The sequence below is a fragment of the Coptis chinensis genome, chromosome 1, assembly GCF_015680905.1.
Source record: "Coptis chinensis isolate HL-2020 chromosome 1, ASM1568090v1, whole genome shotgun sequence".
NCBI lineage: Eukaryota > Viridiplantae > Streptophyta > Magnoliopsida > Ranunculales > Ranunculaceae > Coptis > Coptis chinensis.
This window is the reverse complement of record NC_141456.1, coordinates 22,075,611-22,147,699: the sequence shown is the minus strand read 5'-3', so window position 1 is coordinate 22,147,699 and position 72,089 is coordinate 22,075,611. Positions and strand designations below refer to the sequence as shown.

The window sequence follows — 72,089 nt, the reverse complement described above, 5'->3', positions numbered from 1 at the left end:
ACTAGGTTATTAAGTTGGATTCGAGGTGGATTTAATTCCCCTCTATTTCTTTATCTAGAGTCAAACAATCGTATTTCCGTAGCCGTAGATTATCTTTAGTTTATATTTTATCTTGTTATTTATTATATCTAATTATTTAAAATAGCAGCGTCTTGTTAGCATAACATTTAAGTAAAGCTCTCATTAGATTTAAGACTGATTTCTTAGACTTAGGAAACAATCCATGCTAGGGAACTAGGAGTGGAGCGAACTTCCTACTCCACTTAGTGCAATTCATCGTCGAGTAGAAGCTTTGATAATAGATTCTTTAAAAGTCGGTTTTAGTTTACTTACGTTGTGAATTCATCGTTCATTTTAAGTAGGTAGACTATTCATTTTACTTTATCAAATGGCCGCTGCCATCTTAGTTACACTTTAGCATTGTTTTCATAGTAGAAGTAGTCATTTTTAAGTCCCATTAAACCCGCCCACCCTTGTTTGTTTCATCTTGTGGTTTGCCCATTTTTCAAGTGACAAATTCGAGAAAATACCGCGGAATGGCGCCAGCATACAAGGAAGCGCGACCAGCTAAGTTCTTGGAATTTTTTGTTTACCAGCTGGCGCGCCATACCAAAGCAAAAGCGACCAGCTCAAACAACTGGAACTTCGACTTCCCGGTGGCGACCAGCCCCATTTGGGAGCGACCAGCCCTAAAAAAACTTGTAATCTGAAAATTACTTTCGGGCCTTGGTGCTTATCCTATCTGGCCGGCTGGCCCGATGTTAAAAATTCGGTTTCCCGGTTTTGATTCAAACTTTGATCTTTCATATTTTTCGGTGTTCTAATCTCTTATATACACTGAACAAGCGTAAACAAGGCGCTATTCATAAAAGAAGCAAGGGCCTTATCGGTATTCCTTTCTTCCATACCTCGCATTTCGGTTAGAGGTTTTCTACTAGTATATCGAGAATTGTTTGGAGTGTTGCATGTTTAGTTAAGCTCAACTTAGTCTTGCATGAGATTAAAGGTGCGGTCGAACAAAAACAACAAAGCGTAATTACCGCGGCAACAAACAAGTCTATCTAGTACACCACCCCGACACCTCTAACTACTATCACACACACCATACGACATAATGGGTGAAGAAAGAGACTCCTCTCTCCGGCTTTTACAAAGCCTTGGCGATAGCCCTAAATCGTGCATCGTTCTAGCGGACCGATTGGGGATTTTGAATCCCCAAACATATTTAATTTGTTACCCGTTTTCATGGGTTAGACCATGAAAAACCTTATCGGCTATATCGTGGGATTGAACAAGTCCTTACAACATTCCATCATCCTACGGTAGGTCGCGGAACAAATTAAGCGAGGGTATTCCCTTTCACATTAGCCCGATAAAGGCGTCTTGGTTCTTGCTTGGCGCCTAATTACGTGGACTTCGTGGGCTAAACTTGTTCATTTGTTTATGGAACATTTTACCCCCCTAAAAGGCGGATGAGATGCTTTCCAAGATTCATTTTTTTCGCCCGAGAATCCTCATGAATCATTTTACGAGGCATGGAATCGTTTCACCGATCTCCTTATAGAGTGTCCACATCATAACTTAGCTAAAGAACCGTTAGTTCGTGCCTTTTCAAAGGTCTTCTACACCACCATAAAGAAGTCCTTGACATAATGAATGGGGGTAGTTTCCTAAGTAAAAGGAGCCTGGGAGGAGGCTTATAAATTTTAGAAGACCAAACTAAATGGAATAATAATTGGGGGGGTAGTGATGATATCCCCCGCTCAGCTAGTTCTTCTTCAACAGTAAAGGCCGCCGGTATGTTTGAGAAGAAAACCGATCCAGAACTTAAAAATCTAATCGAATCTCTAACTAAAAAAGTAGAGGCTATTTCTGCTCAACAAAAGCCTATCCCCGTCATGAATGTAAACTCCAACCCATGTAATTTCTGTTTGAGTCGAGCACCACGGCGATTATTGTCCTCTAGCTTATGAACAACAACCACGAGAACAAGATAATGTTTACTCTATTAATAACTATCCTATTCCTAACACCCTTGGAGACAACATCGACCGGTTGGAGAAATAATCAACAAGTAACACCTCGAGGTACAATAATCAAAGCGTTAGGCAAAGCAAACAATTATAACCAAGCTCCACCTAGGCAAGGGACAAGGACAAGGTCAAAGGGAATTATAATAATTATAACAACCAAAGCCTTGACCACGACAAGGTCAAGCACAAGGTCGGAATAATTATAATAATTATAATACCAATAAAGGTATCGTTAGGTTAATAATAATAACTATCACAACCCACCCATAAATAATCAGCGAGAGATAGTTCGGTCCCACCACCGTGACTACTACACCTACACAACTGACGGATCGTATCGATGCCTTTATACAAGTTACCCGACAACTTTTCGGACAATGACTCAATCAAACCAGCAGATTTTTACAATCCATAAATCGGGGCATACAACGGTTAGCCGAAAGCGAAAAAAAAGCGTGTTTCGGGACAAGCAATACCAAACCCAAAAGCGGCAAACCACGACCTTTGGGGTAAGCGGTAATTCTAATGCGGAAACTTCTGATCGTAGGTGACCTAAATGCCATCACCACTCTCGGCTGCGGAAGAGTGGTTGATAATAAAGTAACTATGCCTATAGTTACCCCATCGATACTCCTACACGGATATCGAACTAGATATGCGAAATAGAAAGCGAAGAACCTACCCTTTGTAGAGGTCGGTTAAACCACAACCTAAAAACGAGAAAGCCAAGGTTACACTTCAAAGTCGAGCCATACACTAAATATAGAAGCGAAACCACGTTCCCTCAAAATTAGCCATGCTAACCGGGGATACAAACTTTGAGGAAATTAGGAGCGTTTTCAAGAATCTAACGATAAACCTTCCTTTTTCGAAGCTATTAAAAGCTACCTAACCAGCTAAGTTTCTTAAAGAGTTGTGCACTACTAGGCGTAAGACAATATACCTAAAGGCGCCTTTTTAAGCTGAGCGGTTCGACTTTATCGAAAATAATGGAATTGTTAAGTACAAGGACCCAAGTAGATCCCCTCTTGTAAAATGCACCTTAGGAGATTCCCACCACGACGACCGCCTTATTAGACACGGGGCGAGTGTTAACTTACTCCCGTATTACTTGTATAAACAAATAGGTCTCGAGGAAATGCAACCTACAAAAATAGCGTTGCAATTAGCGGACGAGGTCAATTAAGTATCCTAAAGGTGTAGTGGAAAGCGTGCTTGTTAAGGTTGAGGATTTCTACTATCCTGCTGATTTTGTTATCCTCGATCTGAGAAGTAAGCTAATGACTCTGTGTACCGATCATTTTAGGGCGCCCCTTCTTGGCAGCTGCCAATGCGGCTTATAAATTGTCGCGATGGAAAGATGTCCTTATCTTTTGGCCATCTTTCCGTCGAGGTAAATATTTTTAAAATGATGAAGCGAGTTACCGGATTAGATGCGTAGATGGGGAGGTTAGCATGATCGAGAGTTTAGCTCAAGATTATTTTAACAACCGTTTCACGAAAACAATATGTACAAATTCCTTTCTTTTGGAACTTCAGATTTTGTAAATGACTCCTACTTAGAGGAAGTCAACACCATCTGGAGTCCACACCAATTGTAGACCGTCGGTTGCTCCATATCGCGATTCACGAAGACTTGCTACCTAAGCAAGTCTTCATTTACATGAATAAGGACACTTATGAAACATCAGCGGACATTAAGTCCACACCCGGTCTTAAACCTCTTCCCAGGGGTTAAAATATATTCAACTTGATCCGGATGGTAGTCACCCGATAATTATATCTTCTCTGTTAACTAAGGATGAAGAGACATGTTTAATAAGGGTGATTAGGGAACATCGGTCTGCGATTGGTTGGTCCCTAGCCGACATTAAGGGAATTGACCCTAATGTTTGCACTCATCATTATCCATTTGGAGGATAGCGAAGAACTTCGCGAACCTCGGCGTCGCTTGAACCACGCCATGAAAGAGGTGGTTAGGGAAGAAGTCTTTGCGATTACTTTCGATCGCGGGTATTATATACCCAATCTCCGATAGTGAATGGGTAAGTCCCATTCATGTAGTTCTAAGAAATCGGGAGTTACCATGTGCGTAGCGGGAAGGGTGACTATGTTGTCACTCAAGGGTCTATGAAATGGAGAATGCGTATTGATTCTGAGGCGTTTAAATGCTATGACGAAAGGATCACTTTCCCTTACCATTTATAGATCGGATGCTAGAGCGTCTAGGCTGGTCATGCCTTTTATTGTTTTACGGATGGCTACTCGGCTATTTTCAGATTATTATTGATATTGATGACCAAGAAAAGACAACCTTCACATGTCCGCCCGGAACATATGCCTATAAGCGAATGCCTTTTGGCCTTTGTAATGCCCTGGTACCTTCGGTGATGTATGCTTCATATATTTAGTGACATGGTAGGCTTTATGGAAGTGTTCATGGATGATTTTTCTATCTATGGAGACTCCTTTCTGAGAATGTTTGTCTAACTTTGTCTAAGGTCTTGACGCGTGTGAAGAAAAAGAGCCTCGTTTTAAATTGGGAAAAGTGTCATTTCATGGTCAAAAGGGCATAGTACTAGGTCATATTGTATCTAGTGATGGCATCGAAGTAGATAAAGCCAAACTAGATAAGATAGCGACCCTACCTAAACCACGGATTTGTCAGGTGAAGATTAGAACCTTTCTAGGCCATCGCGGGGTTTTATAGGCGTTTCATTAAAGATTTTTCGAAAAAATAGCTAGGCCTTTAACTAACCTGCTTTTGAAGGATGCAATCTTTGATTTTAATTTTAAGCGTAAACGGGCTTTTGAAACCTTAAAAGCCCTAACCTTGCACCTATTATCTGACCTCGATTGGTCTAAACCTTCGAACTCATGTGTGATGCTAGTGACTATGCGGTTGCGGTTAGTCTTTGTCTTGGGGACGAGAAACTAGATAATAAGTCCTTTGTTATTTATTATGCTAGTAAAACATTAAGCGATGCTCAAGCGGAATTATTCAACTACTGAAAAAGAATTCTTAGCTGTCATTTTATGCTTTAGATAAGTTTAGATCCTTATTTGGTTGGTTCTAAAACTTTTAGTTTACACGGACCATGCGACCCATAGGTACCTTCTTGCAAAGAAGGATGCTAGCGAGAGATTAATCCGATGGATTCTTCTCTGCAAGAGTTCACATTAGAAATAAAAAGGACAAAAAGAGGGTCGAAAGCGTAGTTGCCGACCACTTATCTAGACTTACAAATGGCGATAGTAGTGATTCGAGTCCATCTGGGACTCTTTTTTCACGATGAGCATCGTATGCTATTTTTTCATCACCATGGTATCGCGGACATCGTAAATTATTTAGCGGCTGATGTTATGCCTTATAATTGGACAAAGAAATGAGCGTAGAAGTTCTTGGCGAGTCAAGATTATACTCTTGGGATGAGCCCTACCTTTTAAGTATTGTGCGGATCAGTTATTAAGTCGTTGCATTCCCGGTGGGAATATAATGAAGTTCTATCGTTACGCCATGACAAAAGTGTGTGGTGGCCACTTTTAGCGGAATGAAAACAGCGCTAAAGTTCTTCAATAATGGATTTTATTGGCCTACCCTTTTTAAGGATGCCCAAGTGCATTGCAAGGCGTGTATTAGTTGCCAACAACTTGGGGCGAATCCTGGCGTAATATGATGCCATTAAATCAATCTTGATAGTAGAAATTTTTGATGTTTGGGGTATTGATTTCATGGGCCCTTTCCCTGTTTCCCACGGTTATATTTATATTCTAGTTAAAGTGGATTTCGTGTCTAAATGGATAGAGGCCCTAGCTTGCGTAGCAATGACCATAAGACCGTGGTATTTTTATTAAAGAATATATTTTTACGTCGGTTTGGCATTCCTAAAAGCCATCATTAGTGATGGTGGAACACATTTTACAGCAGAGTTGTTGCATCCCTAGTGAAAAAGTATGGAGTTACACACAAAGTAGCAACTCCTTATCATCCACAAACTAAGCGGACAAGTAGAAGTTTCTAATAGGAAATCAAAAGATTTTAGAAGAAACAACGGTAAACCACGATAGGAAAGGCTGGGTCGGCGTCTATCGGATGCCTTATGGGCATATAGAGCTGCTTTCAAAACTCCTATAGGTATGTCTCCCTTTAGACTTGTATTTGGGAAACCATGTCATTTTGCGGTTGAATTAGAGCACCGTGCTCGTGGGCTATAAAAGCCTTAACTACAATATTATTGATGGTGGGTGTCAAGCATGAGTTACAATTAAATGAGCTTGAAGAAATCCGTGGCGATTCTTACGATCTCATGAAGGATTATAAAGCTAACATGAAGCGTGTTCATGATAAGCATATCTTCGCGCCAAAGAGTTTTGTGGTCGGACAAAAGGTTTTGCTTTACAACTCCGTCTACATATTTTCGGGGAAACTAAAAACCGTTAGTGCGGTCTTTTTAAGTTCTTGAAGTCCCCCTACGGGGCAATTACCTTGGTAAATCCAAGGACAACGGTACCTTTCAAGTTAGCGGTCAGCGATTAAAACATTTTCACGCGAACTTACGTCACGATATATAGGAAGTCCTTTTACGGGACCACATATATGAGGAATGACCCTTGTCATTGGTGTACTTCCTTTCACTTCCATTTAATGGTAAGTGCACCATTAAGGTAACGGGCCCTCCCTATGGAGTGTGTGGGCTGTAAGTACGGATCCTAAGTCCGCGGTTCACATATTTCCGTTTTCCACTCTTGCATGTTTTCACCGGATTTTTGAGTCATGTTTCTCTATGGTGTGAATTATGTCTTTATTTGCTTAATGTTTTTGCTTATTTCAAAAAAAAAAAAAAAAAAAAAAAAAATAATAAAAAAAATAAATAAATAAAAAATAATAATAATAATAATAATAATAATAATTGTTTTCATTTTTAGATATAGATATATATCTAAACCCATAAAACTAACAATCAACAAGTCTTGGGAATCGACTTTAAGCGACCCATGTTAAAACAAATTTTGTGTTTAAAAATTTGTTTGGGGGTGGAAGCGTCGATCCTTGCATCGGATTGCTTTCGAACCTTCCTTTGCGTTGCTTAGGTCCATTAGTATAGTTCATTGGGGTTGGCGTCATCTAATTTAGTGTTCATTTGTTAGCATAACTTCGTCATGCCGCGCACTTCGAGGCGTTTTCCACTATCTTATATGTCACCCACGGTCGGAATAGAGTAGTTTATGGATCATTGGATTGGAAATTCTCTCTGATCATTTCCATATCTCATTCATAAAAATCGGACCCGATAGCGAAGCGGCAAATTTAGTTTGAAGTTTAGCATTTGAAAATCGGCGAAAGTTGAAAAATCGAATTGGGCTTTGGCTGACTTCAGCTCACCCTCTGGCAGTGCGCCAGCTCTCCTCCTTCAAAAATCAAATCGCGAGTTCATCTTCTCCAACCGCTTCTCACAAATTTAAATTCAAACCCACAGCAACCAAAAAAAAAAAAAAATAGAATAAAAATAAAAATAGAATACATCAAAATAGAAAGACATCCATGCCCTTGTGAAACACCAAACCAATCTCAACCGTTTCCACCAAGAAACCACCCACCAATTCAAGTTTTCAAACCTCCACGTAACCACCACCGCCACCACCATTGTTTCTCCTTGTTTTCATCAAACTTGCATCCACCTCCATCTACAAACCCCAAATCGGTTCAAACTCAATGGTATTCTGACGAAGAATGTTCTTAGAACGCAGCGTTTGAGGCCGACCATTTCGCACCATTTCACGGCCAATATGATTAAGAGGGATTGGACGGACTGTGGTATTCGGCCGGGGATTTCTATCACTATGATTTGGTAGAACGGTTTTAAAAGCGAGAATTGGAGGAAATAGGATTTTCATTAGGATAGCGAGGAGCGAGGAGGGAAATGCGAGGAGGCGGTTGTTGGTGAGCTATTAGGAATCGCGCGCTGTAACCAACCTAGATCGACCATTCGGGAATCGATTATCTGCGGTTCTGTTTTGATGAAAGATCACGGTCATAGAGGGTGAATACAATCACGATATCTCATTCGTTAAGCGGGCGACGACCGAGAACCAATCAGTGGTACGTAGCTTCGGTGGATTGGTAGGAGCGATCCTCGGGAAAGACAAAGTCGGCGACATAGGACTTGATTAATGCCGCGTTCTCTGGATTTTGCAAGCGAATGAGTGTAATTTCTGCATCCTCGATTTAATTTTGAATGTGATTAGAGGGTGGGAAAAGAGCATGAAGCCTCTTCCGTATTGATCACTAAGATTATGCTCTCATTTAATTTTGTCGCTAAATCTGCTCCTATTAAGATCAAATTGCATTCTAATGCAAGTATTTATAAGGAATGCATCAAGAGACTTGGCGTTGTCTGCGAGAGAGAATAAAGTTGAGTCGAATAATGAAGGCGAAGATATGACATGGTTGGTTGAGGATAATTTCGATAGTCAAACTTCTAATTTAGAGCGAATGATAATCGCAAAGCTGGGTTCGCGATGCGGTTATCGTATCGTGAAGATATCCGACATAGACAAATTGTAATTCAAAATAAGCAAAGCGAACTTTCGGGCGAGAGTTGAAATGCTTTCGAAAAGTCGGGAAGATATCTTGTCTAACTTGGAGATTATCCACGAGAATCACCAAGCCCGATTATCGATACTCAAAGGCTGAGATGGAAGCCACGGTAGCTTGTTGGGATAGAGATGCTACGACGTATGCCACTTTCGTGGATGAGTCTGTCTCGGTGAGTCGAGAGGCATGGCGTCGTCGCCCGCGGGCGGATGGCTCAAGCCATTCTTCACCCTGAGAACCCGTCTCCATCTCGGGGACCATCTTCTTCCTGCCTAGGTGTTCACCATCGGTTGTGTCTGTTATTTCATTGTTTTTATTGTTTTGTTAGTGGAATTTTATTTCAGTAGTTAGATTTAAATATTAAGTTGTTTGTTTTAGATTGCTTGGATTTCATATTATTTTAATATAATTTATTTTGATCATCTTTTCGTAAGGTTGTCTTGGAGTTAGAGTTGAAAATTAGGCCGATATCGGCATAGCTATGATTTTTTGTAGTGGTAGCATGATATGTAGGAGAGTTTAGAAGTTACTATGCTAAACCAAGTTTAAAAGATACCAGGGTTGTTAGGAAATCAAAACTATGGATAGTTTTCGTTTTCGGGTTTGGCAGTTTTCAAGTTTCGGAAATTGCCTTAAAACAATTTGGCAACTTGCCGATTCGTTTTGGAAACCCAGAACCTATTTAAACTTCCATCTTTCTACACTCACAACCCACACTACACCCCACAATCATCTCTCACTTTTTACTCCAAGCTTTTTCTTCTTGTTTCTCTTTAAACTTCGGTTTACGGTTTTCGGTTTCGCACTTCGAGCGGCCGGCAGGCGCGCTTTTACACTTTTGTAAATTTTTTGTTCAAAGCGCCAGCGCCCAAGTAAGCCTTGACTTCGCCCTAAAACAACTGTAAATCGAAAAAATCTCGAGCTGGCAGCCAGCATAAGCGACGCGACCAGCTCAAAAACTGTAATTTCAAAACCTAAAAGGCGACTTTCGCTATCTATCTGGCAGCGCCAGCGCCCTCTCCTCCGTAAACCGCAGGGAAATTCAAATTTTACGAGGTTTCTTCAGGTTTTTGCACCTGTTCTCTGAGTAGTTTTGAGATGACACCTCTATAGTGATTCTGAGCAGTCATTTGAAGACTTGATGGGAGCCGATACCTATGGAGCATCGTTCATGGCCGGATCGTGCGATTAGGATGGCGGCATCTTACGGTGAGTGATGGCGACTCTTTTTCACCTAAGCTAACTGAATTCTTCTATAATAATATTACTTTTTATTGTACCCAAGAAGGAGAACAAAATTTTCCCTTGCTATTGATGCGACGACTATGAAATTGATAAGCAATTGATAGCTTTGGTTTGGGGTTGCCATTACGACCTATGCACCGCGTGGGGATATATATGACGGATAACTTCATACCTATATGAATATGCTATTTCCATGAGTATTATGGGGGAGGGTGTTTAAATATCATGGACAAAGACCAATATAACATCATACTGAGTAGCCTATCGCTGAATGTAGGCCGCAACCATGTTGTTCATCATGATGAACATTCTAGAGGAACGGCGGTTTATACGCGATAATATCATTGGTGGCGTTTTCCTTGCTTTAGGCGAGGGGCGTCGTCGGTATGACATTCGAGTTTTAGTTGCTACTCGGCGAGGCCATTCCTTGAGGCATAAGTACCTTCTTATGCTGTCTTGTTTCCGCATTATCTTGGCGCTTGCCTACCCATATTGCGTACCGCGATTACCGCAGTTGGGAAAGGTCGAAATCATGAGACCCACCCATCGATAATGGTAAGATCATTCGAGCCATGACTTGGCGGGATGGCGAGTGCAACCACATTTGGTTGCCCGCACACCCATCGGACCAAATAACACTAGAGAGGTTAGCACTAGTTGATGATACGGCGGAAGGCGTGGCAAGTTATTATGGCATGGCGGGATCGCGAAAGAACCTCATATAGAAGAGGAGGATGGCGAGTAGATCTTTGGGGTGCGGGTAAGTTTTTTTAGTTAAGTTAGTGTGCGCTTATGTCCCGAAGCAATTTAATTACATTAACCCCATAATGGGTGGAACTCTTTATAGAGTTGCGTCGTTATTTTATTACTATATTTGTATGTTTTAACTTTGTTTTGCGGATGTTCACGAATTTCCATGGCTTCAATGGTATTTTTTCCTACCCTCTTTATTTAAATGCTTTGAGGACAAAGCATGCTTCTTGTTTGGGGGGCATAGAAACGCGTGTAATTAAGACATCTGTTAGGATATAGATATGTATAATATGCACTTGTTTTCTAGTTAAAATTTCAAAATTCAAAATATAAATAAAAAAAGTATGTTATACACTTAGGAATATTGGTATTGTTTTTCTTTCTCATGCTCTTAACAATTTAGAAGTCTCACATAGCTTTTGCATCGAATAATAATTGTTAGAAACTTAGGTTAATATGTAGGTAATAATCTTTGCATCTATCTATAAATTTATTACATGAGTATCTATGATTGTTAGCGGTAAGTTTACGAAATCTAGGCTAGAGTACTTATTCTACAAATCTGTGAGAATATAGCCTAAAGCCTTATATGAGTGAAACATTTGAGAAATGACACAAGGGAGAAGTAAAATCGGATAGAGAAATCACCGTCCACTTGCTTGATCACTAAACCATATATAAAGCGAGAATTTAGGCCCTCTTTGGATCGATATAGCGAGAAATTCAAACCTATGAATTATTTTTCGCTAATTAAGCCCCTCGAGCCTTTCATTAGCCCTTCCATAAACCACAATTCCTTTACCCTGTTACAAAAAAACAAAACAAAATAAAAAAAAATAAATAAAATCAACCTACCCGATTTAGAATAAGTCTGAGGGAATAGAATGATGAAGAAGAAAAGAAGAAAAACACTGTGTAAAAAAAAATTAGTTAGTTGCTTGGAAAAAAAGAAAAGAAGTTTCCATCAAAGAAAAAGAAAAAAAAAATAGAAATAAATCAAAACTCAAAAATAGAATAAAGGGAGTCAAAAGCCAAAGAAAAAGAAAAAAAAAATATGGCTAAGGATGGAAACAAAGTGTAGAAGCAAAAGTAAATAACAAGGTTTCTCTAGTTACATAATATGAAGACTCTATTATCTCGGACTTGTCCTTTTTGAATATCCATTTCCTTCCTTCTTAAACCATCTCCTAATCCCATGACACCTAATAAAGACCTCTAGCTCGATTAGGAATAGGTTAGTGTGATAGTAAGTGGCGGATGTGTTTGATCGACTCGGCTTCCTTGTTGTCATTGAGATTGTAAGGTAAAGTGTGCCCCACTACACCTTTGGATATGAAAACTTGAGTGGAAAAAAGAGTGGTTTTGTCTTGACATTTATGTGAGGACCTACTTGGGGGCTATTTAGGAGTTTTCATAAGCGGACTGCTATTACATTTCATAGTATTACTCATTGTTATATGTTTATTTTAGATGATTGATTATTATGCATATATTAGCTTAGGGTTACATTTGGGTTATTCTTATGTATTTGCTAGTGAGATGTATAGATAGTTGAGACATGAATGAGAAAACAATAGTTTTATTTCTTAGTCGTTGTAGTATAGATGAAGTTTGTGAGTACCTTCTTTGGAAAACTCTCACGAGGCTATAACTTCGTCCACTAGGGAATTCCTAGTGGTTTTAAGGCCTTGTTGCATATGGTCAATGCAATCGCACTCAGTGAAGCGATAGTAGTTAGAACTCCATTTTTGGTCACTTATTCTAATTTCTCATCATCTTTGCTTGAGGACAAAGCAAAATCTTTGTTTGGGGGGTGGTTTGATAAGAGCCCAAAAGCTGTAGTTTTAACCCCTTAATAATCATCTTTGTTAGACCAATTATGTGAATAATAAGTAAGAGTTAATACTGATTACGTGTTTTATGCATTTCGGGCTTCAAAGTCCATTATGTGCGTGAAATGTGCCACTTTTAGCGAGATAAAGGAAGCCTTGCGGTCGTGAGAACTTCGAATGCCATATCTTTGGACTCGGACCTCCGAATTGGGCCTACCTTATGTCAAAACGACCGGCTCGGAAAGAGCTTTCCAATGGTCAAGCCTTGACCCAATCAGAGGAGCAGAAGTGGACGAAAAGTCTGTTGAAGCAAACTACAGCTGAAGAGGCCTTTTTGGACCGAAAGAATTGGGTTTTGGGCCTGATTCTCTGGCCCAAAACATGGCTCCAAGCCCATGCACGATTTTTGGATCTGGATGTATAAAAACAAAAGCTTCATTCTTTGTTAATGGTAGCTAGTTAGACCTAAATTAATATATAGAATTCTAGATCTAGTTTTATTAATTAATTAAGTTTTAGTTCCATTACAATTCTTGTTTTAGATTAAATTCTTGAATGATTGTTCTTGATTGATTAGATAAATAAAATAGTTATTATTCAATTTCGTTCTTGTCATTTCCATTCTAGATCTAATTTAAATTCTTGTTCTTATTCCATTCGGCCATTAAATTAGATTCATTATTGTTTAATTAAGTAAATCTCGATTTCTTACATTATGTTTAGTTTAGATTCAATGGAAAATGTTAGTTTGATGACTCAAGGCTAAAACCTCCATTAGAGGGGTTGATGAAGCCTTGATGAAAACTTAGTGGTTAGTATAGAATTGGTTGTAGAATCTATTCCACTCTAGAAGGTGGAGTGTTTAGCCATGAGAATGGGTGGGCGACCTCACATGCTAGTTAGTATCCGGTAGGAATGCCATGAACACTAGGGATTAGACTCGAAATTCTTCCGTAAAAGCGTAAGAATCGAGATCGACAATCTATACTAGGTTATTAAGTTGGATTCGAGGTGGATTTAATTCCCTCTATTTCTTTATCTAGAGTCAAACAATGCATTATTTCCGTAGCCGTAGTAGATTATCTTTAGTTTATATTTTATCTTGTTATTTATTATATCTAGTTATTTAAAATAGCAGCGTCTTGTTAGCATAACATTTAAGTAAAGCTCTCATTAGATTTAAGACTGATTTCTTAGACTTAGGAAACAATCCATGCTAGGGTACTAGGAGTGGAACGAACTTCCTACTCCACTTAGTGCAATTCGCATCGAGAGTAGAAGCTTTGATAATAGATTCTTAAAGTCCAGTTTTAGTTTACTTACGTTGTGAATTCATCGTTCATTTCGTAGGTAGACTATTCATTTTACTTTTATCAGAGTCCCCACAGACGGCGCCAAAATGTATGATCAGATTTTACAACCTCTCTAATTACTATATCACTCTGGTGTTTTCTCTCTCTCTCTCCTCTTTTCCCTTTTTCCTGGCGTTTCTCTATATATCCCATAACCGCTCTCTTTCTCCAACCGCTCCATCCTCTCTAACCGCTCTCCATGATCTCTTTTTGTGTCCCACGTCTGCCACTTGTCCAACCGTCTCTTTAGGTATTGTGTTCTGGCTACTGTGCTCCTGCTGCTTCTTTCCTTAATCCACATTCCTTCAGGCCCCGATATTTCACTGAAACTTATGCATTTCTAGGTTCCGCGGTACATCTCTGTTCCGCGGGCTTGATCGGCAGCTCCCCTCTTTCTTTCTCGGCGATTCTTGTTGGGGATTATACCAATACCAATCGGTTCCCCACTACCTGGATAACTTGTATGAACACACTTCAACTCGGATAAAATCTAAATATCAACTACAACCTATACTAACATGCCCAACTCGCTAAACAACTATTAACAACGGATAATAATGTAAAAGCGGTAAAAGCAAACCAACACAAAGATTTACCGTGGTTGACCAATGATGCCTACTTCCACAAGAGCGGTTCTTAATAAAGTGGGAAGGAAGATTACAATCTCTCCTTTTCGGTCTCTCACCTTACTAGATCACTCTTATCTCTTTCTGTGGGGTTGTATCTCTGTAAAGGTTTCTCTCTTTGTTTTAGTGCGGATTCCAATCCGCCCGACTCTCTGCGGTTAGGTTTTTCCAAAACCTTGATTTTTGGTTTTATCTCCAAAACCAAATTTAGCGAATCTTGTAGCAAAGCCCACGAAAAAAATTGGCCTTGGCCTTCAATATCTTGGAGAGGCTGGGCGGGTCGCCCCTCTATGGCTGGTTGGGTCGCTATTCTCTTGGAACCACGGAAGGCGAGTCAGTCGCTTCCCTGGCTGAGGTGGCGCTCGACATTTCGGCGCCGAATTCGCCCGTTTCTCTCGACTCTGTTTTTCTCTCCTCATGTGAAGGATAACTCAACAATCTCCCCTCGAGCGGTGAGGGGGATACCTCCATGCAATTGCCAAATCAGCGGAGGAGGAGTGTCGCGCCATTCGGCAATAGCCTGACAAACATCAAACTTACCTTTCGGTAAGACTTTGGTCATCATATCCGACCGTTCTTGTCGGTATGGATCTTCTCGATACACAAATGCTTGTCTTACGTTGTACTTCTCTAATCGATGATAGCAGCGCGTGTATGTGCTTGGATCTAGAATGAAAACTTCGGATTCTTGCTCAAGTGGATGGCGCTCGGTACATCACATAGAACTACAAACTGTTTTGCTTTAGCCCTAGTTCGTCGAAGAACCTTTTCATCCATAGCAACTCTTTTGCAACACTTTCGGTGGCTGCAATATACTCGAAACCGTAGTGGAGAGGGCAACACACTTTTGCAACTTTGATTGCCAAGCTCCTCCCCAAAGTAACCCGGATAACCGAGGTGGACTTCATCGAGTCAACATCACGCCATATGCGCATCGGTGTAGCCTTCAAGTAAGGGCTTACTTCCACCAAAGCACAAACATGATTTGGAAGTGCCTTTGAGATATCTCAATATCCACTTAACCCCTTCCCAATGTTCTTTACCGGATTTGTGAAATCGCTTACCACCCCAATGGCGAAAAGCAATATCGGTCTAGTACACACCATGGCATACATCAAAGCGCCAGCTGCGGATGCATAAAGAATCTTTTCCATCGACTCTGCTCATGCTCACCCTTAGGACACATCTCTTTGGTCATGCGGAACCGGGCCACCAAGCGGACAACCGACCGGCCGGCTTGATCCATGTTGAATCTCTTCAACACCTTACCAATGTAGTTTTCTTGAGAAAGCCACAACTTCCCACTCTTTTCGTCACGGTGATCCGCATCCCAGTATACGCTTTGCTTGACCCAAATCCTTCATCTCAAAGGACTTACTCAGGTCTTTCTTTAGCTTGGATATCTTGTTGATGTTTGGGCCAACTATCAACATATCATCCACATCTGACAATAACCTGATGAAATCCCCATCACGGAAATCTCACGAACAAACACACAATGATTGGGCGGACTTCTTGTATCCTTGCTTCGCCATAAAGGAATCAAACTTTATGTACCACTTGTCTCGGTGCTTGCTTCAACCCATACAAGCTCTTTATCGACTTGCATACTAGGTGCTCCTTGCCTTTGACCTCAAACCCCTACGGTTGGTCCATGTAGACATCTTCTTCAAGGTCTCCATGAAGAAAAGCCGCATCTTAACATCTATTTGCTTTCAACCTCTAGGTTCATACTTGCGGCCATACCCAATACCACCGGATAGAAGTCATCTTCACTCTGGGAGAGAAAATCTCATCAAAATCAATTCCTTTCCTTTGGCCGAATCCCTTCACAACAAAGCGAGCTTTGTGCCTTGGGTGAGGATTGTTCTCTCATGCTTGACTTTGTATATCCACTTATTCTTGAGAACTTTTTTCTCCCTGTGGGTTTCTCAACTAACTTCATAAGTGTGATTCTTATGCAAAGAATCCATCTCGTCATGCATGGCCTTCAACCACTTTTCTTTGTCGTACCTTCAAGTGCCTCTTGATAGTACATAGGTTCTCCACCATCCGATAGTAGCGTCGCATATGTGGTGGATACAGTTGAAGCTAGTTTCCCTCTGTCGGACCTCCTTGCCCCATCACGGTGCCTCGGGGAGGTTGCACTTCTACTTGCTCGGTGGTGGTTCATGCATCTCATCTGCATCTTCTATACCAATAGGTTATATCCCATCATGGCGATAGGATTCTCATCATGAGCTTCAAACTCATGGTTCTCTGCATTCTCAATGCCTTACGCGACGTTCCACGGTAGGAACTTACGGTTCGAATCAACAAGATCATTTGTGAAAGCCTGTAACTTCTCACCCTCCTCAAAGTCTGCGCTATGGTTTGGTCTTCTAAGAACACAACATCTCGACTTCGGATTACCTTCTTGTTAATCGGATCATAGAGTTTGTAACCAAACTTTCATCATCTCCATAACCGGAAAAATGCTTTGCTTGGCTTTGTCATCAAGCTTGGATCTCTCATCGCCGGAATATGCACAAATGCCCGCACCCAAATACCCTCAAGTATCCATAATCAACATCTCGCACGACCATACTCTCTACGGATAATCACTATTGAGGAGGCTTTGCCGGCGACAGGTTGATCACATGCACGCGGTATGCGTATTGCTTCTACCCGGTAGCTTCTAGGTAGCTTAGAGTGAGATAGCATGCATCTCATCCTCTCTACAATGGTAATGCGGTTCATTCTCTCCGCTATTCCATTACATTTGCGGTGTCTTGGGAAGCGATGCGCTCATAGCCGAATCCCATGACTCGGCAATACTCTTCAAATGGCCCAATGTACTCACCCCATTATCCGGCGAATACACTTCAACAACTTCCCGGTCTCTATTTCCACCATCTTTGTGGAATTTCTCAAACACGCCAAGTACTTCATCCTTGGTCTTTAGGACTATAGGCCCATATCTTTCTTGACACATCATCAATGAATGTCAAAGTGCGGCTCCTGGTGGGACTTCACTCTCATAGGACCACATAAGTGCGTGTGCACTAGCTCGGGGCGGTGTCCTTTCGTGAGACGGGAATCTTTGGAAAGACACCCTGTGTTGCTTTCCTACCAAGCGATGAGTACATGTATTTAAATGTGTACCTTTAATGTGCGGCATGGCCTTTTTGCTTAGCAAGAACTTCCATCCCTTTTATGCCCATGTGACCGCGGTCTCTTGTGCCACCGATTCGGATAAAGCTTCTTCTTACGCGCATTCACTTACGCTTTACACAAACTAGCGTGTTTTGTAAAGAGAGCAAGGTTTCTTTCTCCGCTGCTACAATGGAACCTCGCTTTCGGTTTCCATACCCGTTACCAAAGCGAGTTTACAAAGCCATCGTCATCTAATTTCCGGCCCGAAATTGGAAAGGCTTAACCGTATGTCGGGGACATGTCTTACATCCTTGAGTGTCAAGGTGTAGCCGACATTGGTTTCTATATGAACATCTCAATGCCTATAATCTTGAGGCGCCACTTTGTTACCCATCCTCACTTCACCATATTCACCACGGTTGTAGGTAGTGAAGAATCCCGATGCGGTGTGGCGTGATAGGATGCTCTGTATCTATCACCCACTCTGTATCGACATGAGGTACTAAGACGACACACCACAATCGACCAATCCGGCTAGGTCGTCGACTAGTGCGGTAGTATCTCTGCTTTGTGTTTCCGTTCCTCGCACCATGTCTTCATGTACACGGTTATTCTTCTCATCCCTTCTTTGTTGTTACGCAGACTCATATCTGAAGTGGCCTTTTTGGCAACCTGATAGTAACATTGCCTCTCCGCCTTAGGAGTTCTAGCTTCACCCCTAGATTTACTTACGTAAATCACCTCTAGAGCGAGATGGTTTTCTGTTTTGACCTCTCCCCCGTTTTCTGTGAAAAGGATCTCACGAGTGAGAAGAGCGCTTCTTGCACTCCTTCTAGTCTCCTCATTCAACAAAGGCGTGGTAGCCATCTCCATGGTAACAATTCCATCCTTGGCTGCTCCATGTAGAAACGCTAATGTCTCCCAACTTTCGGGTAGAGAGCCTAATAGAAACAAAGCCTCAACCGTCTCCCAAATTGATCTTCATCAAATGCATCGATTGATGATATTACGTACTTCATTAAGATGCTCGGACATTGAAGAACCTTCTTGGTACCGGTAATGCGCAAACTTCTTAACGACTAGCACTTTGTTTCCACCGACTTCCTCTCATACAGTGTCTTCGAAGTTTTTCTTCATGTGTGAAAGGTTGTGTAGTCTCTTCGGGACACATGGTGAAAGACACCGCATCGTCAATCCTTTGTCGAATGTATCCAATCGCTTTACGTCAGAAGCTTTTTCCACTCGGCCTCATCTTTTTTTCGGTTTTACTCCCTCATTCTCAATGGGAAGTGCCAAGTCCTTGCAAGATAGCAAGTCTTCCATCTTGGCTTTCCGGATAGTGTAGTTCTTCCTATTCGGACTCATCATACGAGTGTTCACGGAATGGTCCATCTCTACAAGTTATTTAACCTCAAATCTTCTCGGGAATTTCACAAACACCGCCCGACCAAGATTCGGATAACACCCAGGCTATTCTAACCACGGGCTCGATACCACTTGTTGGGGATTATACCAATACCAATCGGTTCCCCACTACCACGGATAACTTGTATGAACACACTTCAACTCGGATAAAATCTAAATATCAACTACAACCTATACTAACATGCCCAACTCGCTAAACAACTATTAACAAATGGATAATAATGTAAAAGCGGTAAAAGCAAACCACAACACAAAGATTTACGTGGTGTTCGCCAATGATGCCTACTTCCACAAGAGCCGGTTTTTAATAAAGTGGGAAGGAAGATTACAATCTCTCCTTTCAGTCTCTCACCTTACTAGATCACTCTTATCTCTTTCTGGGGTTGTATCTCAGAAAAGTTCTCTCTTTGTTTTAGTCCGGATTCCAATCCTTTCGACTTCTCGGTTAGGTTTTTCCAAAACCTTGATTTTTGGTTTTATCTCCAAAACCAAATTTCATGGTAGAATCTTGTAGCAAAGCCCACGAAAATTAGACTGAGCCTGGCAGCCAATGTATCGAGATCGAGCGCTGGTCGCCTCTATGGTGGTAAGCCCTATTCTATCGGAACCCCGAGCCGAAGTCGCGCTTCATCCATCTGGGCTGGCTTCCTCGACATTTCAACGCCGAATCCGCCCGTTTCTCTCTCCAAATTGTTTTTCTTCTCATGTGAGGGATAACTCCAACAGCGATTCTGGCGGTTCGGCGGTTAGTATTACATGCGGACGATCCGCTACATTAGGTCTCTTCTTCGCTATTCGCATACGACCCACTTGCCACCTATAACCCCATATGTCATGAATACGCCCTATACACCATCTCCTACCCAAGGGTCATGCCAGACTGAGCAGGTTGTAGCACCATTTGAAATAGAGTGTTTAATAAACTTTTTGGCTAAACGGTCGGGGTTTTAAGATGTTTCTCCAAACCCAACTACAGTCACTTGGTATCTGCTTCATCATGTTCCAAAAATTCTTCTGCTTGATCGTATCACTTGAGCGCGCCCAGATGGCCAGATCCACTAACACCATAAATAATTATCTTTAGATACAGTCTTGTGAATTAAGCCACAGCAAGAGGCCACATTCCTACATCCAATTTCTACAAATCTCATATTTGGTTGTTATTTTAGAGCGAGGGTGTTTGTTTCCTGTCCTTAGTGCTCAATGAAAGAGTGGAGTGGTGGACCGCTTAAAAATTTTAAGTGTTGAGCGCTAGATGAATTTTTTTCTTCCATTCAGCACTTGGCATGAAGTAAAGAATTTTGTGGCTTAATGGTTATAAATTAGTACACTGACATACCACATTGAGCATACAAGCAACAATTTAAGCAAACACATTTTAATCAGAAATCAAAACCAGGAATCCGCATTTATCACTTAAATCCCAGGAGTACTTACTGTTCGGTGCTGTATTTGTGAGTTTATTTGTTTCAATTAAACGAATTTTCTTAGTGATTTTACTCAGTTATAGGAATCTGTAAAATAGCGAGCAGCTCCAGTTTATACATATCTCCTGTTCTAATTCTGAGTCTGCTCGGGGAAACTTTACAACTTTTGCGTAGTAAGCATTCACACGCATAATTTTCTTTTCATTTCATTGTTCTCGTCTATGTTCCTTTTAAAACAAAGTATGTTTTCTGAAGATTATGACATGGTTTACTAGAAAGGAATTGTAAGCGATTATCTTCCCAGTTCCAAAATGTCCTGAAAACTTATTAGCAGGCAAACATTGATGCAGAACGGGCATACTTCTAATTAACAAGATAAGGTATAAACCACAAACATTATGTACTGCACTTCTGCAAGTCAAAGAAAACATTTAGATCAAATGGTCAATTCCTTTGGAAGTGGCGTTTTCATATGGATTCAACATTGTAGGGGAGCAATATCCCCACTAAGGAACATTGCAGACGAAACACAAGCGACCTCAACGCATCGACCTCCAAGACCGATCTGTGAGCAACTCCTTACAAATAAGTGTGTTTTGCAGACGAAGCACAAGCGACCTCCAAGACCGATCGTCGAGCGACTCCTTACAAGTAGATGGTACGAACGAAGATACTTCAAGATTTTAACACTTGGCCGAGACGTAACGCCCACCAGATGTAATCATTGCAAAATCTTATTTGCATTTCCCACCACCGGGAAATAGGGACTACCGCGCCAACTCCCAATCAGAGTATGACTCACACCAAAACCACTCCAGCACTCATTCATGATCTCTGCCCTACATTTGTACATAAAGGGTACACGTGTCTGAAGGATCTCCACCCCCAGAATCCTATAAATACCATCTACTGGAACTACGTCGGACCCGATTCTTCTCCCCAACAAAAGGAAAAACAAGAGAAGATATCGTGAGGCGGTTCGCTTCCGCGGCAAATGACCCGGTCCCATCCAAAGTCCAAACCCATCTCGTTTCTCCTACTATGTCGAATCGAGAAAGCTAAAAACGCCCTTTACATTGGCCGTGCGTGGTTTCGACATCGAGAGCCACTTTAGATCGGGTTCATCTATCTCTAACTCCTCCAGCCCTACGAAGCATGGTTAGCATAGAAGATCAAGTTGAACCTCGCCCACCGGTTAGGAATAACTTAATGAGAGCATTTTGCTTCTCGGGGAGGAAAATGCTACTTTACGCGCTCAGGTGGATAGTTATCAGCAACAACAAGTCGGAAACGGAGCCGAACACAGCATCAATAACGTTAATCAGCAGCTTAACGAGTTATCCCAAAGGATTGGCCAGACCTCTGCGAAGAAGGACTCGACACAGATTGTGCACAAGATGCTTAAGACGTATCGCGCATCTCCGTTCACCGCAGAGGTCCTCAGTAAATCCTCTCCACACGACTTTATCCAGCCACGCTTTCCCATGTATGGCAAAGACATGCCCCGGTCGAAGATGTGGCTCGCTATATCCGAGTTTGGCACTCTATAGCTCACCCGAAGTTCGATTATCTCCATTGCAGATTATTTCCAATTTCCAACCTTCAAGGATGGCTCTAGATTGGTTCTTTTCAATCGAATCCGATTCTATAAACACTTTCGAACAACTTTATCGATTTGTTCGCCACCAAGACGCCCAACAACAGCGGAAGCGGAAGAGGCGATCTTGATTCTCTCGTTTCAATTATCATTCAAGGAGGCTTAAACTATTCGTGAATTCCTCGGGACGGTTCAAGGCGAATCTGGCGTGCATGGAAAGTGGCTTGAAAGAATCTTTCGCCACACTGGCCTTTTCCAATGCTTGCCGAGTGCGAAATAGCGACCTAGCTAGGTCGTTGATGAAGGAACGCCCAGAGACACTGTCCGAGCTCTACGCTCGCGTGGATAAGTACATCAAGTTGCAAGAAACTTTAAAACTCCATGGTTTAGCAGAGAGCCACGAGGTCGCCGAAGTCTCAGATCGTTCTCCTCGGGGCAAGAAGCGCGCCAGGTCGCATGCCCCAGCAGCTCGTGCACGATCAGATAACAACAGAGAGTTCACTGTCCTGACACGTTCTCCCAGTCACATACTGGATAAGATTAAGCGCGCCTCATTTTTCCGGCCAACCATCAGGCAGCCCGCAGATCGACCTGGCAAGCCTTTTTGTGCATTTCATAAAGCAAAGTGCCATGAAACTGATGCATGCTGGGGGCTCAAGCATTATCTCCAAGACCTGGTGGAAGCTGGTTATATCAAACACTACATTAGCATTCCTGATGGCGCTTAATTTACGCCACAAGTTGCCGGGCTCGTCGCGGTAATGAAGTCGATCTCCACCTCACCGTCACCGCCAAGGGATACAGGCTCGTCCTCACAGTCGAGGACGCTCCCGTGAGCGTTTCGCCCACGAAAGGCAAAGACTCGTCCGATCGCGACAATGCTCGCGACTATTCATGTGATTACCTTTCCGGACGATTCGCGACTTCTTCCCCGAGAAAAGACGTCGGTCGGGCTTCTTCGTGAAGTCTATCATTTTACTTCTTCACAGCACTTCACGCGTGGTTCAGTTCGCAGTCGCAGCGATATCATTTTCACAGGCCGATTTAAGCAAAGTCCGCCTTCCTCATAATGACGATTGGTCGTTCATGTCAAAATCAGCGACCGGATACAAAGTCAAAGGCCCCGATCGACTCGGCAGCGGTTCTGTGACATCTTATTTTACCACACCATGCAAGAGATGAACCTCCCTAAGTCCGTTTCGCCGACCCGATCGCTCCCTTTATGGGTTCAATGGCTCCAGAGCCGACCCGTTGGTGACATCATCTTACCAGTATCGGTGGGCTCTCGAGAGGATAAGATTACCTGCAATACTCGGTTCTGCGTTCTCGACAGCAAGTCGCCATACAATGCCATCCTCGGACGACGCTGGATTCATCAGATGCAGGCCGTACCGTCCACTTTACATCAAGTTCTCCGTTTCCCCGGACCTCGAGGCATGATGGAGCTTAGAAGCAATCAACTTGAAGCGTACCATTGTAACCAGGTCCAATCAACAGAGGCGACTGCTCGTGAATTGCTTCCCACCATACAGGAGCCCTCCAGCTACACAATGGCACGTGACTTAGTCGCAGAAGTCCAACCCCGAACTGCCAAGCAGAACGCTGGGGGCTCTTCCAAGCAGAAGTTCTCTCCAATGCCGATACCTGCACTCGCACCCCGAGTCCTCAATGCACCGGCGAAGACCTCTAGCTTTGACCCCGGATGCTTGGCTTCGATTTAAAGTTTCGAGATCGTCTCAGCCGGCCCATGCCGCCGCCAATAATGATGCCAATAGCAGCCGCACCATCAATGTGTTTGCAGCCAGATCCCACTCCCCGGTTAAGTGGCTACCCCGTCGTTGCCGTAACAAAGTCGCTCCACCATCGGCACCGATCGTCCCACCAATTAGCAATTCGCCCTTCTCCGGACGTGAGTCGCCAAATATGTGCATCGCCACCGGTTGTAAAACCCCCCGGGCAAAAAAAAGAAAAGTGAATCTTGGCACGTAAGATCTAACCGGTTTGTATATGTAGGGCTAACCTCGACCCCACACTCGATCTCAACTTGTAAATTTCTTATCAATGAATAAAGATGTTTTGCTTGGTCGATATCGATGTGTTCGAATCGATCCTAACCTCGCTTGCCACAAATTAAACGCGGAACCCCAATGCTAGACAGTTCGACAACGACCTCGCCGACTATCCCCGCTTTCAAAAGCCATCAATGACGAGGTCGAAAAACTCAAGCAAGTCGGTTTCATCGTAAAGTCGTAGACTACCCCGAGTGGATTGCCAATATTGTTGCCGCCCCCAAAAAGAATGGCAATAGCCGCTTTATGTGTCGATTTCATTAAATGTCAATCGGCCACGCTTTAAAGATAGCTTTCCTTTGCCCCGCGATTGACCAACCGGGTCGACCAAACCCGCGGGTCATGAACTCCTCTCCTTTATGGATGCGCATATTGGTACAACCAAATCCCACTCGCCGAGAAGATCAAGAGAAGACTTCGCTCATTACGGAGCAAGGGATCTATTGTTACAACGCCCTCCCGCTTGGTCTAAAGAACGCTGGAGCGACATACCAACGCCGGGTCACGGATATGTTCCAAGACATGTTAGGCGACACCATGGAGGTCTACATTGACGACATGGTGGTCAAAAGCAAAAGCCGGTGATCACCTCACCCACTTAGAACAAGCGTTTCTCCGACTACGCCAGACGGCATGAAGTTGAACCCGAAAAATGCCTCTTTGGGCGCCCTCCCGCAAGTTTTTAGGGTATCGTGTCGCAGTCATGGGATCGAGGCAAATCCGACCAGATCCGGCGTTTTAGATATGCCCGATCCACGACAAAGAAACAGATACGGTTGTCGAATGGTCGCGCCAACCGATTCATATCAAGGGCCTCGATAAATGTCGACCGTTCCTCGCAGCTCCTCAAAAAGGCGAGCCGTTTCATGGAGCTTATCAATGTCATCATGCATTCGCTACTCTCAAAGAGTATCTCACCACGCCCCCGCCTTTAGCCAAACCAAGATATGGAGAGACACCGGGCTTTATCCGGCCATTTCCGACTTCGCCATCAGCTCGCCTCCTCTTTAAAGAGGAGAACAATTCAGAGAAGCCGATCTACTTCACGAGTAAGACACTCACGCCGAAAAGAATTATTCCTTCCTCGAACGAGCCGCACTTCGCTTTGTCAGATTCCGCGACGAAGTTCAGCCGACTTTCAAGCACATCAAATTAAAGTTCTTACCGACCTTCCATTGAAGAAAGTCCTTCACAAAGAAAACAAGACTACTCGAATGGCGGTTTAAATAAGAACTCGAGAACACCACATAGAAGTTCGCCCCCGCGACTTCTCGAAGGTCGTCGTCGCCGATTTCCTAGCAGATTTCTACCGAGGACCCTAACCGGGAACAAGAAACCGAGCTCCCGTGACACAAAACGGAGTCAAATCACATTGGTCTCTCTTTTTGTGGATGGTTCGAGTAATCTCGTGGAAGTGGCATCGAGTCGTCTTAGTTTCCCGACGGAAATATGATTGAAAAGTCAACCGCGATTGATTTTGCAACATCCAACAATGAAGCGGAGTACTAAGCGCGTTAATTGGGGACTACGGATGGCGCCGCGTTCGGTGTCGAAGAGCTCCAAGTCTTTAGTGACTCGCGAATCGGTCGCTCGGCAAGTTGCAAAAAAGAGTACACTACCCACTTAAGGTAACCTTTCCAAGTATCTTCGTGTCGTTCATCGCTTATTGCCTTCTTTAAAGTGTACACATACATCATTTCTTTTGTGAGGAGAACCGCCACGCAGATAGCTTTAGCTTATTTGGCTACCTGCACTCGAGCCGCGTTCCCCGACAAGTTCTCATAGAGGTCGCCGACCGACTCGCGATACCAAGCTTCCACCATACCTTGATGATAAGTTTACCTATTTCCTCTCCGCCGGGCTTGAGCCAAACATGGATGCAGCCCATCATCGATTATATTCAAGACGGCACGCCCCCGAGGAGCGCATCAAGGCCGCAGTCTCTTTATCAAGCTCGGCGCTATTGTTTAGTCCAAAACAAGCTATTCAGAAACTACCGGTGGCCCACACTTACGATGCATTACCCCGCAATCGTGGTCGATTGATTTTTTGCGAAATCCACGGCGCTAATGTGGAAATCACGGGCGCCGCCATTAGCCCACAAGGCCATCTCTCAAGGATATTTCGCCCCGATGCGATCGATGCTAAAGCATACGCCCTCAAATGTCTCAAATGCCAAACGCTCGCCCACAATATCATCCAACCCGCCGCGCTAACCGACAAGATAGCGAGCCCGTGGCCATTTCACATGTGGGGCATGGACATCATGGGACCATTCATTCCACAGAAGAGTACTGGCTTCCGCTTTGTCCTAGCTGCCACCGACTACTTCACCAAGTGGGTCGAGGCCATTCCTCTCGCCCACGTCAAAGAGTCCCATGTCCGAAACTTCATCGGACTCACATTATCACCAGATTTGGTTTACCACATACACTAGTAATGGACAACGGGCCTCAATTCAAAGGCCGAACAGTTAAAGAGTTCCTAGCCAAGTGGAAGATCATTCATGCGTTCTCTACTCCGCAGTACGCCAGAGTAACGCCGCGCGAAGCGAACAAAGCAATCTTTGGAAAATTTGAAGAAAAAGATTGAAAAGAATAAGAGCCAATGGCCAAACCAGTTGAAAACATTCTATGGGCTCACCGCACCACACCGCTTCCAAGATCGGGCGAAGTCGCCATTCTCCTTATGTTATGGCACGTGGTCGAATTCCCACCGAGTCGAACCGCCACTACAACTCGATCGTAACTTGTTGAGTCAGTGGTATAACGACTCCGCGGTTATCCCGAGACGCCGACCATTGGAAGAAAAGCGAGACTTTAGCCGCCGAGTCGCGATCTTACCAACAAACTCAAGAACTCCTACAATAAGCGAAGTTCATCCTAGGTTTTTTCAACCCGAGATCTAGTGCTCAAAAAGACGCAAGACGATTCCAAGTTAGCACCCACATGGGAAGGCCCCTACATCGCGGGAACGCTCGTTGGCAATGGAGCATACCGATAAGAACCCAAGAGGGGAAGATGTTGCCTCGACCTTTGGAATACTTATCTATCAAAAAATTTTATCAAGAGCGCCATTCATGTTGTAAATCTTTTGTTTTCATTAATGTAAGACAAGTTTTTTGCCGACCGATACTATCTACTCCAGCTTAGTTGTATTGGTACAACTCACGGGCTACATAGCCTCCAATTCTTGTAACGTTGAGGACCTATATTTCTAGGATCGACTAAAAACGAGAACGCCTCGGGCCGAAAGCGCATACTCTCGGGGAGCTCACAAAGCTACATAGCCTCTCCAATTTTGTAACGCCGAGAACCTATATTTCTAGGATCGACTAAAAACGAGAACGCCTCAAAGCGAAAGCGATAGCTCTCGAGCTCACAAAGCTACATAGCCTCTCCAATTTTTGTAACGCCGAGGACCTATATTTCTAGGATCGACTAAACGAGAACGCCTTCAGCGAAGCGCCTCCTCGTGAGCTCACAGCTACATAGCCTCTCCAATTTTGTAACGCCGAGGGCCTATATTTCTAGGATCGACTAAAACGAACGCCTACCGAAAGCTCCAGAGCTCACAGTGCTACATAGCCTCTCCAATTCTTGTAACGCCGAGGACCTATATTTCTAGGATCGACTAAAACGAGAACGCCTCGGCCGAAAGCGCAGACTCGTGAGCTCATGTGCTACATAGCCTCTCCAATTCTTGTAACGCCGAGGGACCTATATTTCTAGGATCGACTAAAACGAGAACGCGGCCAAAGCGTGCATACTCAGAGCTCACAGCTACATAGCCTCTCCAATTCTTGTAACGCCGAGGACCTATATTTCTAGGATCGACTAAAAACGAGAAACGCCGAAAGCGCATCCTCTCAGAGCTCACGTGCTACATAGCCTCTCCAATTTTTGTAACGCCGAGGACCTATATTTCTAGGATCGACTAAAACGAGAACGAACGCCGAAAGCGCAGCCTCGTGAGCTCACAGCTACATAGCCATCCAATTTTCCTAACGCCGAGGGACCTATATTTCTAGGATCGACTAAAACGAAAACAGAACGCTTTCCACAAGCAAATACTCTTCCTATCGCAGGACTTATATTTCTAGGATCGACTAAACGAGAATAAGCAAACACGCCTATCATGCATGTAAAACATAACATGCATAAAACAACCAATAACAACATGCGATCAAGCATTGTAATAGATATGCCCACCGATCTGGCTGGGATTACCTGTAAAATCCAGATCGGCGCCTCATGCAAAATAAACAAAGTATAGAACCGCCACTTTCGTGGAAACCGCCCGAACAAAAAGCGAACCGCCAGCAAGCCCGAAAACACAGCTTCTATTGTTTGCTCGTGATAAGAGAGAGGAATGTAGACTATACTCACAACTTACGATCGACAGAGTCGATGATGATCACCTTATCAATTTTCGCGAATGACATGCTTGTCTTCCGGGTCGCGCTTAGTCGGCAAAGATGTCGAAATGACCTCACGCGGTCATACTTTTCGCCCAGAGCGCATAGGCATATACAGCTTCAAGATATCGCCTTCTTCGCTTTCGCCACCACTTTCCGACATTTCTTCAAGATAAGCCGCCACAACCGCCAATTCCTTTCTTTCCACCACATCCATCCAAGACAAATAGCCGTTTCAAGAAGCTACGCTCGGTACTTGGTGGACATCACTTCTAGTTTCTTCTTGTCCACCCCCACGCAGCCTCGCAGATCAACCCCAGCTCCACCACGCGGATTCCCATTAGTCTCGAACGCCGCGACAAAGATCTTTCAGCCTTATCATACCCCGCAAGAAACCGTGATGAACACGCTTAGACCACCCGACTCCAATCGAAAAGTCGGCAAACAACAGCTTTTAAGCTATCGAACTCACCAAACAAGCGCCATATCCATCGCCCCCAAGAGTGTCCCCATGTCCTCGCCCTCAACCCTCGCTTTGTCACCATCTAGCACAATCCCTTCGAACGCTTAGTCGCTATGGGAGCCGAAAGTGGAAGCTACAACCGAAGCGCTTTTACCATCCGCTTTTCCCCGCCTTTCCCCAGTAGTAGAATTCGCCCCCACATCCTTACATGGCGGGCCGAACTCTCACCAGAATCGGGCGACCTTGCCCCAACTCAGTTTCAACCAACCCAAACGACACCAAGAGTTTCACCCACTCCACCGTGGGCGACTGAATACAATGCCGCCGCCAGAGCGACTATTATCTCTCCTCGGTCGCTTATGACCCTTCGCTTCTCCCTCGCAAGAACCTTTCTCTTCCCCCGACGCCATGAACATGAGGCTCAAACTCCATCTCCTCCATTGATAGTGGCGACGTTTTCTCACAAACGCGACGACATCTAGCCATCCCAACCTAGCAAGAAAGTTACGGGCGGGCTTCCGCTTAACACTTACTCTAGGTATTATTCAAACGTAATAACATTTATAAAGAAGGAATCACATACCGGTGAAGAAGCAAGAAGAGCAAAAGCACGCGGCATGTGGTAGAGCTTAACAAGATAGAGAGAGCGGCCGCAGACTAACGATGGCCAAATACCTCGATGGTATGTAAAGAGTCGTTTATATTCCTTAGGAAACGCTTTTCCTAAGAGCCTCATAATTGCCTTTGAGACGCCAAACGCCATCTGCCCGCCATCATTATGTCCTCGAACCCTCGCCCCCCTACACGTGTCACTTAACGCGGAAGCTACACTTCGGGTTGCCGCGATCAATAAATCGCGAATTCAAACAACGCCTCTCGGCGGTATAACCCAACAGTTAGACGCCATCCACGCTTTACCGGGCCATCGCCAGCTAAGTGGTCACCGCGAACGCACCTACCACGCTTCGTTATGCGCTGGTCTAATCACAATCAGCTATGATCAAGCAAACGAAGTCAAGCACACAACGCAAAACAAATAGCCAAAGACCGCGATGAAAACAAGGAACGACGGATGACCCCTTTTTTTTCATAAAGATCGTTATTTAGCCGAAGTTGCCGGTGACTACTCAGAAATCCAACCCGCTACACAAATACTAACATCGCATGGTTACCCGAATTAGCACGGGTACCCGCTTTTGCTCAAGAGTATAGTATAACAACACAAGAAAACGAATCGCCAGTTACCCCAGAAACCGGTTTATCAGATCACAAAGATATAAGCCGACAAGAAACAAAACAAAAGAAATTCACTCGCCTCCATGGGCACCACATTCGGGCCACAGTTCAAACGCTTCATCAACCTCAGAAGCCTTTCCTCCACTTCGATCGATATCCCGGCCCAGCTTCTAAACTCATCGGGCCAAGATCAAAAGCAATAGCTTCCAAAATTTTCGGACACCACGGTTTTCGGTATGATCAAGGAAGACCTAATCGCCCCCACCGACGCCTCGTGACTGCTCCATCGTGGTAACGGACGCAGCGCGGCATGTTCCTCCTTCAAAGCCTTGTACTCCATTTCCCAGATCTCCGTGAGTCAAGATCCAGATCGTCAGACGCCTTTAGTAATGGCCCCGAAAGCAATTTTCTTTACAAGCAGCAGGTATAATCGCTCACCTCCCAATTTCCACAAGCATGCACTAACGCTACCTTCCCTCCTTCTTCTAACTTCGCTTCAGATCTTCAAATTTCGTGTCTTTCAAAGATCTTCGACAGAGTCGAGCTTCATGTGCCTTCCGCAGACTCTCGAGCTCATCACGCCCATCTTTGGCTGTCCCCCGCGACGTTTTTCAGCTCTTCACCAACCTCAAAGATGACTTCTATCCGTTTCAAATAATCGCTAATCTCTTTCAACTTTTGAACTCACGACAAGCCGCCACAAGGCACACACGCAAAAAACAGATCAAAGCAACGAATAGAGGTTAACATGCTATACTAACGGACGATAATTCTAACGCATCGCATACATTGCGCTGATTTCCATCCGACGATGGTATCCGCTTAGCCCCTTCTCATCAAGTTCCTTGCGGTTCCCATCCGTGGCGACTGTTCCAAAGAAACAAAGCCGCTACCCTTACTCGACTAAGCCGCGTAGCCGGTGCGCTTTTATAGCTTCACGCCTCCGCGGTTTCGTCCAGTATTAACAAATTGAGCCTCCGGTTCATCGCCACTCACAACCGCTTCCACTGGGCTTTACGGGAGCCTTTCGCCACCAAATGATCGGGTTCTCAGATTTGTCGAGGCGGACTAGATCCCGCGAAGGTGGTCAAGTCCATGACCGCCAGACGCTACCGACTCGGACGCCCACCGCAAAGCACCACCTCCTCCACTCGAACCCTCCCCAACGATGTCGTGATCACTTTAGTCATTCGAGCTCTCTCGCTCGCCACTTCAGCTTTCCTCTTCTCCGACCGCCCCTCGGGAGGAGCAAATAAAACTATAGCCTCCAACTCCACACAGAGCATCAATGGTCGGGCCCCCCGATAAAAGCTCGAAGCTACCGCCCCGCAAGCAAGATCCACAACAGACGCCGCCGAGACGACGCCCTCGCGCGTCTCGTCCTCCCTGTTATCGATCACTTGTACGCTTCTCCATCACCCTTCGCTTCGTCCGACTTAGAGCTCGTTCCTTTTTGCACCTTTCCTTCTCCCGGATCGCAAAGACCTCCTTTTTCCTCAAAGAAATGAGCAAAACCCGAAGTTTTAGCTCGCTTTTGTTCCCGACTCAACCGCGGCAAACCTTTCTATCTCCCCACGATCGGTTCGAGTCCGCGACAGAATATCCGCAAACAAAACAAAGAGATGAACCCTTAGAGGAGCAGCCGCTCACCCACTAACACAACAAGAGGAAGCCAATCCTACCCACCGGCTAGACTACACATCCTAGTTCGCGAACCTACATCCACGGCACAAGTAGTTGCCCACCTTCACTAGCAACCGCCTCCTCCTCGCCGTGCCTCATTGCTTACACCATCAAGCACGCCATAACGCGCCGGCATGGTTTGCAAGCTAAAGTTCAGATTACGGACCGCCTCATTACGTAATGCTCTATTATGTCGACACACCCCATGGAATTCCCCACTCGTGATTTAACAGATTGAACACCTCGAATAGTCGAGGTGTGTTGCTAACGAACCGACATGGAGACTTCCCACAATAGCTCAAGAAGTCACAAACTAATTTCGAGAACGGTAGCCGCATGAACGCCTCACCGACCTTCACATATGATTACTCCACCATTCGGAGGTTTGTACCCCTCACTACTTAACATTTTCACTCAACCTAGGTTCATATATTTCCGTGTCGGGCATTATTAATCCCATACGCCGCCGCCGCAGCTCGTGAAACGAAATGGGGCGTACCGATGATGATTTTTTGGGGTGGGTCACCTGGCTGGCGCCATCCCTCCTCGACCGTGACGCATTTTAGCCACCTCATCTTTCGACCCAGACGGCTATTAACCTCCTCTACCCTAACTTCTTCTTCCACTACAACCGATCATCACCGCCGCCAACTTAATCCTCATCCTCTTCTTCATATTCTCCACAACTCGGTGAAACTTCCCGCATTCTTCCGAACGAGTATCGTCGAATCCGACATTGTAATATCACCTTATTCTCGAATCACCAAACCCTAAACCCTATAACCTAACACTGACCTACCAACTTAATAAACCCTACCGAACGAGAAGAAAGCAAAGTTTAAAATGAAAAGCAAACAAAGAATGTAAGCACTCACCGCAAATCCTCGCCATGTTTTTTTATGAAGAAGAAACCTCGAAATGCCTTTTGGTTGCCTCAATTTTGATTTTGCACAAACCTTCGCTCAGCTTCCTAAGAAGTTATGATTACGCCTATGATATAGCCCACACACGGTGTCCAAGGAACCGTTTTTCCTCGACTTCCGAATACCGCGGCAACACGATTCCTTTCCAACCGCTATGATTCTCGCCACGCGCCCGCAACACGCAAAATTTCTTTTCCCCGCCAGTTTCCAACTCAATCCGGCATCCCAAAACGTAAACGGTCTCCATAGCTCGCTTCATGCTTCACCAAGTGTTCAAGTCTTCTCTCGCCAGATCGCCGCGATGAACCCAAGCCATTCTATCCGAGAGGGGGTGGTAGGGAGCAATATCCCCACTAAGGAACATTGCGCATTTAAACACAAGTTTACCTCAACGATCGACCTCCAAGACCGACCAGGAGCAACTCCTTACAAATAGGTGTGTTTTGCGACGGCTATTAACGTTTACCCTCAACGCGATCGACTTCCAAGACCGATCGTTTGTTTTAATCCTTACAAGTAGATGGTACGAACGAAGATACTTCAAGATTTAACACTTGGCCGAGACGTAACGCCCCCACCGGATGTAATCATTGCAAAATCTTATTTGCATTTCCACCACCGAAAAGGGACTACTACCGCCAACTCCCAATCGAGTATGACTCACACCAAAACCACTCCAAAGACTCATTCATGATCTCTGCCCTACATTTGTACATAAAGGGTACATTAATTCGAAGGATCTCCACCCCCTTAATCCTATAAATACCATCTACCTGGAACTACGCCGGACTGATTCTTCTCTCCCAACAAAAGGAAAAACAAGAGAAGATACGTGAGGCGGTTCGCTTCACAAATAATTCGGGTCCCATCCAAAGTCCAAACCCATCTCGTTCTCCTCTACGGTAATCAGGAGAAAGCTAAAACGCTCCTTTACAAACATCATAATAACACAACTAGTCTGGGGCTAAAGTTACCAGCCACATCAGTTTTCAGGTGCCGGATTTTAGCGTCGCCCAAACAGAGCTGTTTGCGTTTTATAAATTCAATTCATGACAAATTAGGTTCCAAATGAAAGTGTGCCAAATTGAGGAGTCAAATCAGTCCTTTTTTATATATAAGACAAATGACATGGATTTGAACTATGATATTTTCCCAAGATGTCTCCGCCAAAGAAACATTTTGTTCCAAAATAACATTCCTTGAAAAAACATTAAAATTTGAATAGAATGCTCTGGTAAACACTATTCCAAAAGGAAGAAATTATGTTAAATGATCATTGGGATGCCATTATGCCAACATCATCTGCCGAAATTTAAATATACTCCATTGTCACGTATAACTGCACGCATCTATGTAAAATTGTGTTGGGGCGTTAGAACTTGTAGCATTATTAAAAAAATAAATAAAATAAATTGTTTCATTATTTTTCCAATTGAAATAAGCTGGAAAAAGTTCCATATATCAAAACATGCAAAGGGACAATCGATTTCCAGATTTCAAAAAACAAATTAAAATAAATGTCTTTTGGTTTCTTTTTTTCCAATAAACTATGGTTGTGTTTGTTTAGTGGCAAACCTCTAGTGGGAAAATATTAGATTTGCCAGCATTTTCCCACTAGAGTTTTGCCAGGCTAATTTGTAGTGGGAAAATTTCAGTTTGCCAGTGTTTGTTTACAAAAATTCATAGTGGGAAAATATGAATTTTGCGGTTTGTGTCCGTTTGTTTACATGGTTTTTTTTTCGTGGCAAATGATTTTTTAACTTTTTGGAAATATTATTTTTTTGGTTTCCAAACTCAATGAAGTATAAAAATATAAAGAACATTGAATTCCAACTACGTGAACTTCCTAAGTATGGCGGGTGAACAAACACCTCCATTGGAGAAACAAACTCAAATTTCAATATCCCGACTGCTCAATAAGCATCATCACACCACTGACATACTACAACATTTCTACAACACCATTTCATTAACTCATCATCTTGATACATCACCAAGGATCATCAACTATTGCAAAGATGGAACTACCAAATTAAGCTAGTAAATTGGACAATTCAAAACCTAGTCCAACATAAGAATTTTAAAAACCAAACATCCCACTAAATTAAATGCTTGAAACCTCTACTCATATATGCAAAACATGGAATACCAAACTGAAAAGAGCTCTTTGCAAAGAAGACTCAACACCCAACGCTTTGCGCCAGCCACTCAAACAAAGAATAACACGAGCACGTAGCACCCTAACAAAGAAGAACAGCGAAAGCACCCCAAAGAAGACACAACAAAGAAAAGACACCCAAAGACTAATAGCAAAGCAGCTAAAGACTTAGCACACAAGACACCAAATTTCATCAACCAAGAAGAAGAAGAAGAAGTAAGAAGAAGAAGAAAGACGCAAAGACACAACACACAAGCGACCAAAGAAAGATCACCCAAAGACGTTAATAGCACCCTAGCACGCTAAAGAACACCCTTAGCGAGTAAAGACTCCCCAAAGATCTTACAAAGATCGCCGGCGACACCCAAAGACCTTCCAAGAACACCCTAGCACCTTGCAAAGAAGAACAACACTCACCCAACCACCTAAACCAACCCGCACACAAACACCCATTGACCGATTGTACTACCACATAACACCACCCAAAGACTTTCAAAGATCAAGACACGACCAGCAAAGATCGAAGCAAAGATATTTCAAGAAGCATCACAATTCAACAATACCGGAAGCAAAGGCAAAGACGCGCGATCACCACCACACCACTAGTCCAGCACACTCAATACACACACCACCAGTCCAACACACAAACAACACACTCAACACTAGTCCAGCACACTCAACACACCCACTCCACCAGTTCAACACACACACGCGCACGCAGCAGCACCACCTTAGTGCTGAAAATTTTCCAAGTGTAACCTCACAAAGCGCGTATATTCAACCCTCTAAAAGCAGGTGTTACCTTTGAAAATGGAATGCGAGTAGGGGAAACAAAATATTATAGCTTATAAAAAACAGACATCATATGTTCTGTTCATGCTTTTGGCTTGAGCACTCATTGGGGGTGTGAAATTGAAAGCAGGGCATGCTCCAACTTTTATGACTGCTGATGTGCATGTATTAATAGTTTAAAGCGAAAAGGTTACTTTCTTGTAAAAAAGATTCAGAACAATGGTGCACAGAATTATGGGGGTCTACCGGGTTATATATCAGATATATTTTGAACCTACTCTCATTGTTTATGCACACGGCACTGAAGTGCTAAAAAAGGCAATGTTAGGGGCTAAAACACCCCATCATTTGCTAAAGATACGAAAAGGAAACTAGAAGATATAAAGGCGAAAGGAAAAAAACATAAAATAATAATAATTACTTAAAGCTAAAACTTGATGCTCTCGACTAGTTTCTCTAAAACTTTATGCTCTCAACTAGTTTCCTTTTATGCATATTATAGTTGCGTGTATATAACTTCATGATCAAATGGAAACCCTCAAGCAACATCAGATAATGTTAGGCATCATATATGAGCTGTGAGCATATGTCCGTGCATTCTATACTTTTTTTTTTTTTTTTCGATAATGATGTGCATTCTATAATTGAATAGTGAATTTCAGAATATTTGATCTCTGTCTCTAGGAAGGAGAGACCATGAAATGGGTGAGAACCTTGTTATGTGGTGTAATCTATGTTTATTAAACAAGGGAAAAAACGGACATCTTTCATCATCTTAAAGGAAAAACATCACGAGCTCCAATGTCACATTAATTGCACATTGTGGAGAGAAAAAGATTGATTTTGAGATGCATGGTGTTCTTAATTTCGATCGGGTTTTCTCCCACAACCAAGACTTAGAAACAATCTTTATAATATGATGATGATCTTATCATAATTTTTTTAGAGAGATAAAACATTGTTAAATACTAATCAAGATATAATGTTAAGAGAGACTGATATACTAGTGCAAAATTGAACCATTCAAGATAAAACATAAACAAGAAAAAGCGAAATCAAAACCAAAAACGAAATCAAAACCCCAAAAGATAAATCAAATCCAAAATCATACCTGATGGCAGGGCGAGAGCTAGAGAGAGATTACAGTGAGAACGAATCCAAATTTGAGAATGAGAGAAAAAAAATAGTGAGAAAATTATTTGTTTGAGTCAAAATTATTTGTTTGATTAAAGAGATTGTTGTTTGAATTATTTGAGTGAGAAATTGAAATGTGAGAGATGAGAGAGATTACTTGTCGAGACACGAGAGATCGCGGCGAGAGAGAAGAAGATGAGTCGCGATAGATTGATGGTGGCAAATGTTTTGGTCATAGTGGGAAAAATTCCGGTGATTTTCATCTTTGGCAAAAGAGTTTAGGGGAGTTAGATTCTATTTTCCCACTTCTAAAGTGGGAAAATTTCATTTGACAAATAGCAAATAGTATTTGCCACTACCCTTAAATGCAGCCAAACACTGGCAAATGGTGCATCTAGTGGGAAAATTTTATTTGCCACCCCCATTTGCCACTAAACAAACACACCCTATATGTCTTTGGCTTCGCGTTTCGCAAAGAGACACAGTCTTCTATATTTTTAGTATATAAACTAGTTACATACAATCAACCAAAACAGGAAAACAATAAAGTACGAAATTAATGAAAATCCAATGATGCAATCGCGCACAGAACTTGTGCACGTCTTCTGCGTCACACACATGGCAAAGTGCCTCATTTATTCCTTGGGTTTGGAAGTGGCCAACTGAACATGTATTCTTCATTACCTGGATGGTGTATAAAATATATACCATCCTGTTCAACCTTCCATTTGCACCAGTGATCACATCTATTCTTATCCCTACCGAAGTTATAAATATCATAAGTTGCTTTTAAATTTTCCTCGGTTCTGTGGAGTCTGGTCCATTGAAATTCACACCAGAAGCGTGTTGTACCCCAAAAATTGGCTTTGAAACCCCACGTTGTTTCTCCTCCATCATTTACTTGTACGGTTTCCAAGATCGTCATTCTTTGATTTGCAATGGATCTCTAGCCGTTTGCCTTGACCGAGCTTATTCGTCACCTTAACATTTACCCTCTCTAAGATCTTCATACTAGATACTAATGAGCTTCCATATAATGCTAACACAAGTATAGCAATAGCAACTCGAAAACCATAATTGCTTCTATTATCCAAACAACTCATTGTGGCTCTTCTTTGTTGTTATTTGTTTACTTGGGATAATGCTGGTTTTAAGTCAATTTATATAAGACTATTAAGGCCCAAATATAGCTTGTTTTCTTACCGTTTATTATTTAAAAGATGTGATTTTATCCTTTACTAAAACAATATTCAATTAGCAAATCCGTTTTGGTGTTTATATATAGTGGTGATGCTCCATAACAATAGCCTGATGCATTTGGTCATTTGGTTCCATTACCTATTATTAAGGAATGAAATCACTAATTTTTACCCGTATGCAAAATATATTGATTATCATATATGCTTATTCTTGGGGAGATCTTCTATACAGGAATAGCTTCTTCACATGTAGTGTGTACAACTTAACCATATCCTTTACTGCTATTTAGAGGATCTTCCATGTTTAGCAGAACCTTAATTGATCTCTTTCCTTAACACCTATAAGTCATATTGAAAGCGAAGAAAAGCGACTAAAAAAGGTCAAATTGGGGACCAAACTTTTTAATTTTTGCAATGTGGGGACAACGTGTAACATGACATCTAAATTTCTAACACCACGGTGTTTCACAATTCGAATTAATTTCTATGGTCATGAGGTTGCAGTATGGATATACTTTGATAAGAAAGTGTATAACAATGTATGTAACTTGTGAATTATGAAACACTGTGTGAGAATTTTAGACTATATGTGTAACTAGTCTCGACATTGCAAAAATTTAAAAGTTTGGTCTCCAATTTGACTCAAAAAAAAATTTAGTCCCTGTATTGTCAAAACTTGGAAAGTTCAATACCCTTTTTAATTGTTTTTCGTATTGAAAGATTCCGTGGAAATAAATCTTTAGAGCAACTAGGTGAAGTTTTTGGTGTTTTTCGGAGCCACGGGTGTCCCGTTATAGTCCCCTCTAGACTCTTGATCAGGCTGCTTTGGCAAAACAATTAAAAAAAGCCATTTTTTGAGAACTAATTGACCAACTGCAAAAATTCCTAGCTATGTTCTAACTTCCAAGTGCACCACACTTTCACGGGATTTTCAAGCAGGAGCTCCTTGGGCGGGAACCCTGTTTAATGGGTGCGTACTTGGGCAGTTGGGAACCTAGGCTCCAGACTCCTGAGCCTGGGCTATGGGTCAGTTCGAGCATCCGGGATTCATGTTTCAACCTAGCTAGTGTTGGGATCTATCTATGATGTGGTCCAGAAAAAGAAGAAGAAAAAAAAAAGGATTTCAACAATAAAAAACACCAAACGAAAAGAAAATCATAAATCTGATCAAAGCATTCTTAGACAATAAACCAACAGCAGAAAAGAACAAAAAATGAATCTTAATCATGATCACCACATTCTTACAGTCTTTAATTCGCTGTTTGATAGAAGAAATCTGTGTATATAAACCCTTTAATTTGAACCTGGCCAACTGAACATCAATTCCTCTCCTCCTGCAGCATCTGTGTATATAAAGTATACACCATCTTCTCTGGCTTCCCAAAGGCAATTACGATCACACTTATCAGCATCCCTGTCGAACTTGTATATAGTAAAAGTTCCTTGTACCACATTGCCATTATCCTTCCACCAAGTCGCATCACACCAGAAGCGTGTTGTGCCTAAAAAATTGACTCGAAAAGTGAAAGTATAATTTTGTTGGAAAGGAATTTTATGGTAGCCAAGATTATCACTCTTAGATTTGCAGTTGACTTCAAGTATCCCATGTTTGATTTCGCTGGTCAAGTAAACATGTACTCGTTCCAAGATTTTAGTACTAGAGACAGATGAACATCCCAATAATAAGGCCAATGTGACCAAAAAAAGAGTAGGGACATGAATTCTACTGTTGAGGAAAACCATTGTGGCTGCTGTGTTGGTTTGTGTGGCTTGATGAACTGCTGTTTTTTGTATATATATTCAGTGAACAATAATTTAGGTTCTTATATGGCCAATCATCTAACTATTTAGGAAAGTGTCAACAATCTTTTATGGATTTTTATCGACCATTTAGGAAAGAAAATAAAAAGTTTATCATATTTAGGAAACACAATTAAACCTTAGGACAAATATGTATAAATCAAAATGTTTACATACAGAAGTTTCGTTTTTAAAAAAATTCGGCATATATCAATATGCCAGCACTAAAAAGCTAATATGTATCGGTACGCCGATACTCAAAATATCGAAAGATATCGCCACATATAAACACTGCAAAGTATATATATATATATATATTTTTCCTTTTCCTCATTTCTAACTAGGCAGCACTCCACCAATCACCTGATGCTGTTTTGTGGACAGCAAATAGTTGCTTGTCCACAAACATATTTCGTTTCTAACTAACATCTACATGTACAAAAAAAATTCAACGTTCTCATTTCAACACATTTCGAAATTTCAGTTTATTCAAACTTGTTTGATGAAATGCCTCAGAGAACAGTATTCTACAGTTTATTACATTTCACCATATATATACAATTCCATGATTCGAGCTTCCATTGAAAAAGGTTCCCCTACAAAAGCTCTACTTGATTATAAAGCTATACTCGTTTATGGAGTATTTAAACCTGATTATAGAACTATATCTTATGTACTTGAAGCTTGTAAAATGGTGTGTAGTGTTAACATTGCGTTGGAAACACATTCAAGGGTTATAAAATGTGGTTTTGAGTCATACCCATCTTTGTTATCTTCTTTGGTTGTTGTTTATGCAGTGTGTGGTTGGCCCGATTATGGTCATAGGGTGTCTGATGAAATTCCTGACTGGGGTTTTAGTGTTGTTTTAGGAAATGTGATTACTGGTAGTTATTTGAGAATGGGAGGGTTTGATGAAGCAAACCGGGTTTTTCGCAGAATGGGTCATAGAGATGTGGTTTCATGGAATACGATGATTGCGGGGTGTGTTAAAAATGCTCGTCCGAAGGAGGCTATAAGTTTCTTTCGTAAGATGCTTAAGTCGGGTTTTGAGCCAGATGGGTTCTCTTTTGCGTCTGTTCTTACAGCTTGTGGTCGACTAGGAGCTCTTAGTCATGGTGAGTGGATACATTCTCTAATGGTTGAAAGAGATGTTGAAATTAATTTCATATTAAGTTCTGCATTAATAGATATGTATTCGAAATGTGGGAACGTTGGAGCTGCTAGAGAAGTGTTTGATAGTGTTCGTAGAGATGATGTATCTGTTTGGAATGCAATGGTTACAGGGTTAGCTGTTCACGGGCTAGCTTCTGATGTGATGGCGATATATTCTCGAATGAAGGATGAAAATGTTTTACCTGACTCAATCACCTTTGTTGGAATATTAACTGCTTGTAGCCATTGTGGACTAGTAGAAGAGGGTCAACAATTCTTTGAATGCATGAAAACACGGTACTTAATTGAGCCGCAACTTGAGCATTACGGCACGTTGATTGATCTATTGGGCCGAGCTGGGCGTATTGAAGAAGCTTACAAAATGATAAAGGCAATGCCTATGGAGCCGGACATTGTTATATGGAGAGCATTGCTTAGTGCCTGTAGAAATCGGGGAATACCCAATTTTGGTGAAGTTGCTATTGATAAAATGACGCATCCTGAGAGTGGAGACTATGTGATGATGTCCAACATGTACTCTTCAGCAAGGAGATGGGACAATGCAGAAAAAATGAGGGAAGTAATGAAAAAGAATAAAGTGAGAAAGAACCGTGGCTTAAGTTGGATTGAGATTGGAGGTATCATCCACCAATTCAAGGCGGGTGATTGGTCACACCCTGAGTCTGAGACCATATATAGGCTGTTGGAAGGATTGATCAAACGGACCAAACTCGGTGGCTTTGTGCCTGCTGTGGAACTGGTATTCTTGGATGTGTCTGAGGAGGAAAAAGAGGCAAATTTAAGTAATCACAGTGAGAAGCTTGCACTGGCCTATGGGATCTTAAAGACTAGCCTTGGAACGGAAATTCGGATATCAAAGAATCTTAGGACTTGCTACGACTGCCATTCTTGGATGAAAATGGTTTCAAGAGTATTAAATAGGGTCATTGTCATGAGGGATCGAATTCGATTTCATCGTTTTGAGAGTGGTTCTTGCTCTTGTAATGACTATTGGTAGTCAACTAGGCATGATATGCACACAAGTGTAAATCCTTTTGAAATGTAATCAGAGTGGTACTTTGTCTGTTCATTCCAATAGAACAAAGTACGAAGCCTTGCTTGGGCTCATTGAGATAATCTCTTTCTTCCATCCTCTGCATTTCAACTACTCATCCCTTAACTAAAATCAAAGCTTCACCTTTTTGTCACTCTAATTACCCGTGGCCAGGTTACTTTGTGTGCTCTTTCATCCTAGTCAATAGTCAATGGTACCAGAAACTGAATCTTTGTTGATGCCTATGACATTTTAAACAAATATAATCTTTTGGATTAATTATTAATAAAATAAAAGAACTGGTTTTGGCTTATTTTATTGGGTTAGTTAGGGATACCCCTCCCTCCCCCCAGCAGCATGTTGGATCTTTGCAACTGGGGGATCTCCCTAATATTTTTGGAAGGGAAGAGAAGGGGGTGGGTGGGTAATGAGGGGTCATCCCTAACTAACCCTTCCTTTAGAACCTTAGTTTCATGAATTTGTTGTGGACTTATACTCGCACCATATTTTATTTTGTGATTCTTCGTTGTCATTATTATACTTCCACTAAATTGGCTCAACTCTCATTTCGAAAGGTATACTCAGGTTTACAATCTGTTTTTGTAGTGAGGATGCATTGTAGCGCAAGGTCCTGGCATTGATCAAAACTTGGAAGTTGGAACATGGATCATGCTAGCCCAGTTTCTTCAAGCTATGTATGGACATCGAACTCCAATAAATTTATTAATTTTTTACATTTTTCTATCAATTATCTCAATTGACATGTCAGTGTCATCGTATTTTGGAATTAGTAATAATTACGGCATTGAGTGTTTATTTTTATTTATTTTTCACCGTTGGATCTAGTAATGGAACTAAATACACTTTTCATTTTTCAAAATTTGTTATCTATTGTGTCTTGAGCTTTGAAGCCAAAGGAGAAACTAAATATGACTTGGAAGTTGGAACAGTCTTGATTCGTTTATTGGTGGAATTGCTATGGAGTTAAATTGATTATTTTGAGGTCCAGGTGTTAGATGTTGAGCGGAAACCAAGATTAGTTGTTTCTACTGAAATGGTAGAGGAAAATAACTAATTGTGGTACATTTTACTCGACATTTCTCTTTCTTTGATTTTTTTGGTATGTTTTTGTTTGAAAGTGGGAGTTCTTTTTATAATGTTTTCTGTATTCAGAAAAAGCAGTGTGATACATGTAGTGGCACTGCTAATATGCTTTTGTGGTTCTGTATGGGGCACAGTGACTTACTGACTCTTTATGTATATCACTATAATGGATACTAGATCCATTTATGTTTTTGATTATGAACCTTAACAATGTAGGCTTGCTCTTCTTAGGTAATAGAGTTGTAATGAATCTGTATCATATTATCCTGCTAATGTTGCATGCGTCAGTGAATAATTGTGCATCTAAGTTACCTAAGGTGCATTTAATATATGTTGATGTCTGTCACTAAAAATTGCAAACAATTTTTGAACTGTTGTAGCAAAGCTAAGAGAACTTGAGAACTGGATCTACTGTTAATTGTGCTTGCATACAGAGGATCTAGGTAAGTTTAATCTAGATGTTCATTTCAAAACAAGTACTCCCATATCTAAGCATATGTATAACACCCCGTCTTTTATTTTATTTTTTCTAATAATAATAAAGATAATAATAATAATAATAATAATAATAATGAAATAGATAAAACAGAGATAGGATATTCAGCAGTTACGGATAAAAGCCCGTAAGTAAGTAGATAAGTTTTAACCCTTGTTTTTCGGGGAGGTTTTTAAAAAACTAGAAAATAAAGTTTTCTCACGAGAGTTTCTGGGGGAAAAAAAACACAGCGAGAGTTTTTTAAAAAAAAAAGTTACTGAAATAAGAAAAGGTTTTGAACGAGGAAGATCGTCGTTTAGCTGCTTGATCGACCGGTCTTTTCGGGTTTTTCGGGTTCATTTATTCGGTTTATAAAAGGTGAGTAGTCGAAGTTTTTTTGTTATATTTGTTTATGCTATTCATATCGATATCTTGCATACTGTTTTCCATAATTGAGATAGTGTAAACCCCGTTAATGGTGTCGACTGATAAATACGAATTTCGCAGTACTACAGTATGTAAAACTCTGATAAAGTTGAAAAGTTAAATTGTCGAAGCCTTGACATCTTGACATCGGTTGCTAATGGCGTCGCCATCAGAACCAAACCGTCCCATATATTGTTGGTTGTGTTTGAATGATGGGTTTTGTTTAATTTTGTGGCGATGTTAACTGTTGTGGTTACCATTGAATTGTATGGTGGTTGTGGTGGGTTTTACTTGGTTGTTAGTCGTTGGACGGTGAAGAATAGAGTGGGGGCTGGAGAGCGTGAAAGGAAGCTTGGGAACCGACGCATTCATGGAGGTCAATGTCGATCCAGTGTGAAGGACGAATTTTGATAAACAATGATTTGGGTTTTTGGTAGGAATTAAAGTAGTAGGGGTTTTGTTGTAGGTTAATTTCGGTTAGTTGGAGAGGTGAGTGGTGGTCCGGGCGAAAGTGAAGCTTGCTTTGAGCCATTAATGGCGTCGGTTTGAAATTTTCGCAGTATAAAGAAATTTGGATTTTTGGATATCGGCAAATTGGGGTTTTGAAGGGGAGTGGAACGGTGGGGTTCATAGTGGAGATAGAATGGTGGGTGGTGGTGGTGATCGGTGGAAGGTGTGGTGAGGAAGAAGATGAAGCAGTGAATTTTGATTTGGGCTTGGGCCAAATCGTGGTGGGCTTATATGTTTTAACTTTTGGATTTTATTTTTGACTTAAGTTTAGACTATGGGCCTTAGGCTTTGGGCTTTTGGGTTAGAAGAGTTTGGGGATGGTTGACTTTGACAGTTGACCAGAGTTGACTTTGACTGTTGACCAGGGTTGACTTTGACCAGTTTGACCCAAATTTGATTTTTTCCTAAAATTATGATTCGGTCTATTAGGATAAGTCTAGGACTATTAGCATGTTTGACTCAGGATAAGACCTTCCCAAATATATTTGTGTACGTGTATTTACTGCTTTGTGATTTTTCAGTCTTTTACGATACACAACATTACGACACTTATACATCCATGAAATTAATAACGCGTAAACCAAAATTACTTGAAATAAGATATTCCTTCGTTCTCTGAAATAATATATGCAATAAAGTTCAATAATGCGTAAACAAAACTTACCGCACCTTTTTAGAACTCTCCACGCCTCAAGTTTTGGAATTTAGTTTTATGACTGATGATATCATATGTTAGGTGGGCATTTATTGAATGTGCCATAAATGACCCGTTAGCGTTATATAAGGGTATTCATTGAATGTGCCATGAATGACCAGATTGGTTGGACTGCCCTAAAGAGGAACTAAGGTATTCGCCTTGCGGGTTAGTTGTATTCCTTGAGTGTACATGAATGTAGGATTGGGTATTCCTTGAATGTGGCAGGAATGACCCAGGGCATTCATTGAATGTGCCATGAATGGCCCGTTAGTGATATGATAGGTATTATTTGAATGTGGCGGGAATGACCTAAGGTATTCATTGAATGTGTCATGAATGACCTGAGTTTTGTGCCCAAAGAGGCTGTGAAATATGTGTATGAAAGTCCAGAGGTGGCTATGATATTGTGGTATTCGGTGGGAGAGAGGCACACGAGGGAATGTGTGATTTGGCAAATGTGTGGAATGCAAATCGTGGAGTAGGTACTAAAGGGTGGGTGTATAAGAAAAGTAATTGATTAATTGATAAGAGAAATTGATTTGATTATGCAAGCGTGGTTGGGTTTACTTTTGAAGACATATAGGATATCTACTTATGTTATATACAAGTTCTAACTTTCTTTGCTGGGAGGGTAGGACTTAATAATATTTTAATGGGAGGGGCGGTCCTACCCTTATCTGACAATGGATATTAGTAAGTATTAGTTCAAGTATTTAGATATTAAAACGAAGTTATTAAAATGAGTTAATATAATGGAAGTTTTGCTTTGGAAGAAATTATGCGGTTGAGATGCCGGAACTACCTTTTTCCGGTGAGAATGATTAAGTTATGATAGAGTTAAAGTGTTAGTTGGATAAGAAAAAAGATTTTAAATGTTTATATGTGGTTAGTCTACTCATACCACAAATTTCATTTTCTTTGACCATGTTTGCTTTGTTTTTGGCTTAACGTGGGTGTGTTCTTAGGAACATAGGTGGAAAAGCGATGGAACATGGCGCGTGTGATGGGATTCGTGCACGGAGCGGTCCGTTAGTTTTCTTTTAGGTCTGATTCTTATTGGAAGGATGTAATAACGTAGTTTACCTTTTGCATGGCATGAGAACATGGTAGTGAGGAATTTTATTTCGAGAGTTTGTTTGATGTTTTATTTGGACGGATGATATCTTAATAAAGCAATGGCGGATAATTATTGGGATTATTTTTAATTTAAGTTGATTCTTTTATGACATGGCTGTTAGGGTTTTGTATGTGTAGTATCCCCCGTCATAGTCTGGTTTTAAACAAGTGAACCTAGTGATGTTTGAGATATTTATACTTCAAATATTCACTTTGTTATTGTTTAGAAATTCGGGCTGTGACATTTTTGGTATTGGAGCCTAGGTTAGCTTAGTGTTGGAAAGTCTAAGTGATCCTCGGATGTGGAATATAGGTTATATTATTGAGAGTTTTGGATATATGTGAATATTAATGGGAGTTTTGTTTGAACTGTAGATCATGGTTAAGACACGTAATGATAATACTACTGGACTTGCAGTGAACACTCCAGTACAGATGTCTGGAGGACAGTTGAATCAGTTGTTGCAGGCTATGCAGAATAACCATCCTGTTCAGGGAGATCCTTTTGCTAAGCGCAATAAGGAGTTTGGTACTCTTGGTGGGGCGACTTTATCGGGTGTTGGGAATGCGATCTTGTGAGTCTTGGATTCAAAGTTGTGAAAATGTATTTGTATGCGACTTCAGAGGTTGACCGAGGGTTGGCGAGGAGTTTGATGCCACCAACTTGATAGGCTTTGTTTTGGTGGCGAAGCTTTCACCCCTAGTCCGGACACTAGAACTTTGACTTGGGAGGACTTCAAGGTTAGATTTGAGAGTAAGTTCATTAGGAGGCGATAAAAAAGGTTGGCTCAGCAGTTCTCGAGTTGACTCAAGGCAGGAAGTCTGTATTTGGGTATGTGACCAAGTTTAATGAGTTATCGAGGTTTGCTCCCTATCTTGTGGATATTGACAAGAAGAAAACCAAAAGTTCATACGTGGGTTAGAGAGTCACTTGTCCAACAAGTTGATTTCTTTGATGGGGACACTTTTGATCGTGTGTTGGACTTGGCCTTGAGATATGAGGAGTAGAATGCACTAAGACCAGAGAGTCGGGGAAGAGGAAGTTTGGTGAGATACCGGTTGTTGGTCCTAGGCCTTTTGAGAGCAAGGCGGTAGAATAGGTTTAGGCCTTATGATATACCTCGAGGGTCCGTTTGAGGAGACCACCATTCCAGGGGTTTTAGGGAGGATTTCATCAGCAGGGTGTATACCGACCCCAGGGAGGATTTGCACAGCAGGGTGGTTATATAGCCCGAGGCGCATGGAGGCTATAGACCTCGGGGAATCGATCGGCCGGCGGGGTCCCGGACTTTGTGGTCGAGCTCGCTCTCTTCTTCGTATCGACCAGCATCATTACTTTTACTTGCACCAGCACCAATGCTCAGAGCCATAGTTCTGTTGAAAGGGGTTTGCGGGAGTTTAAGGAAATGGGGGCATTTATCTCGTTATTGCCCTACCAAACGGGGTGTCAATGAACGAGAACACCGATCCCACTTCGTCTTAGAGCCTATCGATTATGCCGGGACACAGGAATGTTGAAGGTACCTTTAGTTCATCTCAGTTTACATTCAGAGTTTTGTTTGATTCGGGTGCTTCACATTCCTTTATATCTCGTCAGTATGTTGAGAAAGAAAGTTTTAAAGTTATCATTTTATCTAAGCCCTTGTGTGTTGAGACACCGTTAGGAGGTTCATTTACCTTATATGACGAGTGCAAAGGTTTTAAGTTGTGTTTCTTAGACCGGTGTCTTTATGGTAGACTTGATCGTGTTGGGGTTTGAGGGTTTCCATTTCATACTTGGTATATGGATTTGGTTGACGCGTTATCATGTTACCTTGGATTGTCGTGGAGGGAGGTTATAGTGAATACACGGCATGCCGAGGTTGATTCACACTGTGTTAGTAAGGAGGACTTGGTGATGTCTAGTTTCTCGTGTTTCTATAGAGATACCCACGAGGGATATCGCGATGTGGAAGTAGTGAGAGACTTGAAGATGTTTTGAGGAGATTCCGTGGTTGCCACCCAAGAGGGAGGTGGAGTTTCGTATAGACTTATTCACGGGGACCGCACCGGTTTCAAAGTTGGCTTCTGAGTTGGCACCTAAGCTATTGGGCCTAAAATGAAAGTGCAAGTCGAGGAATTACTCAAGAAGGGGTAAGAGTTTAATGTTTAGTGTTTTTGTTTTGGCATAACCATATCTTTTTGAGTATATGGGTTTGAATCTTTTAAGGTGTGTATGACCCGGGTTCATAACGACCCGAAGCAACTCACCATGAAGTGCGCTGCTATTTTTTGTTTCAAAGAAGGATGGTACTTTGAGGATGTGTATTGACTTGTGGATTTGAACGGTGACTATAAAAATAAGTATCCGCTTCCTAGGATTGATGATTTGTTGGACCGGTTGAAAGGGGCTAAGATATTTTCAAAGTTTGATTTAAAATTTGGTTATTATCGGATGGGAGTTGAAGAGAAGAGTATTCCTTTGATCGCATTTAGAACTTCGGTATGGGTTGTATGAGTTTTACTGTGATGCCTTTTGGGTTGACAAATGCACTGCATTCTTTATGGATCTGATGAATCGTATTTTCAGGCCCTTTTTGGATAAATTTGTGATTGTTTTCATTGATGACATTTTAGTGTATTCACAAAACACAGAAAAACATAAGATGCATTTGAAGATAGTGATGCAGGCGTTAGGAAGCGAAGTTGTATGCTAAGTTTAGCAAGTGCCATTTTTGGGAAGAAGAAATTCGTTTCTTGGGACACGTGGTATCTAGTGAAGGGATTGCTGTAGACCCTGAGAAGGTTGCTGCAGTGAAAGAATGAAAATAACCAACCACCATTCTGGAGATTAGAAGTTTCTTGGGGTTAAATTTGGATATTATCGAGATTTATTGAGAAGTTCTCAAACTTATTGCGGCAGCTCACAAAGTTAACTAGGAAAGATGTGAAGTTTATGTGGACTAATGATTGTGAGAAGGCTTTCCTAGAATTGAAAGCAGAGGTTGACTCTGACTCAATTCTAGTAATCCCGACTAGAGGCGGAAAGCTAGTGGTTTTTACAGATGCTAGTGGAACTGGTTTGGGTTGTGTGTTAATGCAAGATCAGAAGGTGGTGTCGTATGCTTCACGACAGTTGAAGATACACGAGAGACGTTATCCTACTCATGACCTGGAGTTAGCGGCAGTGGTTTTTGCTTTGAAAGTGTGGAGACATTATTTATATGGTGAGAAGTTCGAGCTTTACACAGATCATAAGAGTTTGAAGTATCTTTATTCATAGAAAGAGTTGAATATGAGACAGCAGAGATGGATGGAGTTCATAAGTAGCTATGACTTCGAGATTCAGTATCACCCAGGCAAGGACAATGTAGTTGCGGATGCACTTAGTCGATTGCCTAGTGTTTTGACCACTCTTATGGTGCAAGAGTGGAAGAGTTTAGAGACTATAGCAGCTTATGATGTCCGGACTACACCAGATACAGATGAGGGGTATATATGTAGTTTGGAGGTTAGGCCGGTGATTTTCAGTAGAGTGATTGCCATGCAGCACAGAGACCGATTTCTTTTGAATCGGTTAGATGATCTGGTCATTGATATTTTAGATGATTGTCCGTCTGAGTGGGCAGTTGATTCTGAGGGAGGATTGAGATTTCATGAGAGATTGTGTGTACTAGATGATGCAGAGTTAAAGAAAGAGATATTATATGAAGCTCATCGTTCTCGGTTTACAATTCATTCTGGAGGAACGAAGATATACCAAGACTTGAAGAGGACCTTTTGGTGGGAAGGAATGAAAAGAGATGTCGGAGAATATAGTGAGGAATTTTATTTCGAGAGTTTGTTTGATGTTTTATTTGGACGGATGATATCTTAATAAAGCAATGGCGGATAATTATTGGGATTATTTTTAATTTAAGTTGATTCTTTTATGACATGGCTGTTAGGGTTTTGTATGTGTAGTATCCCCCGTCATAGTCTGGGTTTTTAAACAAGTGAACCTAGTGATGTTTGAGATATTTATATTTCAAATATTCACTTTGTTATTGTTTAGAAATTCGGGCTGTGACAATATGGGAGGAAACTTTCTACATTTTCCATATAGATAATTGGTTAGAAACCTCGACCAAGATTCTGTGTAAGATTTCATCAAAGGAAACAAAAGTAGCATAAGTTCTAAACCTGTCTATTCTTTAGTGAGACTCTACTGCTATATAAACCACGGCGGTTCCAGTGATACAGTAATAATCATAGGGATCCCATAATCATATACTTCTCTGTTTACTTGTATATTGAAAAAAAATGGCAATATCAGACGAATTGCTTACCACATTGGATAACAAGAATCAGTATTTACGCATACAATCTTTACATTGATTTGGTCGCATGACTCTCATGTTCTCTTGAACTCTTAATTTCTTCTCTGGTTTGTATGTACCATTTCTAATAAGTTTTATTTATTGTTGTTTCAGCAAAGATGCATTGGTTGTAAACGCGTATACTATATACAGTCTCATCTCAACAGGAGTGGAAAATCTTCGAGGAACTGAACTAGTGTAGACAATGGGAGCGGTTCCTGGCAGAACTCGTATAGGACTGGGAGCTGTCGCTTAGCCAAAACAAATCAAAGCAAAGCAAAGCTTGCAAGAAGTTTAAAACGAGACATGCAGAGCATGAACATATCAAGAACATATCAAAACTCCATTCGCTCGATTTTTTAGGCTTCATAAGCTAGATACGTGAAGCTCAAGCCAAAGACCTGATTGTGAAGTCTACCTGACATACTGCAAACACTCAAGTTATTTGAAATTTGACAGAAATTGCTGCGATAATTAAACAGAACTCGTAATAGTAGTACTGAATCGAATTGTTATAGGGAATACCGTGACAACAGGACTGTAGTGATGGAGCGACCCAAATCAGATGTGAAAATAATTGCCCAGGGTAAATTTCATTATAAGGTCGTTCAATCTTCCCATCTTCCAAGTTGAAGATTCCTGTGTCACATGAACGGCCATATATGTCGAAATGGTCATCTGTAAAGTAGATACAATTTGGTTTGCATTCTGGAAATTGAGAAGTTGAGACAGACACGGATGAATTGTTGCCAAGAAACAATGCATGCCCGTCTAAGCTCTTCACCTCAATCCAATCGTCTCGAATGGTATCCAGTTTGAAAACTGAAAATCCAGAAGTACGGTATTCTACTATTAACCCTTCTTCTGGGGTCGCGGCAGGGATGAGATGTTTAATATCTTTTGACGACGATGACTTCCATCAAAAGCGAAAACGCTTCCCTTATTGTTAACAACATAAAACTGGTCCCTATAGTATATACCATCCATAATGTCGTGGTCAGCCCTATGGTATATAACATCCAAATCCATAATTTCCTTGTATTGTAGTGTAGTCCAAGATTTAAGACCAGGCTTGAAGAAGGCCAAACGATTATCTCCACCATATATAGCCATTACTAGATAATTTGGATTCAATATCGGATCAGCAGACAGAACTACCTTGGGTGCATGATAATAGGCTAAGTCGTCAGATGATGGATAACGCCACAAGTAGCTTAATTTCGGAAGGCGGATTTCGTTGTTGACTGACAAGAAGGGATTGAATATGGAGAACTCATAATCAGTATAATCACCAAAGCCATGATCCTCTTTCACTAATACCAGCCATCCTTGGGTGGAACCTTGGCATGGCCACTCGGGACGAATCGGTACATCCCACCTACGGCAGCAAAAGTTTTTCTGCGACAAATAGTAGAACCAGGTGAGGCTGGGAATCATTAGGAGAGGAAGTAGACGGTGCATAAATTTGTGAGTTTCAATATAAAGAGATCACCAATACGAACAAACAGCACCAAAGTGAATGAAGTCTTCGACGTCATTGAGCTTTTCGGCAATGACTAGTAGAAGATGCTCCGGAAGCTCAAGCCAATCAACCTCCTCATTTGCATTAAGCGGCTCCATCTAGCCAACCCTTTCCCCGGTGATCTAGCCTAATCGTTGTGTAAGTTTTCTTTTTATACATGTAAGATATTAGGTTACTGGCCCGTTTATTTTTGTATAAATATTTGCACGAGCTAATCAGGTCTTACTTTATGCATTTTTATTTGAGAGCAACTCTTGATTGGTCCAAACAATTTGTAAGCTGCTACACAGTTTTTTTGCAGATAAACAGTTTTTTCGGGCAGTCTCTCCACTAATCAGCAGTTGAGATCTTGTGGACAGCAAATAGTTGTCTGTCCACAAACTTATTATGTTTTTCTTTTCGTTAATTTGACACACTTCATCAGAAATTTTCTTTTCGTAATTGAGTGCAATTTAATACTTCATCAGAAAATTTTGTTCATTTTTGTTCAAGGTGTCAGGTTCAGGTCTAACTAAAAAATTAGATAATTGAAAACAGGGGTATATTAGCCTTAACCACGCATTATAATTTTAGAAACTGACTCTTAGGTTTTCCCTTTCTTTTTCATTTATTTTCTTACCGCCACATCTACAGTTAATGAACTCGTATATAATAAAAGCTCCTTGTACCTTAACTAGTGTGCTTCAATCAAAACGTATTGCACCATTTGCACCAGAAGCCTTTATTTCCAAAAAATTGAGTTTAAACAGAGTATATATTTGTCCGTATATGGAATTCTATCGTAGTAAAGACTATCATTTGAGATTTGTAGCTGAAATGGAGATTCCAACTGATAAAGATCCACACAACAAGGCAAAAGGGACCCGTGAGAAACTGCAGGGATATGATGAACAGAGATGTTTTACATAGTGATTCTCTTGTTTCCCTAGATTCCCCTGCAAACAATAACTAAAAACACATTGACAAGAAACTATTTAGACAAGAACATATTCATGATTTAATAAGAGAGGCCAATTTATTGAAGCATACACTGAGACATGTTTAATCAAATCAAAACTTTAGCACAGAACTTTAATATACCGTGTCACTTGCACAATACTTGAATGAATTTTCTGTAACAACTAGCACAAACTAAAGACTCTGATACATAACCATCTAACCTAGGCACAGACAAACTAACAGCTCAAAAATTGTTAACTAAAATTCCCAATATTACTACCCCTTCTCTTTCTCTTCTGGATCTTTCTTAAGCACTTCAATTAATTCCTCTAGCCGCTCAGTAGCCAGCTGGTAATTGGTGGTGTTTGTCCCCTTGCTTATCAGCACCTCAGCAACATCTGCAGGAGTGATCTCTGTGTTCTCCAAGAGATTACCCACCTCCTCAAACAATGGGTGTGAGTCAAGATCTAGATAGTTCTTTGCAAGAACCTTAAAAAGCCTCATACTTGCAATAAGCTAGCTCTACGTGCATGTCCATACGTCCTCTTCTGATAAGGGCAGGATCAAGCTTTTCGACATGGTTTGTTGTGAAGACAACAATCCGTTCCTCTCCACTAGCTGTCCATAATCCATCAATAAAGTTCAACAGACCTGATAGAGTGACCTGTGACAAAGTAAACGGAGCATCATCCTTGTCACTTTCTTCTACATCTTTTTCTTTAACAGGTTTCAATGATTTTCGTTCACCTGCAAGGCCTAGAGAGCAATCAATGTCTTCTATCACAAGTACCGACTTATCTGTAGTGTTGGATAGGAGCCTACGGAGCGATATATTATTCTTGACGGCAGTTAATTCAAGATCATAGATGTCATAGTCCAGGAAATTGGCAATAGCAGCTATCATAGTGGATTTTCCAGTGCCTGGTGGTCCGTAAAGCAGGTATCCCCTCTTCCATGCCTTCCCAATTTTATTGTAGTAATCCTTGCTCTTGCTGAATGTCAAAAGATCATCCATTATCTCTTTCTTCTTGGTAGGATCCATGCCTAGTGTGCCAAAAGTAGCTGGATGCTTAAACGTCATAGGAGTCCAATCCTCGTCGTCATCTGTTGAATTGGTGTAAAGCTTCCTCTTCCGGTTTTTCAAAATGATAGCACGCCCGGTTTCCGCAACATGCTTCATGTATTTTCCTTGGACAAGATCTCTGTTACAATGGTCAAATTTTAGCTTGTAGTAGTACTTATCACCACCATTACTACGCCTGTTGTGGTTGTTTTCGCTTTGTATACAACGGTATCCCCACCTAACTACTGCTCCCTCAAACACATCAGTTATATCTTCGTTATCACCCATTGTTAGAGCAACAGTTTCGCCTCCCTTACCTGAACTTGCCTTGAGTTTGCTGGCCTTTGCAGTTGCAATGGCTCGTAGATACGTCTCGGCGAGTGGGTAAAGTTTGTTGCGACGCCAACTATCTTTTAAATGCTGCTCATCGATTGTAATAGAAATTCTAGGGAATAGAATAGTTTTGAGCTTTGAAATCAACTTTTTGACCATTGAAAAATTCAAGAGTTGAGAGATTATAGCCCAAACGAACATAAAGCTTGTCAACGCAGAAGCTAACCCTTCCCCGCTTTTCTTCGTTTTCGTAACTACTTCATTAAGAATGCTTGAACTGAGCATCTTGCAACACTGAAAGGATCCAAGGAAAATAAAAAGAAAAGAATACAAGAAAAAAAATAAACAGGAAAGAAGAACAAGGCCTAAATACAACTCTGTTTGAAGGATTACAATGAGGTAAACTTATAGAAGGACAGAAACCTCTTATAACTCAAGGCTAATTTAGAAGACAAGAACCCGGTGTTTGTAATAAGAACGAAAAAGCTTCTTAAGCCGCCTCCCTTCTCGAACTCTCGTTTTAGTAAGAACAGCAACTTTAATAGAATTTGATTTGTATTAGGAAATAACGTAAAATAGATGTCGTGCCACACACGTCTCTTGGAATATAGCAGAATAGTTTCCAAGAGTTTGGAAGCAATGCATATAAACCAGTATAGAAACTTGAATTTATAGATTTTATTTTCTATGGGGAAACGTGGTGACCTTGAATTTATAGATTTTATTTTCTATGGGGAAACGTGGTGACCTTCTGCTTGGTAGTCTAACGACTAAAGATGGTGATTCCATCGGGCACTCATCATATTGGATTGGGCAACCCTAAAAAAAAAAAAAAAAAAAAAAAATTTAAAAGTTTGTCATATTACAAATTTGCCATAAAAGCCCAGGCCAGTAACCAATTCAACGGTATCACCAAAATGAACTCTCCAGACCGTTTTTGTTTACACTCAAACGACGTGACCATATCATTTCTGTTTACACTCAAACGATATGTACAAGTATTAGTAAACCATATTTAAATAAACAATGTACAAATAAAAACACTAGAAAAGGGAGATCATCCCAGTCGTAAAACTAATATACTTATAAGCTTGCTATGATAACTCCAAATATATATGAAGAAATAGAATGAGGCGTTACGCTATCTAAATTCTATCGAATTTTGGGCAGAATTTCCTTTGTTTGGTCAACGTTCCGTACTTAAACCTGTCATAACCTGTAAATCAATAATGACATCCTTCCAACAACCAAATTGAAAGAATAAAGTTATGAAATAAGTAGCACTACTTATCAACCTTATTATGTAACTTAAGAATTTTATGCCAGCATCTTTGTTCTTTTGTTTGCATTACTATAAAATTCAGAAAATGATCAAGGCTCTGCTGGTGTAACCTTAGGCTTGTGCAGTGTGTAAAATCGTCTCAAAGTCATGTTCTTTGCCAGAAATAAGGTTGAAAGTAAAAACAAAAGAATAATGGTGCTGACTGCAGCAACATGCTTAAGAAATAAATAATGTTTTTGATGATTTTCTTCCATTTAAGTTCTCTGTATTCATGAGTAGAATATTTCTTAATCACATTCTCTCTTTCTAAAAGATTAGTTATGTACATCCATATATCACTCACTCGGGTGAATGCAATCCCCATTACCCCTTGGAACCTAACCAGTAGGCACACATCTCCAGGGGCAAACCACAGTCTGACCATGTGCTAGGCCCCAAATATTATTGTTTGGGTCGGCCTACTCCCTAGCAGTAGGAAAGACAAAGAACAAAGCATCCAACCTTAGCAATGCATTAAGGAAGCATGATACACAAATACAAGGAGACTACCAGAGCTACATTATCGAAGAATCCTATCACGAACAAACAAAACAAATATGAATCCAGAAAGAAAACGAGATTTTATTAAATTGGCAAATACTGATCAAGTGAGCAGGTAACAAACTACTTAAGCGTGTAATAAACTGACACAAATTAACTAAAAAGGTGAGCTACAAAGAAATATCTACAATAAAGGCCCAAAATTTCGATATCGGTTCATATATCGGTGTACCCAAAAACCGATATATATCGGATATATCGTATATATCCATTTTTTTGGTGACCAGTCCAAACTATTTAAAATATCGGAAATATCGAAAATATAATATCGGAAATATCGGAAACATATCGGAAATATCAGATTTATATTAAAAAATAGTCAAAAAGTCAACCGATATATATCGATTATATCGGAAATATCGATTATATCGGCGATATAAAGTTTCATATCGGAAATTCTGATATATATCGGAAAAAAGGAATTCAATATTCGGTGGATATATATTGGAAATATCGATATCGGTGTACCAATTTACCGAGATATATCGTTGATACATCGGATATATCGGCGATATTTTGGGCCTTGTCTACAAGTAGAAAAGATGTTCTCGGGCATGCATCCACCCATGTATATGCAAGCTACAAACAAGACAAAAAATACTCTGTCCTAGCAAACATGCCTAACCCAAGGATTCCTAAGCAATTCAACATTGTTTGTTTTCAATTTAGGGAGCTATCTAAAGAGAACTAGGGACCAAAAAAAAGACCTTACCACCAAGAAACGATGCTTGTATTGTCAAACCATACAAAGAGAAATAAGCACTGGGAGGGGCAAACAACTCCAAACACGCGCTGCCAAGGTAATATTCCTTCTCACCACAAGCAGGAACAAATGCAACAATGAATTTTCCTGAAAAAGAAGCAGTTAGTCGTGGAAAAATTAGAACAGAATGTGAGAGATGAATGGCCAAGAAGAGGGGACCGTGAATAACATTTGTGCAACCTTTCTCTAAATGAAGCCAGTAATCAGCATGATAGATTCTTTTATATAAATCATAAGTAATAATGAATTTTTTTGAGAAAGACATATAAAGTTCAGACATATTTTGATATGTAAAATGGCAATATATTCAGAACTTAATTTTGATCCCCTCCTAAAAAACATTAAATACTTTGAAACTTTGTGCCTTTTTTCCCTTTCACTTGAGGTGCATCACCATGCCATGTATAAGTTATTTTAAAGACACTCAGCAAAGCAAGATTAAAAGATAGGAGGAGTTTCAGTAGACCTATTTTCAGAAAAATGAAGTGGATGAAAATGTTAAATCCCAAGCTACTTACTTCCCTAAGTTCCCTTGGACATTGAATTTTATAACCACACGCATGATAGTGTATGTATATTTCCATTTGTATATGCCAATAGACACTTTTTCGTACTAATCTCAACTTAATTACAGAAACTGACTAAACAAAAATGTTACTGCAGAATATGAAACGTTCAACATTGATGGCTAGGGCAAGGTCAGCCATTACACTGTGCCCAATTGTCAGAAACGAAAAAGGTAGAACAAACTTCAACCAAAATCAAAGTTCTTGCAAAATTACATTTTTTTTTTTTATAACACATTAAACTAGTGAAAAATATTAAACTAGTGCAAGTAAAAGAACTTCTAATTAAGAAATTACTGTGCTACCTGACTTCTTAAAGTTCAATATATGCCTTCTTATCTCTTCAACTTTCCCCACCCACAGCTCAAGGGTTCTATCTGAAGATATACACCAACAATACGAGGATCATACGCTGCTTTTATAAAGTTTTCACAAATTTGAGGCAGGGATAGCCCAGAAGAAAAACGGCTCTTTAGCTGATCTGATATCTATAACAATTAAAACACAGGTACGTCATTTCCCACTAAAAAAATCAAGGTATCCAACATGAACTATGTATCCTTTTTGAAGTATACAATTATCATTTGTATCGTTTTATATTTCTGTTGCATGCTACTTTTCAGCAATCCTACTATGCCACAACTCAATATCTACTTGAATTTATAAAAACTAGACACTCTTTTGCAATGAAAAGCCAAACCTTTCCTCACAAGTTAATCGACAAAACACTACCCTTTTTAGCACGTTCCCAAGACAAAGCAAACAACATTCTAACCTTAACCACAAACTTTTTCCAACCAGTAAATGCCTTAATATTCAAATTCACCACTTGGGTATTCCTCCTTAACTCCTTCTAAACTCCCATTACTACCTACATCCTTCATATCACTTTCTAAACTAGATACATTTTCACCCATATGTCACCTGATAATTGTGATTAAATCTAACATAATTAGCTTTTACCATAAATCATGAATCAAGGAATCATGAAATCGTGATCAAAAGCATGAAATTCAGGAATCAAAATCATAATCAGGAAATCCACATAGGCTTTAAGAGGTCATATTCAAGATTAAATTGAGTAGAAACATGAACCATATTCATCTGCTTCTACACCCAAGTTCTACCAGGCAACAATAGTATCAAATGAATCACAAACCAAAATTCTAGTCACAAACCAATCAGCTCTCGAAACAAGATTCAGCAAGAATCACCCCATATTGTGTTGGGCAGACTCCAACAAAAAAAAGCAATTATTACAAGTGTTTTCTAAAAAATCCAAAAAAAAAAACAAATATTACAAGTGTGCCATTGGTCCCAAAAAATTAAATTCGAAAACCCCAAGTTTAAACGACCTGGCTAAGCCGTTCATTGTGCAAACCCAACGATGTGGCCACATCGTTGGGGACTCAGTCCAAACGGTGTGGCCATCGTTTGGACTACGTCCTAAACGACTTGGCCACATCGTTTGAGACTTAGTCCAAACGGTGTAGCTACACCGTTTGAGATTTGAACTTTGAAAAAATATAAAGTTATGTTTTTTGGCGTTTGAGACTTAGTCCAAACGGTGTGGCCACACCGGTCAAGAGGCCAAAAAACAGAACTTTATATTTTTTCAAAGTTCAAATCCCAAACGGTGTGGCCACACCGTTTGAACTAAGTCTCCAACGATATGGCCACACCGTTTGGACTAAGTCCCCAACGATGTGGCCACACCGTTTGAGACTTAGTCCAAACGGTGTAGCCATATCGTTGGAGACTTAGTCCAAACAGTGTGGCCTGGGATTTGAACTTTGAAAAAATATAAAGTTCTGTTTTTTGGCCTCTTGACCGGTGTGGCCACACCGTTTGGACTAAGTCTCAAACGATGTGGCCAAGTCGTTTGGGACTTAGTCCAAACGGTGTGGCCACATCATTGGGGACTCAGTCCAAATGGTATGACCACATCGTTGGGTTTGCACAATGAACGACCTAGCCGGGTCGTTTAAACTTGGGGTTTTCGAATTCAATTTTTTGAGACCAATGGCACACTTGTAATATTTGTTTTTTTTGGACTTTTTAGGACCAATGGCACACTTATAATAATTGTTTTTTTTTGGAGTCTGCCCAACACAATATGGGGCCGTCAATAATAGGACTTTTTTTTTTTTTAGGGTTCAAAGGGTTTGTGCGATAGAGATGACCGGTTTCAGGAGGTTTTTCCGGTTTCCCGATTTGGTGGGGTGGGGGGTGTACTGGGCTTTTGGTTGGGCTTTGTTGTTTGGGCTTGGGCTGGAGGCTGCCCAATCTAGCTAATTTCAGTAGCGCCCAATACAGGACCCCTAAAGATAGTACACAAGTTTTGACTATTACTTGAAAACTCATTGAAAGACTTGAGGAACAAGGTTATCAAATACTAGGAACGCAAACAAATCTTTTGGAACACGGTGTCCTTAGACTAAACTCGTTGAAAGACTTGAGGAACAAGGTTATCAAATACTAGGAACGCAAACAAGTCTTCTGGAACACAGTGTCCTTAGACTAGGGGGTGCATATGATTCATATAAGAAAATAGTTTAGAGGACCAATTTTTGGCCAAAATCACTTTCTTGGAGAGCTCTTTTTCACAATCACCCACAATGACAATTTTCGGGTGAAAATAACCTAGAGAACCAATTTTAAGGTGAAAATAATCCGTAAAGACAAATAGCCCGTATTTGAAATAAATATTTTCCGATTTTACTTTTTTTGTCATTTTGCTATAAACAATGAGTGTTCATACCTTATGTTGATGTATGAACATTGATTGTTCATACCCAAATAGGTGAACGTACATCATACATTATGTTGATGTATAAACAATGATTGTTCATAGCTCATGTTAATGTATGAACAATGAATACGAACAATCATTGTTCACACTCTAATTCGTGTTCTTACTGATCATATATTATGTTGATGTATGAACAGTGATTGTTCAAACCCATATAGGTATGAACAATGATTGTTCATAACTCATGTTGAGATATGAACAATGATTGTTAAGTTTATATCCCAAATAGGTATGGGTGATTGTTCATAGCTCATGTTGAGGTATGAACGGTGTTGATATATGAACAGTACGTGATTGTTTATACCCCAAATAGATATGAACAATGATTGTTCATACTCCAATAGGTGTTCTTAATGATCTTACATTATGTTGAGGTGATTGTTCATACTATATTCGCTGGGTTGTTTCGGTTGGGCCAAGCCGTTTATTATTTGGTGTCAAGGGTATCAATCTAACATAATAGGGAAGACTGATCTCGAGCTATTCTATTGTTAAGTGGTGGTTCAAATTTAATATGAGAGAAGTTAATTTGTGAGATATGTCTGAATTATTAGGAAACATTGCCACAAATAACCGAATTATTAGGCATTTATTATTCTTTACATGTCAAATACGTTACTTGAATGGACCACAAGATGTAATCGATTGTTTTGGTAACTAAGAGTATGATATTTAATTGAATAAGGAAAGAGCGTAACTAATAGCCTAAGAGCATCTCTAGGTGGTGATAGTATACTCTTCAAATTTGAAGAAAAAATTTGGAGAATCTGGTCGCAAATTTCGACCAACTCTAAGTGGTCGCAAATATCATTCGCAAATTTGGAATAGGGCTACCTTTGGCGACATTTATCTTGTCGTAGCGACATTACCACTTAATAAGCCCCCAAGTTGAAAAAAAACTCACACGACATTCCTAATCGCCGCACACCAAATTGAAAAAGTAAAAAAAATAACTTGCGACATTAGTAGTAGTGGCGTAGCGACAGATTACATCTTGGCGTGGTCTTTGGTCAAAAAAAAAAAAAAAAAAAAAATTGGGACGACATTTGCAATGTTGCTCCACATCCGCATCCAAATTGCCAAATTTGCGAACAAGAATGCGAACGAATAGATTATACGACCGAATTTACTACCACCTAGAGTTGGAATTCCGGAAAATTCCGAATTATTCCTTCAAATTTGAAGGATTTGACAGATTATACTACCACCTAGAGATGCTCTAAAATTTAATGAGTACGGAAAGATTGTTAAAAGGAAAATTAACTAAACACATGAGTTTTAATCAAATTAGGAAACGTCGTTGTTATTCGAAAACTGAAAAGGAAACCTAACTACATGACTTAAAAAAAAAATGAAAAATATAATGATGTTAATCGCCATCAATAGTTCAATCTTCATCCTAGCTAAACTATGAGATCAAGTACAATATATGAAATAATTAGGGTGGACCAAGTAATATACCAAAGTACTAATAATTAAATTACAACACAATTGTAATACTAAATAGAATGAATTGTATTTGATCGTGAGATTTACTCTGAAATGCATGTATATTGTTTTTACTTTATATTTCTCACTTAGTAATTGAATGAAATTAAACGCTTCAAAGGAATAGTTACGAAGTCACAAGTAATTTCTAATACTTGACATTTCATCTAATCGGGCCGTTTTTGACATTTCATCTAATCGGGCCATTTTTTATTTCACCACTGGTCCTTTTTAGTGATTTTTCCGTCTGTTTGTCCTTGAGAGTTACTCTAATAATGGAAAATTCCCATAAAAAGCCCAGCCAATTTTATATTCTTGGATTACCAAATAAGTTGTGCAAATGTAAGTGTGCCAATGGACAATTTAACAGTTCAACTGAAAGCACTACGGTCAAAGCTACTACCGACGAGTAGAAGTAGTTATATATGTTGAAGGCTGCCCTCAGAATTCAGAAGGTGACTCACTAGTCACGGATGTGAAGTAATGACGACAGAATAAAAAGAAAATGCCTAAAATTCATGAGATCGAGACAATCATGCTCTGGCCTCTAAGAGCATTTGCAATGTAGGTGATAGTTTTCCCCCCCTCTATCACTGCCACCTCCTCACTTTTCACCCTCCTTTTTACCAACCCGGTGATAAACAAGGTGAAGCTGTTCAATGCAATGGTGAAAAAAAATATCTCGGACGGGATGTTAGATTTCGTCTAGAGTTTTTTGATACGAGACGGAATGTAACATCCCGTCTGATATTTTATAACGAGACGGGATGTAACATCCCGTCTGATGGCTCAATACCAACAGACGCGAACAGGCTCCATTTTCACTTCCTTTCCAGCCAAAATTCCAATTTTGAAGCCTCCATTAACAACCTTTTCATACAAAATTCCATTCATAATGACTTCTCAACCCCCCAATCCATCCCCACCAACCTCACCACATGAAGAGCATTCCCGATGGTTTGGAAATGTTAAAATTTCCAAAAAAAAAGGGGCAAAAAGGATCGTCGTCGAGAACGCGTAATGTGGGCGAGGAGGACGAAATTGAACTTGGGTTCAATTTTCCACCGCGTTGTGAAATCGAGGAACACCCACCATTAGCAAGTACATCGATCCGACACGTAGCAAATCGAGTGGCGGAGTCTCAAGTAAGTTTTTGATTTTTTTTTTATGTTAATTATTATTATGTATGTTAGTTTATATCAAGTTTGTTGTTGTGTAATTAGTTTGAATTTGTCGCATTGTTTTAAAAAAAAATACTTGTAATTATATTGTATTGCGTGCGTGTTTGTTGAATGTAGGAAGTACACTTATGGAAAGTGCGTTGTGCACTTTCAAATGTTGCGTCGTGGTGGCGTTGTATGAAATCAAAAACGGATCCTAATTTTGTCACGGTTACCGACATTATATCCGCCACACCATTTGGGAGCTTTTTGAATTCTAATTTGGGACAAAATGACCAGGCGTTGTTATTTGGGATAGTTGGCGGTGGTGGTGGCAAACTACCCACATTCCATTTCCCATGGGGTGAGCTTGGGATTACCCCTCTTGATTTCACAATGCTCACGGGTATCCCAATTGGTTATGGAGATGCCGTTCCTTTTGATGAAACTTTAGAGGTTTTACTCTGGCGATGAGTTTCTTTGAAGGTTTTGATTTGGTTGAAGATGATGAGCAAGGCGAGTTTTGAGATTATCGGCTGAAAGCGGTTTTAAGGGGAGGAGCCATAAATATGAGTTGGTTTACTTGAGATATTTGAATAGAATCAAGGAGAAGCCCGAAAGACTATCATATTGGTGAGGAGTCGATCCACAGTATGTACGTGCCTTCCTCTTCTACTTTGTTGGTGCGGTATTATTTGGATATCTTTGATAGTTATTTACGATCGGGTGGATGGTCATTTGTCTCGGGCGTAGAGAGGATGTGGGATTATGGTAGGGTCAATCCATCTTGGCATACCTTTATCACTGGCTAGACCTCCGGTTGAGGACGAAAAGCGCTAAAAGGTAATTTAATGCGGCTTTGTTTGGATTATACCGGTAAGTCTTATTTATTAAGTTATTGTTTCATTTCATTTATTTATCTAATTATTAATGTTGACATGTTTATATATATATTGATATTGTATTTTATCTATTGATGGGGTATTGGTGGTATGAACATTTTCGTGTGATGCATCCCGTGTTGAAGAGGTTGGAAGAGGATGAGACTCATGACCGATTCCACGTATTCAAGCATGGGGGCTTCATCGTAGGCAGAGAGGGGTATGGGGACCTATCGCGATAAATATTCATAACACTCGTCGCCAGATTGAGCTTTTAGGAGCTACCGAATTGAGTGGCAACCACGGGCGAAGTCTTTCATCTTCGGACCCCTTATCGCGGATATTCCGGATGTTCAGAGAACACCGAGTACCGTAGACTATCATATATGTGTCATAGAGCAAGGTTTCTTTCTCGGCCGAATGAATGATACTTATAGGGTCGATCAACGTGATGATACCTTGGGGACAGATGTTGGCGGCAAGTATCTTGAGAGATTGTTATACCTTACCCACCACCTATAGATATGACAGCCTCTGATATTCTTCCTGCTCTTCTTTCACACTATAGAGCAAACCCAAATGAGTGGCCAGATGCATCAGCTTTCAGTTTTACGGGCGACTATGACTTATATTGGAAGAGGGTTGGTCAAGGTCTCTTGCTAGGTGCATTATACGGGGCACCAATTTTGAAGGGTTACTACGGAGCATTGAGGCCGACATTCATTTCGAGGAGGAGTGGAGTTGCCACGATCCGCGGCCCGGGGTGTTTCATGATATTGATGATGCAAAAGAACTCCACAGATATTTGATGATGATGACCTTTGGCACTGGAGCATGATTACTTCTCAGGGGCAAGATATGAGAATACCTATTCCACCAGTAGATGTCGCAGTGGTAGTAGATTTGTCAGTACAATTCGAGCAGTTAGCTGAGGTTAGTATGATTTGAATTTATTCATGATTTCTTATTATTAGTATTCACTATAACCCCTAACATGCATTTGTTTTGTTAAATAGGATGAAGTAAGGTCGGAGCTCCTTAACTACAGCTCTCTCAGTTATGCCATGCGTGAGTCCTTCATGGAGTCCTCTCATCGCAGTTTTGAGTACTTACAAGAAGAGCGTAATCGAACTTTGCAGCCGAGAGGCGTGTGCAAGAGTTGGAGAATCTTTGGAAGTGGAGTACCTCAAGCTCAACCTCAACTAGAGAGGCGACAACGGCGTGGGGGAGAGCTCTTCGACCGAAGAGCCTTCTCGTAGGGGAGGAGGTCTCGATAGATATTTTTTGTAGTTTGTAATAATAAGCGTGCGCCATTACTTGTCTTATGGCGTTTGGGATTGTTGTTTGTAATGAATTTTTGATTAGCAGGGTTTTCTTTGATGAGTTTTGGATATGAATATGTCATTAAACAAAGGAGGTTATGTCCAATTTTTTTAGAAATTATAAGTTAGTTTTTTTCTTGAAGTTTACGTGTTAGACTTGGGTGTTGTTCATTATTGTTGTTTGTCTTATTTATTATTTTCAAAGTATATTAGCAGGTTTTGGATATGAATATGTCAATAAAACAAATGAGGTTATGGCCAAAAAAAAATTAAAATTTTATAAGTTCGTATGTTTTCGAAATGGAACATTCGTTTCACTCATTTCACATTCGTTTCACTCATTTCCTGTCTTTGTTGAAACAGAAAATTTTGAGTTTGGAATATCACTCATTTTTGCAGGTGGTTTGGTTCTGACAGGTTCTGACAGGAATAGGTATGGGGATACCAAGACGGAATGTAACATCCCGTCTGGGTATTTTAGACCGAGACGGAATGTAACATCCCGTCTGGTTTTTAAGTCCTTCTCACTGCAACTTTTACTATTCCAACTATTCCAAACAATGGAATTATGGATGGGGATGGTGGCCCATTGGAATTATTGAGGGTACATTTGGATAGACATTTGGATTCAATGTGTTGTCACTTGGAGAGTGAACAAAAATCTAATAAAATGTGTTGTCAATTGGTAAGTGGACCAAAATCGAAGTATCACATGTGACCTTATCATATGTGACCTTACCTTTCATATTTCGTTTTACTCTTCTTTCTTTTAGATCAAACAAACAACACAACCATCTTCTTCCCCACAACCAAGCTAAAAATAGGAAAAATGTCTAGAGAAGAAAGAATTGCATATAACCAAAGGTTATGGGGAGGATCTAGTAGTAATAGTTAGATCTTACGGTTTCACCGGTAGATATTACGGTACTTCATGAAGATGACTACATGGAAAAGAGTAAGAGATGAGCATAATAATATGATGAAGCCGAAGGAGGAGGAGGAGGTTGCAGTTATTATCCCTTCTTTGGGGCATTAATGACTCAAGCAGCCATTGAAATTGAAGATGTGGATACGGACAAACGCGGTGGATGTGTGAAGGCGGCGAGAGTACACGTTTAGAGATGGTGGTGATTCGGTAAACAAAAGATAATGAGGGATTACTTCACAACACCTTGTAGGTGGCCTCCTCATAAGTTTAGACGAAGGTACATGATGACAAGAGAGCTTTTTTATGTATATGTTGCATCTTTGTTGCATCATTCGACGATTACTTTAAAGACAAGGTGGATGGATTTGGTCGGCAAGCAATTTACGGGTTACAAGGACTAGCTGCGGTTGCACAATTAGCAACTGGTTGTTCTTCTGATTCAACGGATGAGTATTTACAAATTGGAGATTCCACAGCAAATGTATCTATGAAGCGTTGGTGCAAGGCAATTATCACGGCGTTTGAGGAAGAGTACTTGAGACGACCAAGTGAAGGCGGATTACTCGCTAGGATATTAGCTGAAAATGCGGCAAGGGGTTTTCGGGAATGCTTGGATCAATCGACTGTATGCATTGGGTGTGGAAGAATTGCCCAAGTGGATGGGCTGGAACACATGTAGGGTACAAGAAGGAACCAACTTTGATACTTGAAGCCGTTGCAGACAAACATTGTTGGATCTGGCATTGCTTCTTCGGCCTACCAGGTTCGCAGATAATGACATTGCGTGCTTCATCGTTCTCATGTTTTGAATCATTAGAGCAAGGTGAGGCTCCTGCTGTTGCATTTAATGTGAATGGTAATGACTATGATATGGGATATTATCTTGCGATGGTATTTACCCAAAATGGGGGGCACATTTGTTCAAGCCATTCGTTATCCAAGAAATAAGCATGAAAAGATCTTTACTCAACGTCAAGAAGCTGCAAGAAAGGATGTTGAAAGGACGTTTGGAGTTTTGCAGGCACGATGACATATTGTTAAGGCTTCTGCGCATTGTCATAGTGTTGTTGTTCTTGGAGATATAATGAAGGCATGCATTATAATGCATAATATGATTGTTGAGAATGAACGTGAAAGTGGAGTTTGGAATTGGAAAGGTCAGAGGAAAGAAACAATACCTGCGCTCTTTCAGGAAGATGATGGTTTTCATTTTGTCTATCAGATGATTGAAGCAAGAAATAAGATCAGAAATGAAGTTACACATACTAATCTTCAAAAGGACTTAGTTGAACATGTTTTTAATTGGACTGGCATTGAAGAAACAGCAGATCCGGTACCAATTTATGATCCAAATTGGTCGGATCCAGATGAGGGAGAAGGAGGCGAAAATTAAAATGGAAATGAAAGTGTATTTCCTATGTATTTCCTAACGTGAACTATTAAGTTCCAACGTATTTCCTATGTATTTCCTAATGTATTTCATATGTAGTTCCAATGTATTTAATGAGTTGTGTTTTAATGAACTATATTACAATGTATTTTAATTTTATTGGTAATTGTATTTCTATGAAAATAATTATATTGGACAGAACATACATAATGCATTAATTAAAAAAAACAATTAGATAAAAATACATAGTTCATTAATTAAAAATACAATGAAATTAAAATACATAGTGCATTAATTAAAAGGCGATTGAAATTAAAATACATAGTGCATTAATTAAAATACATAGTGCTTTAATTAAAATAAAATACTAGATAATTAAAATACATAAGCTTAGTTAGAGCTAGAACCACCTCTAGCCCTTCCCCATTCAAAGACGTATTTCAGCTTGTTGTTTTCGATTATAAAAGCGGTATCGGGATGGAGGACACTTGTATCGGTCGCTAAAATCTTAGCTTCATATTGCATCTTTTGAAGCCGATTTTTTCCAATTGAACCTGATTTTTTTCTGCTTGAATCCGATTTTTTTTCTTCTCTTGCCATCACAGTTCTTTGACCATATGCAAGTTCCATTTCCCTAAGTTCTAAGCATTTTTTGTGTTTCATTTGCATCCTGTGAAAATGTATCCTCTAAACGTGTAAAGTAACCCTCCAACATACCAATTGATTTTTCTTGGTTCCTTTTGGACTGGCTTTCTTCGATCAAGAGGGCGCTCCATTTCTTTTGGACGCTCTATTTCTTGAGAACCCTCCAATTCAACTCCACCAATACTTGGTGAATTAGAAGTTGAATCTTCACCATCATTTTTTGCGACATTTTCCCTTTGTGGGGCGGCTTGACCTTGCCTCAAAAGCGTTACTCCACTTTGGATTATCCTTGAGTATAACGTAACAATGATCAAGTGAAAAAGCCGATTTTTTCTTGTAGTTGGTACGTCATCCTTGCCTCGGACAACTAAAAAAAAAAAATGGTGGTAATTAGGACTACAATAATCACTAAGACTAAGATAATTAAACTGCAATAATAATTAGACTAAGATAATAATTAGACTAAGACTAAAATGGAAATAATAAATACACTAAGATAATTAGGCGAAGACGGAAATAATTAGACTAAGACTAAGATAATCAATAAATTCCAAATTGACAACGTTGTAATTACCCGGCTTTGTATTGTTGTACCACTTGCATGTCGAGCCTCCACCAAGATTCACAATTGCAACAAATTTGTTCATCATTTTTGAAATATATTTCCACCTACCGCTAATTGAATCGGAGACCTATCCGACCCGTGCTTGATTGAACTTCGTTTGTTACCACGATTCCAAAATCCTTTTGCATTTTGGAAAGCACCAACAATGGAGTCTTCACTAATTTTTTATCCAAGCAAGACATAGAGCTTGATCATCGGACATGCTAAAGTGAGCTCTCGCTTTTGCTTGAGTGCTACCACTTGCTTGAGATGCTTGAGTTGATGCCATTTGATATTTGTTTTTTTTAAGAACTGATTTTAAAGAAGAAGAAATATGATATATGATTGTTGGAAGTGTGAGTTGAAATGAAACAAATGTTGTATATATACCAAAGTTTTTTATTTTAACCGTTTTTTGACCGTTCTGACTTTTTGACCGTTGTTACACTAGGACTCCGGACGAGATGTTGGATTCCATCTGGTGAGTTTTGTAATCCAGACGGAATCCAACATCCCGTCCGAAGTTAACAAGTCAGTGATAAACTCGGTGGAAGGTTTCACCTTGTTTTGAACTCGGGAAAACTATCACCGAGTTTATCACCCAGCATTGCACAACACTTTTGGAGGAAAGTAGGTGATAGTTATCACTTCCCCCCCTCTATCACCTGCATTGCAAATGCTCTAACAAAACAAAGCTACAATTTTTCAAAATCTTGTGATCTTGTTCTCATTTTGTTGAAACTGCACATACTCCTAACAACGCTATCAGGATCGTGACAATTTCGGATATGCAGGCATGAGTTCTTGAGAGTTGAAAGGGCTTGGGAATATAGAAATTATATAGTGACTAGCAGAAGGTGATCTACCAGCGTGTTTATCTAAATTGCACTACCTTGGGTAGAAACTTTCATTGGGCAACAAAGAAGCAAGTAGATACTAATCGTAAAGATATCTCCATAGTCCATAATCACATGTCAATCAATAAAGAAAATGAACTGAAATAGGACATACCTGAAGACATAGCGGGTGACCAAACAAATCCTATAAACAGCGGAACATTGTGGTCTTCCACTCCAAAATCCTTCTTGTGTTCTCCCACAATGGATAGAAAACTATGAGAATTAGAATGGGGTTTGTGGTGGGGACCTCAACTTATATATTATCGATGTATTTATATTATAAGTCATCATGATAATAGAAATACGCTTAAGTCCAAAAAAGTATCTACACATATATATAGTTCAGCCCATACTCATTTTATACACGTGTCATGACTTGACACGTGTGATTTGAGACATGTTAATAACTCGGTCATATTACTTTAAGATCACGGTTTAGTGAGTCTTTTCAATGTCACTCGGACGTAGTTCAACAATTAACAATTGTGTAATGTGTATGATCTATGTAGGTACTGTAAACCAATTCTTAAACTTAAGCCAAAGATCTTGAATCGCATGAACTCACCAACATCATAACAATCATAAATCAATAATTAAACGTAAATAAACATACCTTAATCCATAGCTTTAGATGAATGAAACGTGTAGAACGGCGAAGGAGAACTTGTTTCTCACCCTAAGCCTTTTCTCTAACCCTAATGTGTTTTCTTAGCTTTGCATAATACACAACTATGAGGCATGTGTATATATAGAGAAAAAGGGGAAAGGACAGTTTCCTTAATTGGACAATGATTCTAATTTCCCATAAAAATTAGACTATAATTAGAAACAACTTCTAATTGCCAAAATATTAATATGGATTTGGATATATACTTCATCATATAAGCCCATGTTTTGTAAACCATTAATTATACATGACATGTATCCATCATGTGGGACAACTTTAGGGATTTAATAAAATCCAACAGTCTCCCACTTGGCCCACATGACAAATTTTATCGAAAATATATACCTTATAATAGTTTTGTAAAACGACTCATCATTGGTTTAACTTAAAATAACTGATATGGGTACGCGATTTTTAAAAAAATGTATCTAATCCAATTTTCTTATTAATTTGGTCATCATAATGTCATTATCAAACAATCTACTAATGCGAGTCATAGCGGTCATGTGTCATTTATGAATGTGTGTAACACCATTCCTTCCATGTATGTACTACGTCGATAATAATTAACTTGTTTAACATAACGCATAAGTAAGATCACTACTAGCTAGCAAAACATCATAACATACAGGATCAAAAAATATGCTCCCACTGAACTTCAGGTATACACACTAATCAATAGTGTTTCCCTTAACGCTGAAGAGACTAATGATATTATTTAACTTAAAATATCGTCATTGGAAAGCTTGTTTAAGTCCATAATATGATTTTAAAGTTTGCAAACTATGTGTTCTTTTCATTATGAAATTACATATAGAAAAGCGATTTTGACATTCATTTAGTGAAGCTCCAAATTGTAATGAGTCGTCACAAAAGCCATAATGATTCTAATTGATCCTTGCTAGGGCACAAGATGCTGTATCACATTATATTGCTAACACCTTTGACGGTGGAATCTTTGGAACATGTCTGGCTATGTCTTTTATTATTGCCTTTATAATCACGCTCTATCTGTAAGACACATTTATAGCTGACTTTCTTGTATCATTTAGGCAATATGACAGTATCCTTAACTCCATTATGTTCCATTGATTTGAACTTTCTTTTATGGTGTCAATATGATTAGTAGAATCAATACCTATCTTGGCTCATAGAAATGAAACCGAGTCTTCACGAACCCTAGATCATAATCGAATTCTTGTAGATATGCCACAATGTCATTCGGAATTGTAGATCTCTGTGTTATGTAAGATTTTCCAAATACCATTCCTTGTGGTTTTTCTATGAACGCTTCATTGATGAGAATCCCATTATCGAGTGTTTGATCTTACAACAATTGTTTATTCATATTGAATAAATCAATACCATGAGGAACAACAGTTATTGTAGAAGCTACAAGTATTGGGACTTGCTTTCAAGCTTCTTTGCTTTCCACATTTCATGATTGTGTCATAGTTTTT

The 72,089-nt window shown here is 40.5% G+C and overlaps 2 protein-coding genes, 1 long non-coding RNA gene and 1 pseudogene across 4 annotated transcripts; 2 read left to right on the top strand and 2 right to left on the bottom strand.

The window, feature by feature from the left end:
* Positions 1-39,961: 39,961 nt before the first annotated feature.
* LOC147522898 (Tetratricopeptide repeat (TPR)-like superfamily protein) lies at positions 39,962-51,383 on the top strand. Of its 2 annotated transcripts, XM_086595910.1 has the most exons (4): positions 39,962-42,179; positions 42,707-42,795; positions 43,585-43,647; positions 50,880-51,383. In XM_086595910.1, exon 1 carries the CDS (start codon positions 40,328-40,330, stop codon positions 42,062-42,064), a length of 1,737 nt encoding a protein of 578 aa, XP_086452036.1. In that variant the 5' UTR covers positions 39,962-40,327; the 3' UTR covers positions 42,065-42,179; positions 42,707-42,795; positions 43,585-43,647; positions 50,880-51,383. The 2 variants fall into 2 exon arrangements, with proteins under 2 accessions (XP_086452036.1, XP_086452025.1); XM_086595899.1 differs by lacking the exon at positions 43,585-43,647.
* A 234-nt stretch (positions 51,384-51,617) lies between these two features.
* Positions 51,618-52,385, bottom strand: LOC147522897 (uncharacterized). The gene is made up of 2 exons (XM_086568865.1): positions 52,258-52,385; positions 51,618-52,143 (listed from the first exon to the last, which is right to left on the bottom strand). Exons 1-2 carry the CDS (start codon positions 52,383-52,385, stop codon positions 51,618-51,620), a joined length of 654 nt encoding a protein of 217 aa, XP_086424991.1.
* A 949-nt stretch (positions 52,386-53,334) lies between these two features.
* LOC147522896 (AAA-ATPase At3g28580 pseudogene) lies at positions 53,335-55,414 on the bottom strand (annotated as a pseudogene).
* A 2,489-nt stretch (positions 55,415-57,903) lies between these two features.
* Positions 57,904-63,609, top strand: LOC147522895 (uncharacterized). The gene is made up of 3 exons (XR_015215126.1): positions 57,904-58,006; positions 58,197-58,341; positions 63,432-63,609. It is a non-coding gene; the product is annotated as an uncharacterized LOC147522895 (long non-coding RNA).
* The last annotated feature ends 8,480 nt before the right edge of the window (positions 63,610-72,089 follow it).

What these genes read in the sequence shown, in the direction of transcription:
- LOC147522898 (XM_086595899.1), top strand. Translation starts at nt 40,328, where the DNA reads ATGTACAAAAAAAATTCAACGTTCTCATTTCAACACATTTCGAAATTT.
- LOC147522897 (XM_086568865.1), bottom strand. Translation starts at nt 52,385, where the DNA reads ATGGAGCCGCTTAATGCAAATGAGGAGGTTGATTGGCTTGAGCTTCCG. An exon ending in GGTGCTGTTTGTTCGTATTG is followed by an intron (nt 52,144 to 52,257) that starts GTGATCTCTTTA and finishes TTGCTGCCGTAG; the next exon opens with GTGGGATGTACCGATTCGTC.